The 69,002-nt window shown below is 54.8% G+C and overlaps 1 protein-coding gene across 3 annotated transcripts; it reads left to right on the plus strand.

Annotated features, from left to right (window-relative positions):
- The first annotated feature begins 775 nt into the window (after positions 1-775).
- Positions 776-57,361, plus strand: PTPRU (protein tyrosine phosphatase receptor type U). Of its 3 annotated transcripts, none has more exons than XM_085081223.1 (32): positions 780-961; positions 16,129-16,257; positions 21,677-21,948; positions 22,022-22,103; positions 22,741-22,856; positions 23,036-23,210; positions 24,172-24,465; positions 25,033-25,341; positions 28,704-28,813; positions 29,096-29,297; positions 30,220-30,322; positions 30,441-30,714; positions 32,284-32,320; positions 32,802-32,940; positions 34,290-34,319; positions 35,207-35,364; positions 37,604-37,794; positions 39,153-39,225; positions 39,361-39,437; positions 40,120-40,137; positions 40,891-40,927; positions 41,218-41,315; positions 41,468-41,584; positions 42,153-42,307; positions 43,806-43,941; positions 44,480-44,629; positions 44,724-44,897; positions 46,897-47,037; positions 49,048-49,173; positions 51,141-51,298; positions 52,412-52,547; positions 54,613-57,361. In XM_085081223.1, the coding sequence occupies exons 1-32, from the start codon at positions 889-891 to the stop codon at positions 54,673-54,675; spliced, it is 4,353 nt and encodes a 1,450-aa protein (XP_084937349.1). In that variant the 5' UTR covers positions 780-888; the 3' UTR covers positions 54,676-57,361. The 3 variants fall into 3 exon arrangements, with proteins under 3 accessions (XP_084937347.1, XP_084937349.1, XP_084937348.1); XM_085081222.1 differs by lacking the exon at positions 780-961 and adding an exon at positions 2,005-2,152; XM_085081221.1 differs by lacking the exons at positions 34,290-34,319; positions 40,120-40,137 and having other exon boundaries at positions 776-961.
- The last annotated feature ends 11,641 nt before the right edge of the window (positions 57,362-69,002 follow it).

Consider the following 69,002-nt stretch of genomic DNA (forward strand, 5'->3'; position numbering starts at 1 on the left):
CTCTCCCCCCTGCAGCTGGGTCTCCCCGCAGCCGTGCTTCCTCCCGCACCCTTGCGGGGTCCAACCTGGCGGCACCCCGCAAGCGAGAGGTTCTCCCGGGCAGCGCAGCCCCCTCTCCCGGTACCGGAGACCTCCCCTCTTTAACCGTGCACCGCCCTCAGTCCCGTAACTCCCGGTGCCCCCATTCCCCGCCTCCCGCAGGACTTCCTCCCCGTCTCGCCCGGTGTCGCATATCCCTCTCCTCGCAGCCCCCGGGACCGGAGACCCCCGCCTTACCCGCGCACCGCCCTCCCTCCCCGTAACTCCCGGGACCGCCCCTCTCCCCGCACCCCGCAGCACGGGAGAGTCTCCTCCCGGTACCGTGCGCCGCCCGTCCCTCCCAGCTCCCGGGACCTCTCCTCTCCTCCCCCGGTACCGGAGACCCTCCAAGCCCCCCGAGACCTCCTCCCCCGGTACCGGAGACCCCCCATTCCCCCACAAACTCCCGAGACCTCTCCTCTCCCCTCCTCCCCGGTACCGGAGACTCCCCATTCCCCCGGTAACTCCCGGGACCTCTCCCCTCCTCCCCGGTACCGGAGACTGCCCCCATCCCCCCATAACTCCCCACCCCCCGCTCCCCCAAAACTTCCCCCGCGGCAGCACCGCTCGTGTCCGCCAGAGGGCGCCGCCGCCCCGCCGCCGTTGCCGTTCCCGGTACCGGCGCTCCCCCCCCCCCCCCCGCGGGCGGCGGTGACGTCACGGCGGGCGCGATCCGGTATTTGAGGCGCGGGGCGGTCGCGCGGGCCCCGCTGCGCCCCCGCCGCGCCGGAACCGCGGGCGCGCAGCGGCGGCTGGGGCCACGGCCACGGCCCCGCCGCCCCCCGCCCGGTCACCGGCACCGGCCGCACCATGCGGAGCGCCCGGGCGCTGCTGCTCGCCCTCGCCCTGCGGGTCTACGCGCTGGACACCGAGACGCCCGCCGGTAGGGACGGAGCGCGGTGTGTGCGCCGCGGAGAGGGGGGTCCCGCTCGCTCGGGGCGGCCCCGGGGTGCGGAGGGTCCCGTCCGTCCCGCCGCCGCCACCTGTAACTACCGGAGGGTCCCCGGACCGCTCCGCGACCCCCGCCCTCCGTGGAGCCACCGGGATCCCACCGCACCCCGGGAACCGCCGTGGGGCTCCTGTCGCCCGCGCTGCCCTCGCCGCCGCCGGGGGAAGTTTTCCCGACCGGGGGTTCGGTGCCCCCCACCCCGAGCATGCTCCGCCGAGCGCTCCCCGCGGCTCCCGCCCGGTACCGGTACCGGGGCCACCGTCCGACCCCCGGGAACCGCTGCACCCCGGGAGGCAAAACTTCCCCCGGTGGCGGCGGGGGGATGCGGGCGAGGGGAGCTCTGTGCCGGTGCCCGGGGGGCGGCGGGATCCCGGTGGTGTCACTGGGGCCCCGGGGGGAAGCTGGGGACCCTCCGGTAGGAACAGGTGGCGGCGCGGCGGCTCCGGTCGCATCCTCCGGGCTCTGGTTGTGCCGCGGGGGTGCGGGGGGAGTTGTACCGAAACACGATCGATTGATGCCATTTGGTTCATTTACATGTTTTTAATTTTCCCCTCCTCCCCCTGAGCACCCCAGCGCTGCGCCCCCCGGGACCCCCGGGCAGGGGCTGGGAAGGGCTGATGCGGAGTGTGAGGGAACGACTCGCTCCCGATCCCTTCGGGGAGCTCGAACCGGCTTGGATGCTGCGGGGAGTGGGAATTTGGGGCTCCCGAGGTGCTGCCGGGGGTTTTTGGGTGAAACGGAGCCGCGGGGGAGCGGGGAGCTGGTGCCTCACTCCATGGGGTCCCTGTTGCTGTCACCCCCAGCTCCTGGCTGATGCCCATCGCATTAAAGTGTATTTTTGCCTAGCTCTTTAATTTTTTACCTTTCAATCCGAGCTGCTCACCTGCACGCAGTCCCTGTGGTGGTGCATTGATTCTGTTTTTTTTGGGTAGTGGCATTTCTCCAAAGATTATAAATAGTGACACCCATCAGCAGAAAACAAGCGGCGGCTGACCCGTGCCGTGGGGGATGGATGGAGGATTGGAGAGACGGCGGCTGGGGGATGGATAGACCATGGATAGGGGGAAACGAAGCTGCTGAGGCTCCCCCGGCTCGTGCAGGGTGGGGAAAATGAGGAGGAAATGGGTTTGTATTTTATTTTTTGGTGGGGGGAGCTGTGTGCCGGGGGGAGCTGCTGCTCTGAGCTTCGGAGCTGGGGATGCGATGGGGAAACTGAGGCACGGAGCTGATGGGGGGCTCAGTGATCTGCTGGAGTAAGGGAGTTCTGCTCCCCACCACGGTGTTGGGGTGGCGTTTGGGGTTTGCTGCTCCCCAGCCCTGCTCTGTGTTCCTCTGGTGGCTCTCAGGGCTGAGCTGCCGCAGCCGTCAGGGGCTGGAGGGACAGTGGTGGGGACACACCGGGGGGCTTTGTGGGCAGTGTGTCCCCCCTAAACAAACCCTTTCCCCTGGTGGGCTCCCTTCCCTGCAGGACGGCCCTGGCGAAGGGCAGGAAGAGCCCACTCCGGGTGTAAATCAGGAGTGTGTTTGCTCCATTTCCCCGGGAGATGCAGAGCAGGCTCAGCTCCGCAGTGGAGCCGAAGGGACTGGATCCAGCTGGAGGGGAGGGGAGGGGTCTGCTTCCAGCCCCCCAACCCCACCGCGGGCTGCTGTGCACCGGGATCTGCTCTTTGCTCCTGCTGTGGCTTGGCCGGCTGCGGGGAGCTTGCCCAGCTCATGGCTGGGGCTGCACAGGGGCAGGGCTGGTAAAATATTTCAGCTGTTTGCACGTGCTCTGGGGTCGCTGGGGAGGACCAGCTGCTTGTCTCGGTGGGTATTTTCAGACGATGAGCTTTTTTTAGCTGTGCCTTTGCGAAGAAAGGGCACGGTGTGGTCCCTTCTACAGGTGGGGAAACTGAGGCACAGAGAGGAAGTGGGGTGCCCTGGTCACAACCCCCCACGGACTTGGGGTGTTCTTTGCCCCTTCCTGCAGCCTTCAAACTTTGGTAGTTCACGAAGATTTCGCAGTGACTGAGCTGTTGTCGCTAGCCTGTTGTGCTTGTCATGGAGAGGACCAGGATGATGTGGGGGGGCACTGGCTGGCCCCCCAAACCGAGCGATCCGGGGGCTCTTGTGGTGCCAGCAGGCTGGGACAGGGACCTTGCTTGGCACCGGGGATTTGTCACCCCATCTCTCCTCCCGGGGCTCCTTGCAGCAGGACGCAGAGCCTTTCCCTGCTCCAAGCCTGTGGCCAGCCTGGCTCGCAGGGCTCTGCTCTGGGCCCGGGGCAGGAGGCTGTGCAGGCTCAGCTGTTTCCCTCCTCCTTTTGCCTCCTCTCCCAGGAAAGGTGGATGTGGCACCTGGGGACGTGGTGGCCTTGGCAGTGTTGGCAGAATGGTTGGACTCGGCGATGTTTCCCAACCTGAACGATTCCATAATGGGGTTCACCTCCTCTTTTCTGCATTGCACCCCGAGAATTCAGCAACGAGCTGCTCTCAGGGGTCCCAACCCGTGTCCCCCCGTGCTGCCGGGCTGTTCCCCGGCACTGGGGACAGGCGTTGGGGACACACAGCCGCGGTGCTGCGTGGCACTCCCGCCGGAATTATGCGGAAGCTGTTTGCGCTCGGCTTCGACTTCGTTAGCACCAATTAAGCAAATAAAATATTTGGGTTTGCAGCTTCCACTTGGGAGGTTGGGATTGCCGGGGAGCGCTGGACTGGGGTTGGGGACATCTCCGGTGGCACTCAGATTGCTTTTCGGGTGGCTGTGGTGAGCAGCTGGGGTCAGGCGGGGGGAACGGGGCCCCCCAAGCGTCCCTGTCGCCGCGGGACAGCGCTGGCAGGAGGTGGCACGGGTGACCCTGACCCGACGCGGCGGTGCTGTCTCGCTCGAGTGAATGGGAACAGGCGAGCAGACGCCGTTCCCGGGCCGGGGTTGGGATGGGGAGCAGGGCACACCCCGCCCGTTAACGGTCACGGCGGCTCGGGAGGTGCTGCAGAAGGGATGAGCGGGGGATGCTCGGGGCAGGGGGGTCAGGGGTGTCCCCAGCTGCTGCTGAGGGACACAGTCAGTGTTTTGTGCTCTCCCAGCGCTTTTCCCGGTGTTTATTCCCCTCCACCTGCCTGTCCACAATCTCTCCCATGCCGCGGCGGTTTTCTCCCCACCCCGCCTTCGCCAAGCACTGAAAATGTGCGAGAACATTACATTTTCCTTGTCAGCTTGTTTCAAGCTTGGATTTTTTTTTCCCCTCTTGCCTCTTCTGCCGTGCCAGGGAAGAAGCTCTTCCTCTTGTTTGCTCCTCCGTGTGTTTGTAATGCCCTGGGAGTGCCATGCCCTTTCCCAGAGCACCCAGACAGTGCAAACACCCTTCAGGCTCCTGCGTCGGGATGCTCCGGAAAATCCTGTTGACGTGCCCAAGTGTGCCCAGGGCAGAGGTTTCTGGCTCCCCAGCCCTTGGCTCTCCAGTGTGTGCAGAGGGACGCTGGAGTGTGGTGGATTTTCACCGTCCGTGAGGGAGAAGCAGAATTTCGGGAGGCTCCGAGTGATGCTGATGCTCCTGGATGGACCTGTCCCTCTGGCTTTGTATCTGCAGCTCCGTGGTGGAGCCTGGCAATGCCTGTTTTTTTTCTCCCCCATCAAGACTTGCAGTTGCATTTGTTTCATTTTTACCCTTTTCTTCTTGTTCCAAAACTCCTGTTTCATGTTTTTCCTCTGGGTGCCTGGACCTGCCCTGGCCCCGGGAACAGGGATGCTGGTGAGTCACCTCCTGGCCCAAAATGCACATTTTTCCCTTTGTAATCCAAACTGAGACAAACCAGCCCTATTCCAGCTTCCCTGGGAGCTTTCCCAGAATAAAGCCTATCAGGATCAGGGCCCTGGGGGAGGAGGGACACCCCCTGGAAGACCAAGGCAGGTGCTTGTTGGTGGCTTTAACCCCTGCCCTGGCTGTGACAACCTCCTTGCTGTTGGTTTTCCTCTTGACTGCAGCTGGGATGGTTTTTCCTTCACTTCATCACCCAATCCTTGCTCTGCAGAGGGGCTGGGAGTTCTGAGCACCCCAAAACACCCCATAACAATCCTCTCCAGGGTTTTGCTGCTTAGCTTTGGGCAGTCATGCAGGGGTTAAGCACGAGGGGCTGGAGGCAAGGAAAGGCAAATCCCTGCTGCATCCCTGGGAGCTGGGAGGTAGCACAGGCTCTGGAGAGCCTTATCGACACAGTCCTGTCAGCTGCCTGCTTAAACCTCCATAAATAAGCTTTTTAATAATCTATTATTAACATGCACTATAATTGTCTTATTAGACGTGTCTGGGAACCTTTCGTTACTGCGTGATTAAATGTCAAGATTCCCAAACCTCTTCTCCCCCACAGCAGCTCGGGGTTTGCTTTGCAGCTTTGCTGGGATCCTGCTCTCCCATTCCAGACTGGAGACCCCTCCCAGGACTTGGTGAAACTGAGGCTTTCCCCTCTGGACAAGGAGGATTCCCAACAATTAATCCCCCGCAGCTAATTGCCTCCTCGTTGGCAGCCTTAAAGTAAATAAGTCCTGGAGATGGAGCTTTTCCTCTCGGCTGCAGGTGGCCTGGCAGGAGCTGCTGCTGCTTTTCCCTGTGCTGGGTGGATGTGGGTGGGAGATGGGGTGGGAGAGGGGGTGCCAGCCTGGCTCGAGGGGTCTGGGGACACGGGATCTGCTCCTCCTCGCCGGGAGAAGGACATCTTTGGGGAGTGGCTGTGGAGCTGGCAGGTGCCAGAGGGACTTTCCTCGGTGTTCTGAGCTGTTTGCTTTCCTGGCCCTGGGAGTGGCAGGTTCTCTGCCTGGATCAGAAGCCAAAGTCCAACTCTTCCAGCTGCTGGAAGGCAAAGGCAGAAGAGCTTTTGCCTGTGGAGCAGCCCTGTCCCTGTCACTGCTGCCAGCGCTGGGGGCTCACGTGTCACCTGCCCTTCCAGGGCTGCTGTTTTGTTTATTTTTCTTTAATCAGGGGTGTTCCTGCTTGCTGGGAGGTTGTTGGCTGCTGCTCATTCCCAGGCTGCTTCCGTGCTGCTCCAGGTCCTGCCTGGCTGTCACAGCCCAGGATTGCAGCTTTGTCCTGCCTGGGCACTGCTGGGGAAACATATTTACTGCACGTTTAAGGGGCTCAGGCTTTGCACCCCAAGTTCTCCCACCTGGAGGGTGAATCCAAGCGTGGATTGTGGTGAACCAAGCTGATGCTGTCCCTGTTTCATGTCCTGGGTGCCTCTGCCAGACCCCAAATCTGGGTGCTGCTGCTCTGATGGCTGCAGGAGCAGGACAGCAGAACTTGCCTGTGCCATGGGGTGCAGAGGGGTGCAGGGGCTGTTCCTGTGGCTTCCTGGCCTTTGGGATGCTGCTTGCTCCAGAGAGGAGCCTGGGCTGCACTGGGAGGACAGGGAATGCAATGCTCCTGCAGTTTGGGGCTCAGTGGGGTCCCAATGTGTGACCCCAACTGTGTGTGACAGATTCACATCTGGAAAGAGCACCCTGACTGGCTTGGCTATAAATTCCTGACCTTCCTGCCTCCAGAAGTGCTCCAGATGTTGGGGAACAGGAGCTGGGTGAGGGTGGGTGTTTGGCTTCCCCCAGTGTCCTGCAGTGGCAGTGGAGCCCCAGCTCGGGGCTGGGGGGCTCTGGGCAGCCCCATTGCTCAAGGGGGAGCAGGGATGTGTCTGCCATGCCCCCCATTGCCTGGGGACCCCACTGTCCCCTCAGGAAAGCTGGGAAAGCCCCCATCCCCGGCAGGGATGCAGTGGGAGCAGAGTGTTGCACTGCAGCTGGGGGGTGGGAGCATGTTGCAGCTGGAGCAACTTCCTGAATATTTTTGTCATACACAAATTTTTGATGCCTTGTTTTTTTTTTTTTTTTTTAATTGGGCTTGAAAAATACTGGCAAATCACCCGTGACAGGGTGGCTGTGTTGGCACAGCCCCCCAGCTCCCTGCAGCCTTCCTGGGCTGCCAGAGGGTTCATCCCTCCCCATTCTGGGACTGTGCTGGGGCTGGGGAGCTCTAAATTAACCAATAACTGCTTTTGGTTGGATCCCCATGTGGATCCAAGCTTTCCTGACATCGTTAAGTCGATCAGGGTTGTGGCTGGGATGGGGAGGCAGGAGGTGCTCTGAGGATGAGGGGACAGGGACATCCATGACCTGATGAGTCTTAACGAGGCTACTGTCCCCAGGGCCCTGCTGGGGAGACAAGCCCTGTGACCTCTGGGTGTTTGAGCCTGAGTGCTGCTGAGTGCTGGAGGCCTTCAGCCTAATTAGCCCAATTAGCCAAGCCAAGGAGCACATTGGCTCCAGCCCAACTGGACCCTCAGCTGCTGGACACACCATCTGGATGTCCCCTGGAGCAGGATGTCCCCAGAGGCCAGTGGTGGCCAGTCTGGATCTGGAAGAGGAGATGAATCACTCACTGGCTGTGGTTTAGCTGATCCCCCAGAGCAGGGGATTGACTTTGGGGTGCTGCCTGAGAGGTGTTTCTGACAGGAGATGGTGGGAATGGCTTTTCTGCAAAGGGATGGAGCATTGCTGCCTCTCACTTATAGAGGTGAGAGCAGGTGGAGGGATGGACTAAGCAAACTGCTGTAGTTTCCTTGCTTGGATGGGTTTGGAGGTGTCCCTGGAGCTGCTGTGGTTTTGAGGGTGCTCTGCAGGGCTCCTCGGGGTGCAGCTCCCTCTCTGTCCTGTGCTGAGTGACCCTGGAGCCCTGGGGTCCTCAGAAAACTCCAAAAAGCTGTGATGCTGGAGGGTTGAACAACAGCAATTTTCCAGGCTGGTCAGGAAGTCCAAGCAGATCCACCCAAGGATGGTGTCTCCTCTGAAGTCCTTCCCTGCTGCTGGCAGCCCACTGGTGGGGACAAGGACCTGTCACAGCCCCACACACCCCACAGTGCCAGCTCCTCACCCCAGCCAGCACATCCCTGCGCCAGCAGAGCCACATTGTCACCCTGGGTGATTCAGCTGCAGAAATGCTCTTTCTTTAATTACCAGGTGCTACAGAGTGGGTGATCCTGGTGACCCCCCTGGCACCTCAAAGTCCTCACTGTGGTTTTGGTGGCATTGGGGCACCTGTCTGCACCCTGTGGAGGATGTTTTTGGGGAAGGAGCAGCTCAGGAGTGATTTTGAAAGCCTGCAGTGAGTGCCAGGGCAGGCTCTGACCTCTCCCTGGTCAGGTTCAGCCACTGCCCTTCTGGGGCTCTTCCCAAGGACTCTCCGATTTCTGTTATTATTTCTACTTATTTTTACTGTATTTTCATCTGTCTGCTGAGTGATAATATCCCATTGATTTTCTGCAGCCGGCAACCAGTCTGCTTTCCCTGGATTATAACAATATTAAACTAAAGCAGCACATCTCCGCGTTGGGCTATTTCTCTTTATATCAACTGAACTTTTTTATTTAGTCTCTCACCCAGGCTGCTGCCTGGGGAGCTGCTGGCTCTCAATAACATTTTTCCATGCTGTCTCCTGCCTTCCTTGCCACGGAATGGTGGCTGCCGCTGGTCAGGGGTGTTAGCTGGGATCTGTCTGGAGCAGGATGTGTGCAGGGAGGAGGTGGAAGGTGCTGAGCATTGGGGTTTGCAGGGTGTTGTGTGCACTTCTGGCACTGCAGGGACTGTTTAGTTCTTCCTGCATAATTCGTGTAATCCCAGAGTTTTTGCTGGAATGGGTTGAGGATGCTGCAGGTCAGGATGGGTGGATGCCCAAGCTAGTTCTGACTGGAGTGGCTAAGCCAAATTCACAGACTGTTAAAAACCTTTTTTTTGTGGCTTGATTTGCCATTTCCCCACCTTTGCCTGGCTGAAGGGTGCCAGGCTTGGCCCAGCATGTTCCCCTGGGCACAGAGCTCCTTTATATTCCTCCCACGAGGGCTCCTGCTGGTGCCTTTACCCTCCCAGCAGATCCAGTTCCCCCATTCCTTAGCAGAGGTTCAGCCCCTGCGCTGTGATTGATGTGCCAACGTCACACGTTGTCACCTGCCAGCCCTGGCGTCAGTCAGCCCACACTGCTGCTCCTGGCTCTTCTGGTGGCACAAGGAGGAGGAGGAGGAGGATGTCGACCTGGATTCTGCATGGCACTGAGCCTTGCTTCTCTTCTTCTCATCTTTATCCTGCCCAGAGCTGGGCTGGGATGCTGGGGATGGTGCAGCCCCATGGCCAGTGATGGATGGTGGCTGAGGGATCTCCAGCTCCATTCTCTGCCCTGAAAGGCCACAAATAACCTCAGAGCAGCCTCCTGAGGCCCTCCCAATGCTGGCATGAGCTCCATCCCAGCAGGATGAGCCTTCTGGCATCACTGTGGAGATGTGGTTCCTGCTGTGGGAAGGGACACGGAGCATTACCCCCTTTTTACCCCTGCAGAAAGGGATTGGTTTGGAAAACTTGGTCTTTCCCATGATTTCTGGAGCTGGAGTCCCTGAGGGCTTTGGTGGTGCTGCTCTGTGTCCTGGAGCAGCTGCTTCTCCTGCCTGAACTCCTGCCCAGGCAGCACCTCTATCCTCAGGCATCCCTGGAAGCAGTGTGTCCCCACTGGCCTCTCTGTGTCCCTGGGCATGTGGGGTAGCTAATCCTCAGCAGGGACACGATGGTAATAAAGGAACCAGGGGGGAAAAACGAGCTTTCTCTCCCCCTGCCTTTCCCAGTTTAATTTGTTACCGTTTTTTTTCCCCAAGGTGTCGCACAGCTCCGCAGCCCGTGAGCTGTGATTGCACGGGGAGCGATCGATAACGGCAGGACGGAGCTTTCCAAAGGTTCCCTGCCTTCTTTTCCTTCCCACTGAGTCCACGAGGCAGTGCTGACGATGTTAATTAAGTGATGGTTCATTATTAAAGCACTTGTGTTGCGGGTTAGTGGCCTCCTGGCTGAGAGCTGGAGGGTATTTTTGTGCTGCAGGACCTCTCCTGAGTGGGGTGCAGGTAATGGGGTTACCTGGAGCTTCTTGGGGTGGGAGGGAAGAGCATCTGGAGGTGCAATTGGCAGCTGGATTTGCCCCAGGGAAGGATTCTGGCAAGATTAGTTATTCCCCCTTTGCTTTAAAATGCGTTTTCACCACGCAGTGATGTGTGGCACACTTGGTCCTTGCCCGAGCACGAGGCACCCCTGTGGCACTGCAAACTCCTCAGAGTTGTATTTGCTTCAAAATGCTTGTAATGAATCCAGATTTCCCAGTTCTCCCCCATCCCTGGGGCTCCTCAGAGGCTGCTGGGACTGGGTACTCACTGCAGGAGGTTTGACAACTCCATGGGGACCTGCAGGTAAAAGCCATAAAGAGCCTTTACCAGCCAAAAAAAAAAAAAAGAGAGAAGGAAAAAAGGAGATTTATGTCTTCTGTAGTTGCTGGCAGATGGATATTGTTCTCTAGTCCTGCGTGTTCCAAACACTGAGGTTATCAGGCATAAGTGACTTATTATGCAAATCCTCAGTCTTAATATCTGGCTGCTCTCTCCCTGGAATTGCATTGGCCAAACCCCACGCGTTCCTGGAGCTGCTAATGTTTACACATTAGCTTCTCTGGCTAATATACAAGGCTTCAAGTTGCAAATTGATGTTTCTTACAGCTGAGCAAATTATTTTTCTATTAAATACAATATTTAAAATGATTCGGAGAACCAAAACAAACTACTGGGGAGAATTCTAATGGTGCTGCTTTCCATATTCTTCCAATCAGCTTTTATCGGGGCTGACACATCAGTGATATTTGTCTTAAACGTTTCTCTTTGGCAGAAGTGGGGAACAAGGGAGCAGGGAGGGGGTTTGTCATCTCTGGGGTGTGATGCACAAAAACACTTTGTGTGGTGGTGTTGTGCCCCAGGCCCTCTGAGTGTGCCAAGTGCAGCTATGGAGGGATTCAGCTCCCCTTTGCCTGGGCTGGAGGAGGTTTTCCCAGTGAAATCCTGGGGTGTTTGGGCTTGGCTGGGCTTGGCCATGGAGCTGTTGGGTCTCTGTCAGTGTGACATGTTGGGGTGCTGTCACCTCTCCCTGTCTGGATTGTCTCACCCAGCTGGATTCCTCAGTGCCAAACAGCCCCTGTAACATCAACCCCCTGGAAATCTGAGCCCCCTAGATGGAAATGATCCCAGATCCCTTCACCTCACCCAGGAGCCTGCGGCGTGCTGTGCACAGGATCTCTCTGGCTGGGAAATGCAGCTAATTTCAGGCGAGTTGCAGTGCTTGCTCCCCATCCCCTGCGTCTGCTGGCACCCGGAGGGAAGCACCTCCCAGCGTTTCCTTCCCGGGGCACGTTCCCGTAGGAGTGTGCCGAGGAAATCACCTCGAAATAGCAGCTGGGATGGGGAGGTGGAAGGCTGGCTCTGCTCCGGGGGGTGTTGGGAAGGGATGGCACCTTGCCGGGATCTGCTGGAGCTGCGGTTGTGGATCACAGCAAACCAGCTTTCCCTCGGCTTTCTGCCATCCCTGGGGTGATCCCGGGCTGCTGGTGTTCTGGGACTTCACCAGATCACCTCTGTGCCTCAGTTTCCCCATTTGCAGCAGCTCACTGAGCATTTATCCTGTGTAAAGAGCTTCATCCTTTGATGCAGCATCTTCCTCGCATGCATTTAAGAGGAGAGGTCTTGGGTGTGATGGTTTGGGGCTGTGCAACTGTGAAGCCTCCAGTTTCACCTCCTGGCAGGCAGTGAAAACTCTGGATTTGATGACAGAAGAGCTCTGTTCAGCCCCTGCCCATCTCTGTGTGGTCAGATGGTGGTTTCACTCCACAGGGTGTTTGCACTTGGCTGCCAGGGCAGTGTGTGGTGTGTCCTGTGGGTAGCTGAATCCTCCTGGTTTCCTGCTGAGGGTTACTTGGGACAGAGGGCAGGAGCTGCTGGAGAAGGCCAGGGATAAAAAATTTCTCTAGACTCTGGAAGATCACTGGTGTTACTTCGCCTGGCTGGTGCTTGTGCCCCCAAGATGTTGCACCCCAGAGATGACCATGGGGCTGATCCAGTCCTGGCTAAGCCAAGATAGGAGTAAAATGGGTTTTTTCCCACCAGGACTGGGAGTCCTGGGTGGCTGCACCATATTTCATAGCTCTGGGGAAGCAGCACTTGCTAAAGTTTTGGTATGAACTCATTTTTCATAAAGCCTGTCCCCATTTTGTGATGTTATTGGTGTAATGTCCCCATCAGGTGATACACCAAAAGGTCCGGGTGGTGTCATTGTCCCCTTAGGGTGTGGGAGGGCTGTGATCCTGGATGGTGCTGGGCTGTGATCCCAATCTGAATGAAGCTGTGGTCCCATCCTGGATAGGGCTGTGATCCCAACCTGAATAAGGCTGTGATCCCATCCTGGATGGGTTCTGGGCTGTTATCTCATCCTGAATGGGGCTGTGATCCTGAATGGTCTGGGCTGTGATCCCATCCTGGATGGTGTGAGGCTGTGATCCCAACCTGAATGGGGCTGTGATCCCATCCTGGATGGTGCAGGGCTGTAATTCTGGATGGTCTGGGCTGTGATCTCATCCTGTATAGGGCTGTGGTCCCATCCTGGACGGTGCTGAGCTGCCCTTTGGCACAGGAGCCGTCTCAATTCTGCTCGATGAAAAGCAAGAGAAGCCATGGATCATGTCCCATGGTGCAGGAGGTTAAACAGGAAAGGTTTAAGTGTGTAATTAACTTTGAAGCGAGAGCAGCGTAGGCTCTGCGGATGAAAGAGCTGGGGTGGGCTGTGGGCAGGCGGCCACGTTCCTCGGTGGCCACGGAGAATTAATTAGATGCTGTCCTTTGTACTTGGCTGTTTGGTCTTTCTTTTCCTCCCTCGTCTTTGTGAATCCCTAGTCCCTCCCCTCCCCCAGATTTCCTCCTCTCCATCCCCGTGCAGGGGGATGCCGGGTGGCAGCGGTGCCCTTCTCTCTCATGAATCCATTAAAACACCTCCTTTTCTTTCTATTTGAGACAATTTACTCCATCTGGTGTTTAACCCTTGTGTTGGTGGCTGTGCCTCTGCTCCCTCTGCATGGCCTGGTGCTGCAGTGCTACCCAGGGGCTACCAGGCTCCCTGACAAACCCCTCAAGCCACCTTTTTTTGTTTTCTTTTAAACGATTTTGCTTGATCTGGTGTTTAACCTCTACATTCGTGCTCATCACTCTGCTCCCTTCTGCCTGGGCACGCAGTGGATCCATGGAGGTTTCAGCACTAGTACCCATCCCCCTGGCAAATCCCTCCAACCACCTTGTTTTTCTTTCTTATTTTAAAAATTCTGGTCCATCTGGTGTTAAACCCCCGTGTTGGTTCTCATCCCTCTCTCCCCTCTGCCCAGGAACGCTGTGATGCTCTGGGGGTTTTGTGTAGGGTGTTTGATGGGTACATCTCACCCTTGGCATGGGCTGCCTCTTGTGGCTCTGAATTTGGGGTGATTTTGGCAGCTTTGGGGTGTTCAGGCTGCGTCTCGGACACATCCCACCCCGGGGGCAAACCAGCAGCTCCCTGCAGTATTTTTAGCTGCTCTCGCCTTGGGATTTCACCTCCCTCACTCGCTGCCTTCACCTCCACACCCGGAGCTGCTGTCAGCCTGGCCTGCAGCCAGCACAGGGAGCTGGGGACTCCTCGGTTCATTTTTAGGGCAAATCCACACCCAGAGCAGTCTCACCCAGCTCCCACAGTCGCTGTCTCGCTGCCCTTGGGATGGAATAACCCTCCCACTGCCAGAGATGGATATTTCGGGTTGCAGCCTCCCTGCCCTCCTCGCGAATGTTTGGATGAAACGTTAATTTTTTGCTGGTTGCTCTGAGTTTCCCCCTTCTGACTTCTCACAGCTGCTGGGGCACCTCCAGCCACCCCCTCAGGAGTCGGGCTGTTGGCATTTAATTGCTCAGGTGTTAATTTTTATGCCCTTAATCTTGTGATGGGGAGGGAGAACCTGCTGGAGGTCGAGCTTCTCCCCAGCCCTGTCCTTGGCTGGGGAGAGCTGGTGCCAGAGGCATCCCATAACTCATGGAAACCACTGCGAAACCCTTTGGATTTTTGCCCTGTGTGTACAAATCATGGACAAATTAGTCAGGGAAATGGAGTGGCCAGTCGAACTGCCTTCGTTTTGTGCCGTGGGTGGGAGGGAAGGGAAAAGCCGTGGCAATAAACCTGTCCGAGCAGGGAGATGGATCAGCTCGGCCAGCTGTGTCTCTGCCAGCACAATATCTACTCTGTAATTGCATTTTAAACTTCTGGAGCCTGGGCATCACCTCGTGAGTGGCTGAGGATCCAGCCATGGGGAGGCTGAGGAGTGGGATTGGGATTGCTTGGTGGTAGTGGCTGTGCTGGGGATGGCAATGGGATTTGGGTAGGGGCTTGTAATCCAGGAGGAGAAGGGTTTCAGTGGCTGGGATGGTTTATTGGGGGTGAAGGAATCACTTTCCCCCTGGGAAATGGGGCTCTGCCAGCCCCAAATGCTGTTTGTCTTCTCTGGTTTCTCAGGCCAAAAAAAAAAAAAATCCCCCAAGAACAAATTTCTGCCTCCCAGAATATCCCGCTCAGCAGATCTTGGAAAGAAACACTTAGTTTTTTTTCCTTTTAAATCACTTGGCACTTAGTCCCTGACACTGTTTTATTTTGAAATTTATTTTATTTTCCTTCCTTCCTGGAAAATTTTGACAGATTTGTGCTTTTTCCTCCCGTTAGAAAGTGCAGCCAAGTTCCAGACTCCAAAATCTGACACGTCTCGTGGTGAGAGCTGAGGAGCAGGGGCTGTGGTGCGGGGGCACAGCCACACGTGGGCTGGGCAGACACTCCATTTCGGGAAGGGTTTTAAGAAAGCTGTGATGTCTCAGTGCCTCCAGACATATGAATAGGAGAGAATTTGCTTTCAGGTTTTTTTTTTTTTTTTTAAAAAGAAGTTTCTTGCGGCTCTGAGAGGGAAAAAAACAGTTGGTGACGGAGCCGGAATGTGCCCTCGTGCTTTAAAAAATGAGTGCAAAGGGGCGAAAAAGCCACAAATATCTTCTTACATATGAAAGAGCTGGGAATTGAAATTTCCTGGGCATCTTAACGGGCTTTTTTCCCAGTGTTTGTGCTCGTGTTTGACTGAGTGTTGCATCCAAGCATCCCTGAGCGCAGGGAAGCACAACCCGTGCTGGCAGCGAGGCCATTAACTGCCAAATCCCCGGGTGGCGAGGGGAATTACTGATGTAATTTGGGATAAAACAGGAAAAAACCAGCAGAAATAATCCCTGGGCCCAGCTCTGTTTTCCTGGCGGCCCATTAGGGGATATTTGCCTTTGTTCATTCCGCTTGCTCAGGGCTTCCCGGGGCCCCTCGTCAGCCCGGCCCCGTTAATTAGCGCCGTGCTCTGGTCCTGGGTAATCGTGGGTTTAATGGGACAATGGGGCAGTGTGAACTCACCAGCCCCTGCTGGCCCCACGGGCAGAGCTGGCCTGGAGCTCTGGGGTTGGATGGATGTGGGGGGAGCTGGGTAAAGGATGGAGGATGGATGTGGGATGATGGGGGAGGTGGATAATAGACGGAGGATGGATGTGGGATGATGGGGGACTGGGAAATGGGGGGACTGGAATGTGGGTGATGAGCTGGGGCTGGATGTGGGGCTGGGGGGCTCCCTCTGTGTCCTTCCCATGGGAACAAGAGGCCTTTTGGTATTTTCCCACTCCTCCCTGCTCAGCTGAGCTCCCTGTGGACCAGGGAGGTGCTGTGTGAACACCCTCAGACCCCCAAGAGATAAATCTGTAATAAAATATAACTGATGAAAGGACTCAGCAGTGCCAAGGGGGGCTCAGGGGTGTGTGTGGGGGTTGGGGCTCAGAACTGCCACACTCGTATCATGCCATGGACAAACACCCCAAAACCCAATCCACAGGAGGAGTTTGGGGTCAAAGCAGGAATTCTGTGCAGCCATTCCCCAATGCTTCTTCCTGGGAGAAACCACTTGGATTCCCAGCCCCGGGAAGCAAAGCTGGGAGCTGCACCCTGTTGCTGAGGCCTCCCAGGAGCTGAGACCTGCCAGCTCGTGTCACTGATGGGACCCTGGCAGCACCAAACCCCTGCTCATGGTGCCCTTGGGGGATGCCTGGAGTCCCCCAGCATTCCGGGGGCATCACACCATCCTGCTGGGGCTTTTGGGGAGGGAACAGCAGCTCGGGGGGCACAGGGGGCTGACAGGTCTGTCCCCACAGCTGGCTGCACCTTCGAGGAGGACAGTGACCCGAACCAGTGCGAGTACAGCCAGGGTGAGGACGATGACTTCGACTGGGAGCTCATCCGCAGTTACCTGATGCCTCACCTGACGCCTGACCTGCCTCACGGTGAGTCCTCTGTCCCCCTGTGTCCCTGGGGACCTCTGCCCCCAACCCACCTCTGTGTCCTCTACCCCAGGGCTGGACTGTGGCTTCTCCTGGTTTAATTCCTGCAGCATTTTCAGTTTGGTTTCTCCATGGTTGTGTGGAAAAAGGGGAATAAAACCATGTTTCTGGCTTTTTCAAGTGTGGGGAAGGGCTTGTGAGTTGGAGGCATCTCCAAAGTCTTGGGGACTGTGAGGAAGAAAATGAAAATGGGCTTTTAAAAAAAATCTCATTAGTTTTAAACTGTTTTTTGTTGTTTTCTGGGTCTGTCTCTCTCATGGCCAGGCTGGGAGAGCAGAGCCAGCCAGGCAGTCATAGAGAGCTTCCCTTTCTATGAGGATGGTGTGGGCACCATTCCTGGGTGGCATCTGGGGACTTTCCTTGCTCCCTGCTCTGAGCTCTGTCCCACTGTGACCCCCTTGAGTCATCCCTGAAGCCATTTGCTCAGCGAGGTGCACTGGGCTTGGGATGCTCCTTGTTTTTGGGACTGCTGGCTCCTGCCTGATCCTGGAGGCCAAATCCTGTGCTGAGGGTGGGCAGAAAGGAGAGCTGGTTGAGAGCTCAACAGTAAAAACAACCTTTTTTATTTATTCAAATGCTACCTGCTTTATGGGAAACTCTTCACTGCTCCATCAACCTGCCTGCAGCTGTTTATTTTGTGCCTTGTTCATGCCAGGGCTTAATTTGGCTTTTCCCCTCCACTAACTCTCCTCTGCCTTTACCTTTTCCCATCACTTTTTCCTTCCATCCCATCCCTGCTGGCATTTCCTGGGTTCTGGATGAGGGGAAACAACCCTCAGGGATCTGCTGGCGGATCCCTGCTCTTCCCTTGATGATTTTTCCAAGTAATTGCTTCAAACTGAGCTATCCTAATTGCTGTGTGTCCAGGGGGGGCTTTCCAGGGGGAAGCAAAGCTGGGGGTTGAGGTGGCTCGTGGTGGAGAGTCTGAAACCTGTAATTAGTTGAGTTTTCTGCTCAATATTCAGCTGTGATTTAAAATCTGCAGTGAACTGCCCGAGTTTAGAGCCTGGTGGCTTGCAGGGGGTTCAGGGGTTGGGTGGAATGGGGTTTCTGTCCCTGCTTGAGGAAATAACCATGGAGGAGGTGGGGGCTGAAAGGAATGCAAAGATTTTAAGCAATAAACTCCAGGGTTGGTGGGGAAGGGAATGTGACATCCCAGCTCAGATGGTGTGAGTGTGGAGCATCAGAGTCACACTAGGAGAGGGTGATTGTCCCTGTAGCTCCCCTAAGACCAGGCAGATGCTGTTTGCTCACAGTCTTGGGGCACTGGGGGCTGCAGGGTCGCTGATTTTGGGTGGTTTTACCCTGTTTTGGATGGCGAGCTGTGCACGAGGCTCCTGCAGCCCCATCGCCCCCTCAGTCCCTGCAGCAGCTCGGGGGATCAAAGGGATTTCACAGCACCAGGGCCTCTCCAGGGAGCACTTTCCAAAGGAGTCTCGTGGTCTCAGATTAAAACGAGTTTTTACTGGAGATCAGCCAGTTTCAAGGAGCGTAGGATTTATTGGAGCAGGCGCTGGCTGCTGGCCACCTGCTGCTACCTTTCCATCCCACTCTCCTCTTGCTTTCTTGTTTGGTTTGGGGTTTTTTTCCCCCCTTCTCTTGACTCGTCTCTGTTTCACCTAAAGATGATGGATGGGTCTCTCCCACGTTGCAATCGTGATTATTTTTTTTTTCTTTCATCTTTTTATTGTTTTTTTTTTTTTTTTTTTTTTTTAAAGGAGCAGTTGCAGGGAGCTGGGTGAGGCAGGTGTGAGGCTGCAATCCCAGACTGCTTGGGTTGGAAGGGACCTTAAATCTCATCCAGTGCCACCCCTGCCATGGCAGGGACACCTTCCACTGTCCCAGAGTGTTCCAAGTCCCTCCAGCCTGGCCATGGAAACTTCCAGGGATCCAAGGGCAGCCACAGCTTCTCTGGGAAACCTGTGCCAGGGCCTGCCCACCCTCACAGGGAACAATTCCTTCCCAATATCCCATCTAACCCTGCCCTGTGGCAGTGGAAACCATTCCCCCTTGTCTCCAGTCACTCTCCAGCTCTCCTGGAGCCTCTTTAGGCACTGGCAGGAGCTCTAAGATCCCTCACTCCAAATATTTAAACCAACATATTTGTGGGTGGTTTTATTTCCTCAAATGCTGCTTTTTCCTAGATTTTCCTTCCAAACTCACTGACATTCGGAAGCCACTTTTGAGTCAGAGTTTCTCAGTGCATGGAGCTGCTGCAGTGTCCCTGCACAGCCCTGTCCCTGTGCTGGGGGCACCGAGCTGTTGTCACCACCTTGAAGAGCTCTGATGTCTCTCCATCCTCTTCAAGTTGCTCCTTCATCTCTCAGCTCCAGCAGCTTCCCATCAAGCATCCATAAAACCTTTGAAAAACAAAGCCTGATTGTTTTGTCCCGTGGGAATTGTGTCCAAGGACCCCGTGGTGCTGGATCAGCCCCTGCTGCTGGGGCTCCTTTGGGAGAAGCTCAGCACAGAAGTGGGGATTGATTGAATCCTGGTTCCCTGATTCCCATGCCAGCTCTGACATGGAGAAGGATCTGCCACACGTCAGCTTCATCTTCCAGCGGGATTTCCTGGAGACAGATGCTGCAGTGCTCAGACCTGGTCCCTTGGCACCTCTTGTCTGGCAGTGCCGCCCTCTCCCTGTCATCCTGCCTGCCTCCCCTGCCTTCTAATAGCTCTTGGAAGTTTTTTTTTTTTATTTATTTTTATCTCTCGGTGATTTTGTAGGAGGAAAAACTCATCGAGACAGGGAAGAGGGGGGAGCAGGTTTTTCCCTCCTCTTCTTGCAGGGCTGTTTGGGTTTCTCCTGGAGGGATGCAGTGGTAGGCAGGACTTTTGGGATGGGCAGCATGATGGGGAGAACTGCCCTTTCTCTGTGAGAAAGCAGAGTTTTAACTGGTTTTGGATATTTCCAGGGATGGGGCAGCCAAATCTTCCCTGGGCAACATGTGCCAGGGCTTCCCTACCCTCCCAGGGAACAATTCTTTCCCAAAATCCCATCCACCCCTCTCCTCTGGCAGTGTGAAGTACCTCTGCCTCTCTTATATTCATAAAAAAACCCCAACCCACACCCTGGGCTTGAAGCTAATGCCAGATATTTACAGCAAAGGAGGATATAATTAGCACAAAAGCAAGTGGTTGGAACCTGCTTTTTCCAATGCTGCAACACCAGGAAGAAAATTAGGAGAGGAAAACAGTGTGTGTGGGAAGCCCTGCTCGATGAGGGATGCTCAGGTGCATCCCCTGCTCCCGGGTGACCTCATGGGCATCCTCTGTCTTTTAAAATAACTCTTCAGTGGTTTAATTTTAGCCTTGGCCTCTTTATTTTGGTCCTGTGGCTTTTTGTTTGTGAAGGGAGGGCGGAGGAAGGGCCTGTGTTTAACGAGAGCCCGTTTGTTAATGAGGTGGCTTTTGGGAGATGTCCCCTGGCATGGGGTGGGTCAATGGTCTCTCTCCACTCTGCTGTGCCTGGACCAAATGGGGCTGATCTCATTAGAGCAGAAGTAATTTTGCTGGGGGAAAGGAGAGGAGAAAAAAAGAGAAACGTGAACATAGTGCCTTCCCCTTGGTGGGTGAAATGAGCTGTGCTGGAGTCCCAGGAAATAAATTGTCATCATTTTATTTCACCCTGGGTAGCCACCCCAAGGGGCTGGCAGGGCCAGGCGGCCATGTGGGTCAGTGGCATGGTGAAAAATTCTCCTTTCTAACGATTTCTTCCCCTTGCCCCAGCTCCTGTCCCTGAAGGATGCACTGGGAGATGCGTGTGGCACCTGGCACTGTGTCACCCCAGCTGGTGCTGTGACCCCCTGGGTGCTCTGGGGTCCCCTTGGGTGCAGATCCCAAACTGGGGCAGTGGATGGGTGCCCCCTGTGACCCCAAGGGCTGTGGGGGATGGATGGGGGGAATGCCCCCTGCAATTCCCCTTCACCTTCATTAGGCTTTTCTTGGAGCTGCTCAGTGGGAGTCGATGAGAGGAGAGCGCCTGAGTTTGGAATTAATTAATAACAAAGCCCTGACTGTCAGGAAAACAATGGTAGGCTTGAACAAACGGCCCAGCTTTGTTACTTACAGCTTCTGCTGGTATGAAAATGGAGATTAATAATCCCCTTGCCTTTGGTGAGGGGGAGGATTTGGTGGGACAGTTTTCCATCTGTCCTGTATCCCAACTGTCCAGTGTCACATCCATCCTGTATCCCAGCCCCACAGCCACGATGGATGGCTCTGGAAGTTGCCACAAAAAGCTGGGACTCCTGCATCCCACTCCTGCCTCAGACTGCCTGGGTTGGAGTGTGTAGGACAAAGAATGATGCTGCCTTTGGGATCCCTTTGGGATTGCCATCCTGCCTGCCCTATAAGTAAGGCTTCGAGGCTGTGCTAAGGCTCCTGATTTTGCTGCTGGTGGTTTTGGGAGGTGGGAGGTGGGATCCCAGCAGCTGCTGGTGGTGGGGCAGCTCTGGGAATGACATCCCAGGCATCCCCGAGAGCTGTGATGCTGCTGCTGCTCGTTAAGCCAACGAGTTTTTCCCCCTGCGAGCGCCTGCTGAGCACAGTTTAAACGTGGTGACAACTGCGTGGTAAATGATACGAGGAGCTGGGAATGGGAGTTAAACAGCTGGGGCCTGCCTGGGGAGGGGGATCAGCACAGCCAAAGCTGTGAGAGGTAAAGGAGGGCAGCACTGGAGCCATTTCTGACTGCAGTGCCCTGGGGAGGCAGCAGGTCTGATCCCTCCCTCCTCATCCAGCACTCAGATCCCATTGCAGTGTCCTGCTGCTGCCCAAAAGGCATCTGCCCTGACTCCATCCCAGGTCCCTTCTGTCCTGCACGTCCTTGTGGCTGTCATGGAGCAGTGCCCTGGGGGACAGGGCCATCTTTGGGGTCCCACATCCTCCACCTTCTCTATCCCTGCTGGCAAAGCTCAGGAGAGGTGGAACAGGGGGATTGGAACTATAGAATCTTGTGAATGGGAAGGAACCCACAAGATCATTGAGTTCAACCCCTGGCCCTGCCCAGACACCCCAAACCCCACCCTGTGCATCCCTGGCAGTGCTGTCCAAAGGCTCCTGGAGCTCTGGCAGCCTCAGGCTGTGCCCATTCCCTGGGGAGCCTGGGCAGTGCCAGCACCCTCTGGGGGAAGAACCTTTCCTGATCTCCAGCCTGACCTGCCCTGGGCAGTTCCCAGCTCCAGCCCTTCCCTGTCCTGTCCTGTCCCAGAGCAGAGATCAGAGCTGTCCTCAGGAGGAGCTGCAGATCCCTGAGCTCTCTGCTCCAGCTGGACACAAGAAGTGCCCTCAGCCACCCCTCCTGATGCTCCACCATCCTTATAGTCACCCCACGCTCTCCCCCTTCTCCCCACTGCCACAGGCTCCTACCTGATGGTGAACTCCTCCCAGCACACCCCGGGCCAGAAAGCTCACCTGCTCTTGCAGGCACTGAGTGAGAATGACACCCACTGCCTGCAGTTCAGCTACTTCATGTTCAGCCGGGATGGCCACAGCCCCGGCACCCTGAGCGCCTACGTCCGAGTCACCGGGGGCCTGGTGGGCAGCGCCGTCTGGAACGCGTCCGGCTCGCACGGCCGCCAGTGGCACCAGGCAGAGCTGGCCGTCAGCCTGTTCTGGCCCAGCGAGTACCAGGTGAGCCGCAGCAGAGCCCCTGATGCAGCCCTGACCCCCAGGCCACGGGTGACCCCTCTGTTTGGTGCCGCAGGTGCTCTTTGAGGCGGTGGTTTCCAGCGAGCGCAGGGGCTACCTGGGCCTGGATGACATTTTGCTGCTGAATTATCCGTGCTGTGAGTGCCATGGGATGGGAGCTGAGGTGGGGGTGTGGCTGGCCTGGGCAGCTGGGTGTCCATTGGGATGGAGAGCTGAGGGGCTAATGCCAGGGTGCAGCCTGGTGGCACCTGGGTGTCCTGATGTCACCTCCATCTCCTGGGCACCTCTGAGGCTCCTCTTTGCATCTCCATCCCTGTCCCCACCAGCTCCAACATTGCTTCAGTTTCTATAAAACCTTGGAAAAGCACAGACTGAACCTGAGGCCTGGGTGTCCCCATCAAGAGGGGCCACCTGGGGCTGGTGGGGACCCAAAATCCCAGAATGTCCCAACACACTGGCTCTTGGGCTTCACTCCCTGTTTCTTCCAGGGTAGGACAGGTGCCTGATCTATCAATCCCATTCCCTGCATCTGGCACCAGCACTGCTGGCTGCTGGAGGGGAATGCTCATCTCTCCCTGGGACACTGGCTGGTTTATGGGGACAGGAACAGATTTGTCACTCAGAGCAGGGCTGTGAGGATGGGGATCAGGCCTGTCCAGAGCTTGGCTCAACTGTGACACCCTGGGTGGCGTTTTGGGTGTGGAGGGATTTTTGCAGCAGTGCTGCCATGGGTCCTCTCGGAGTTTCCTCACCTCTCCCTTTGTCCCCTGGCAGCAAAGGCACCTCATTTCTCCCGCCTGGGTGACGTGGAGGTGAATGCAGGACAAAATGCCACCTTCCAGTGTGTGGCTGCTGGCAAGGCCTCCGAGGCTGAGCGCTTCCTCATGCAGGTGAGGAATGGGGATGGTGAAACCACCACAGCCAACCCCACAGACAGAGCAAACCCCGCTGGACACGGCGGGAGAAGGGCGATCCCCCTGCTTGTCAGCAGCCATCATCTGGGGACACCCTTGGTGGCTCTGGAGCTGTCACCGTGCCCCCTGTGACACCACATCTCTCCCGTGGGCAGAGGCAGAGCGGCGAGGTGGTCCCTGCAGCCTCGGTGAAGCACATCAGCCACCGGCGCTTCCTGGCCACCTTCCAGCTGGACACAGTGTCCAAGGCAGAGCAGGATCTGTACCGCTGTGTCACCCAGTCTGCCCGCGGCGCCGGCGTCTCCAACTTCGCCGAGCTCATCGTCAAAGGTGGGTCAGCTGCTGTCACCCACTCTGGGGCATGGATGGATTGTTCCTGCTCTGCTGTTTGCTGAGGAAGAGGAAGGTGGGATGCCTGGGACACTGGGATTGCAGTTTCTTGCTGTGCAGTTTTCTTTCTTGAGTTGCTACATGTGGACTGTGCAGCACAAAACTAGAAACTGCCTTTCCTGGTGGCCTTGGATAATTTATTTTTGATTGCAGTAGGTGGGAATTAATTAATTATGGTGAAACTGTGTGGCACCACGCTGGGCCATGTGTCTTATAAAGATAATTAAGGTTTGATCAGATGAAACCCTATTTCAGCTGCTCGAGCCTTACTGAAAGTGATGGAGGGCACAGGCTGAAATTTTAAGACTGGATGGTGCCTTCTTGTGCTTGGGTGACTCCCACATCCTCTGGATGGGGAATCTGAGTTTGTCCTGTGCTCTGCAGCACAAATCCCTGAATGGTTTGGGTTGGCAGAGACCTTGAAGCTCATCCAGTCACACCCCCTGCTTTGGGCAGCGACACCTTCCACTGTCCCAGGTTTCTCAGAGTCCTCTCCAGCCTGGCCTTGGACACTTCTGGGGATGGGGCAGCCACAGCTTCTCTGGGCAACCTGTGCCAGAGCCTCCCCACCCTCACAGGGAAGAATCTTTTCCTAATATCCAATCTAATCCTACTCTCTGTCAGTGTGAAACCATTCCCCCTTGTCCTGTCACTTCATGCTCCTGTCAAAAGCCCCTCTCCATCTCTTTTGTAAGCCCTTCAGATACTGGAAGGCCACAGTCAGGTCACCCCAAAGATTCTTTTCTCCAGCCTGAATGTGGTGGGTTGGTGTGGGAAGAGAGCTTGGGGATGCTTTGCCTGTAGCTTGTAAACTATCAAATAAAACCATGGTAGCTGCGGTTGTGCCAGCACTGTCCTGGCTCTGGGGACACTCCAGCTGCCCCTCTCTGCTCTCTTCCAGAGCCCCCCACCCCCATTGCCCCTCCCCAGCTGCTCCGGGCCGGCTCCACCTACCTCATCATCCAGCTCAACACCAACTCCATCATCGGCGACGGCCCCATCGTGCGCAAGGAGATCGAGTACCGCATGACCTCGGGGCCCTGGTCGGAGGTGCACGCTGTCAACATGCAGACCTACAAGCTGTGGCACCTGGACCCCGACACAGAGTACGAGATCAGTGTGCTGCTCACCCGGCCCGGTGAGGGGGGCACTGGCAAGCCAGGGCCACCCCTCATCAGCCGCACCAAGTGTGCAGGTGTGTCCCACGGGGGTCCCTTGGGAGAGGTCCCCTGGTGCCCCAGCCTTCCCCCTTGCTGTGTTTGTAGAGGAGTTAACCCAAGGCACCTGTGTGTGTGCTGCTGGCAGAGGAATCTCCTCTTAACTTCTCCCATTCACGCCAATTAGAGCTGATTAAAGTCCCTCCAATTGATGACATTTGGTCTCTCTCATCTCCAGAGCCTGACTTGAGCTTGATGGCAACACCAGGGCTCTGTCCCATGGTGTGGGCACTTTTCTCTGGTTATCTGGGGCTGCTCGTGGGGCTGGTGCTCTGCTTCACCTCTGCAGGGAAGGATAAGCCCACAGGGGCTGCTGTCCCTGCAGTGTTGGTGGCTGAAAGATGTCCCCAGTGATGTCCCCAGCCCTGTCTGCAGGCCAGCAGCATCCTGTGCTGAGGCTGGTCACAGTTTTGCAGTCAGGGTTGCTCTCTGCTCTCATCCCTTCTGTCCTTGTGCTGTAAAAGGCTTTTCCCTGATAAGACACACAAATCCATGAGGTGTTTTGCTTCCTCACCTACCTCTCCCCACTTCTCTTCCCGCCCCAGAGCCCATGAGGGCCCCCAAAGGCCTGGCTTTCTCCGAAATCCAGTCCAGGCAGCTGACCCTGCAGTGGGAACCTCTGGGCTACAACCTGACACGCTGCCACACCTACACGGTGTCCCTGTGCTATCGCTACTTCGTGGGCAGTGGCCACAACCAGACCTTCCAGGAGTGTGTGAAGATGGAGCGCAACGCCAACCGCTACACCATCAAAAACCTGCTGCCCTACAAGAACATCCATGTCAAGCTCATCCTCGCCAACCCCGAGGGGCGCAAGGAGGGCAAGGAGGTGATATTCCAGACGGATGAGGATGGTGAGTCTGTTTGGGGAGGTGTAGCATCCCCAGAAATGGAGCTCTGTGGCTGGTGAGCTGCTGGGGTGTCTCCTGTGGCATGCTGTGCATCCCTAGCTCTTGGCCCGTGGGCATGATGGGAATATCTCCTGAGCCAAAGGGGAGGAAAAAAGGATCTCTCAGCACCAGGGCTGTGCAAGAGGAGGTGGGATAAAGGGGCAATGATGGTGTTTGGGGAAGGGAGATGGCTGGGGGGACTTGGGGGCTGGATGGGGATGTCACTCTGGACACACTGCCCTCATCCTTGGAGTGGAGTTTTACCCATGGCTGGTCCAATGGAGGCTGTGAGAGTTGGCTCATGCCCAGCTCCTCACAGTACAAGTCATCCTCACTCACCCCTTTCTGGAAACCAAAGCCTGGCAGCCACAATAACAGCAATTAAAACAATTAATGCTTTGCACTCAGGTGACATCTTTTATCTGCTTGGTTGCCGATGGATTCAGCACTGCTGCATTTCTGGGACCCCCATTCACACCCCCCCCCGCCCCGCCTGGAGGGGTTTCCTGGAGGATTTCTCCTTCCAGACTGTTCACCAGGGCAGGTGCAGCTTTTCTCAGCTTCCCTGGTGAAGTTTGCTCTGGGCTGGGTTCAGGTGGTGCAGATGAGCTCTGCAGTGTTAAGACCCCAGTTTTTGGCAGCAGCATTGCTGCTGTTTCCCCCCTGTCCTGGCTGTGCCCCAGGGTTGTGTTCCCTGTCACCTGAGTGGGAGGACATCCTTGATGGAGGTTCCAGCATTGCTCCAGGACTTTTTGGTTTTGGAATCTCTTGCTCTGGCTCAGCCCTTTCCTGAGGGTCTGCTGGAGAGATCTCCCAGGTGTGGCCTCACCTGCCCCTCACCCTGCCTGCAGCTGTCCATCAGCACTGCTGGTCACTCTGGGCTCTGGAGATGTGGTGGATGTGGCAGGAGCCACAGGACAGAGCTGGCTCCTGGTGTCCAGTGCCACCCCTCGGTGACAGTTCCCACCCAGGGCTGGCCTCTCTCTCTGCTGAGCACTGTGGTCTGAGGGTGCCAGAGCATCCCTGGCTCTCACAGAGTCATCTGCTAAGCCAGAATGGAATTAACCTCCAGAGAACTTTTCAGCATGAAGAATCAGCAGTTAAAGTGGAAGAGCAGGAAATTGCAAAGGACTGAGCTGGCTCCAGAGCCCTGGAGAACCCCTGAGGAGGAGCCTGCCATGGAATTCCCCTGCACAGGACTCACTGTTGTGTGTGAGATGCTCACTCCTCTTTCCCAGGCTGGAAAGCAAAACCTGAAGAGCTGGAGCAAAGCTGGAAGTGTCTCCAAGTCCTTTTTCATCTCCAAAACCTAAATCCAGCACCTTCCTCTGCACACCAGCACTTCCCACATCCCCAACCCTGAGCCAGCCCCACTGGGGACACCCAGCCCCACCTTGCCAATGGTTTATTTTCCAGCTGTAATTGCTGCAGTTGTTCTCACTGGGCTGTGACTGCTCCAGCTGTTTGCTTATGGAATATTAATACAGGAGATCCAGATGTCTTTTTGCCATATTATAATCACTCCAGCTGCTTTTCCCTGTGCCTCAATTAACTGGGGCTGGTGGCTTCCCCCTTGGATTGAACTTGAGGCTGTGAATGCATTCGGTCTCATGGAGATGGATCTATGAATATCCACCTATGGATATATTGCAGATACTCCTCACGTGTCTGGCCTAGCCTCTCCCTGCCTGCCTGGGAGGATGATGAGGATTTGAGCTCCTAGATCTGGGGGATGAGCAGCTGCCTGTGCAAGTAAACCAAGGTGCCAAAGGCTCGTTATTGAGAGGATCCTTAATTGTGGTTTCTTCCGGCATAAGGCCAGTTTTGGCAGCAGCATCCCCATCCCAAGTGGTAAACCCTGGTTTTGGGCTGGAAAATCTAAATAACTGGGCCAAACCAAGAGTGTTGTTCACAGAATCCCTCCTGGACCCTGGGTTGTGGACAGAACATGGAGGGAAGTGTGTGGCATCCATAGGTTGTCCAGCTGGTGTTTCTGTGCCTCCTCTGGACCCAGGTGACCACAGCTGGAGACTTTGTTCTGGGTGTGCATGGAATGATGAAACTCAATCCCAGGGACCTGTGGAAATATCATTGCAGCATGCTGGTGCTGCAGGGAGCCAATTCTCTCCCTTGAAGGCAGGGTGCATGCAGTGCAAGCCAGGATAAATATACATAATTCCATCAATAAATAAATGTGTGCAGATATGGATAGCAGAGGGGTTTGTGCACACCTGAGAGCTGTTGTGTGCATCCTCTGCCTGTCTCAACCTGGTGTGGATGCACATGATGCCTGTACTTATATACATTAATATATAGGCTTTATAAATCATATTAAGACAATTTATAAATTATACTATAGACAATAATTTAATGATGATACAACATATAATAACAGAAAATAAGATGTAATTGTCTATACAGTGCAGGCTATATAAAATAATAGAAAATAATATATAATTATATGTAGTACAGGTTCTATACAGTACAAAAACAATCTCTGTGGGTACACACTTTCCTGCCCTACAGGTTTCTGTAATTCTCCCCGAATTTAATAAGCGCCTGTGTACACGTGTAGGACATGGTGCCTCTGATTAAATTAACTTGTAAATCAGGTGGAAACGGCGCGTTTGCACGGTGGGAAGCGCAGGAGGTGATCCCTCTCTCCCGGCCCTGTAATTACACCCGAACAAAAGCTGCCAAAAAAGCCAGGCAGAGGGAAGAGCTGCTGTCCTCCTGCAAGGAGAGGTGGCTGCTTTGGGAGTGGGGAATGCTGCTGGTGCCTTCCCAAGCCATTGGCTCTCCTCGCTGACCTCCTCGGGTGGAGAAATCATGATAAAGGAGTGGATATTGATCTCGCCGTCAGTGATTACAGTTATTATTGTGGCGGTGTTAATTAGAGGGGAGGCTGGGGCATGTCGAGCCTGTCTGCACATGAGGATGTTGCTGCTTGCTGGCAGCTGATGCTCATGGCCCCAGGGGGGATTTGGGTTGTGGGGGAAAAGGGAATTTATTTCTTTTCCTCGTACTGGAGAGCTCGGGCACGCCTGGGCTGAGGTGCTGGGGATGATACCTGAGGGGTTTGTGCTGGTGTGGGGACATCCTCCTCCCGTGGCAAAGTGTCACCAGCAGGTCCAGGAGCATCAATGCCTTGGGTTTCTCCCTGGGGAGCCACCAGGCCTGTGTGTTGGCACATGCTGGAGATGGGTAACATGGCAAAGGGAATGTGGAGACACAACTGCCTCAGCCACCTGGAGGGCTTTCCTGGAGGATTTCTCCTTCCAGGCTTGTTTCCTGCTGCATCCAAGCACATCCCCTTTCCTTCCCAGTGCCTGGCGGCATCGCCTCCGAGTCGCTCACCTTCACCCCGCTGGAGGACATGATATTCCTGAAGTGGGAGGAACCGGTGGAGCCCAATGGCCTCATCACACAGTATGAGGTACATCCTGGCTGGTGCAGCACCAGGGGGGACATGGGGACACAGGAGGAATGCATTGGAAGGGTCTGGGACAGCCTCTGCTGTCAGCCATGGGGATTTGGGGTGGCTGCTGCTGCCCCTTTAGCTTCCCAGTGAATTCTGCTTTTGTTTCACCTCAGAAAATCCCAGGCTGCCCTGTGACCATCCCCTCCTTTGAATACATCTCTTTAATCCCCTCTCCCCCCCAATCCTGGCTCTCTCCCCTCTGCCACGGGGAGATCATGCCATGCCCTGTCCCTGCAGATCAGCTACCAGAGCATCGAGTCCTCCGACCCGGCGGTGAACGTGCCAGGCCCGCGGCGCACCGTGTCCAAGCTGCGCAACGAGACCTACCACGTGTTCTCCAACCTGCACCCTGGCACCACCTACCTGTTCTCGGTGCGCGCCAGAACCGGCAAGGGCTTCGGCCAGACGGCGCTCACCGAGATCACCACCAACATCTCCGGTAGGTTCCTCACTCCGTTCCTGCTGTTTGGGCTTCTCCTCCACTCAGGGGTGGCAGGGTGGTGTGGAGCCTGTGGCTCAGTGCTCTGGTTTTGGTGGCTGGGGGGGTTTTGGTGGTTTTTTTTGGTGACAGGATGCTGCTGGTGGCTGGAGGGTTTTTGGTGGTTTTTTTGGTGACAGGATGCTGCTGGTGGTGGTGGCAGCAGTGCTGTGAGCCCCTGGGCAGTCCCAGAGTGTTGGGTCTCTAGGTGGGGAGTCCAGCCAGCCCGGTGCTGGTGGCTGGTGCTGTGTGAGCTCTCAGGGTACAAGCAGGGGAGTAATTAATTTGGCTTTGTTAATAAGCCATGCAGGACTCGGGGCTCTTTGCTCGTGCTCATGGCATTGCGTTAACTGCAGCAAATGGGCTGAGCTGAGCCTGAACAGGGGCACTAAAACAAAGGGGCTCAAGCTGGACCCCAGCAGCTGCCAGCAATGGTTTGGGGACCACCAGGCTGTGCATGAGGGGTCGCCCACCTTGGTCTGGGGGTGCTGCTGGGCTGGCTCAGGTATGTTTTACCCCAGGGCGGAGAAGCTTATACTGTGCCATGGATTCTGAGTGGTGCCATCCAGGGGCACATATCAAGAGTGGAGCATTTGGGTCCTGCTGAGGTTGGATCCCACTCTGGTTTCCTCCCCTCTGCCAGACTGGCATTGGTAACCTCCCCTGTGCACACTCAGGGGTTCTCTCCCAACTCTAACTCTTGTTCAAGGCCTGGAGGGGTTTCCTCTATTTGCAATAATTTGTGTTACACCACCAGTAGTGGTGTAAATACCAAATTACAATACCATCACCAAGGGTGACACCTTGCCCTAGGCAAAGCTCATGCCCCAGTTTCCCCCCTGAGCAGGGGGATCCCAGCACTCACCCCTGGCTCCCTTTGCAGCTCCCACCTTTGACTACGGGGACATGCCATCGCCCCTGAGCGAGTCAGAGAGCACCATCACCGTGCTGCTGCGGCCAGCACAGGGCAGAGGAGCTCCCATCAGGTAGGTCGGGGCTGCAGGAGGGTGATGCCCCACTGTGGGGTGGCACAGCGGGGTCCAAGGAAGGGCAGGACTGTTTTTCTCCAAGCTAATCTGTGCCTATATTGTGCTGATAATCCAGCACCTACCAGGTGATCGTGGAGGAGGATCGGCCCAAGAAGCTGAAGAGAGAGCTGGGGGGACAGGAGTGCTTCCCAGTGCCACTCACCTTCGATGATGCCATGTCCCGTGGCTCTGTGCACTACTTTGGGGCAGAGCTGCCCGCCAGCAGCCTCACTGAGGCCAAACCCTTCACTGTGGGGGACAACCAGACCTACAGTGGCTACTGGAACCCTCCCCTGGAGCCCAAGAAGGCTTATCTCATCTACTTCCAAGCCATGAGCAACCTGAAAGGGGTGAGTAGCCCTGGGGCCTCGCTCCAGCCTGGGGGTTGGACTAGGAAAAAGGCAGGCTAGGGTCTGGAGGTTGGTAAAAATGGGGCTGCTTTTAGATCCCCTGCCCTTGGGTCACCCTCTGGGGTGTCCTGCTGGGGGGTGCTTGGTGCTCCAGGCCACCCTTATGGCATGTTGAGATCATGGGTGGTGTCCCACTCCTCCCAGCACCTCTTGGTGTTCCCTGTCCCCATCCTGGTGCTGACACTGAGAGTGGAGAGCCCAATTTCCCCCACCCACTGCAGCACCAGCCAGGACCCCAACAATACCAGTGCAGGGGAACCCCATTCTTAGGGCTCCTCCTGGGCTGGAGAAGGACTGTTGGGGCAGCTAGAGCTGTGTGTGCATTGCTGGGACCCACTGCTGGCAGGATGGCAGTCCTGCTCCAGATCCCAGCTCCAGAGAGCTCCTGGCAGCTCCCAGGCTGCCCTTCCCTCCCTGCATCCCCTGGGCTGCTTCCTCCAAGTCACCAGCAGGACCACCAGCACCCTGTGGGGACCTTTCTCAGCATCTCCTGCTCCAGCAGCTCCTGTCCCACCCGGGGAGAGCATCCTCATCTTGCACATCTCCATCTCGCTGACTACTGAGTGCTTTCCTGTGCTCCGGGGTTGTTCACAGCTCGCTGGGTTGTAATTAGAGCCGAGAGGGACAGGGAGGATCCCGGCTCTGGCACCGCTGGATAATAACTGGTGGCTGATGCTCTGTTACAACTTTCCTGCTGGGAGGCAATGGATTTATCCCAGCTGCCGTCAGATGTTGGAAGAACGCTGGATTGTAGCTGGGGTTTTTCATGGTTTTTGTGCCAGATGAAGCAAGAAGCAGGAGAATGAAAAGCTGGAGACCTCAGGGAGAGCAGTGCTGGAGCTGGCTCTGCCCTGGCTATGCAGCATGGGCAGGTTTTGGGCTGAAGGTGGATGGAGCAACGTTGGTGCCTGGTGTCCTGAGGGACTGGAGGATGCTTGGAGAAGAAGGCAGTCCTGCCAAAATGGTGCTTTTTATTCTGCAACAGACGTTGGATGCATGGAAAAATGGAATATTTTAGCTGAAGCCATCCCTTGACTGCAAATGTTAAAACTGTTGGAGGCTTGAGCTGGAACCTCATGGCAACCTTGGCAGTCGGTGCAGAGCACCAGGACTGGGGCTTGAAACTTTGGGCTGATGGAAGGAAAACCCATGAAGCTCCAGATGACAACCTGGGAATGTTTTAGCTGTAGCTGGTGACACGTCGGTGACATGTGGCTTGGCTGGGTCTGCTGTGTCCTCCCACACTCCTGAGCTTTGCCATCTCCTCTGTGCCAGGAGCAGTGGCTTCTGCTAAACCTGGGAATGCTGGGGATGCATAATTCAGCATCTTTTGAGATGTGGGTCCCCAGGAGCTCCGTGGGTGCTGCAGCACAAATCACCCATGGACTCCCTCAGTTTGGGGGTCAAAGCACCAGTGGAGCAGCCTTGTGCCCACCCAGCCTCCCTCAGGGTGGGAGTGGAGCCACTGGGATGCTCATCCAACACTGATCCCCTTTTTTACCTCCGTAGGAAACTCGGCTGAACTGTGTCCGGATTGCTCGCAAAGGTGAGCTCTGCCTTTCCCTGCTGATCCCACCGAGGCTGTGGCTTTGGTGTTCCAGTGGTCAGGGCTGTGCTGGTGGGTCAGGACCAGCTCTGGTGGTGTTTGGCCTGAATGGGATGGTTTATTCCAGCCCCATCCCACACTCTTGTTTCCCTTTCTCTTTGATATTGGGATTTTCCCCTTGGTTGAATTTTCCTTCTTAATGTTGGAGGTGTCAGGCTGGAGTGCTGGTGCTGGGTGCTGAATCTAGGGATGGATGAAAGGTGTCACAAAGGGACCATCTCACCCCACTGGGACTGCGAGAGGGACTTGTGCACAGTCATAGTGTGGCACTGCAGAGCCCTGTAACATTTTGGTGGAATAATGTGTGTTCATGGAGCAATGAGCATCCCACAGGATAAATCCCAGCGTGATGTATGTCTGATGTTGCCAACCCCCTGGAGCTGAGTGCTGACCCCTCCTGCCTGTCCTTGTCCCCTGGCAGCTGCCTGCAAGGAGAGCAAGCGTCCCCTGGAGGTGTCCCAGCACTCGGAGGAGATGGGTCTGATCCTGGGCATCTGTGCCGGGGGGCTCATCGTGCTGATTATCCTGCTGGGAGCCATCATCGTCGCCATTCGGAAAGGGTAAGGAGGCACAGGCTGCTGCCTGGTGCTTCATCCATCCCTCCATCCCTCCCTCCCAGCTCAGCCCTTCCCCTCCAGCCCAGCACTAACTGGAGTTACTGGTGGGGAGTTACTGGTGGAGACTGTGCTGTGCTGGGCAGACTCCAGACCCTCCCTCATCCCCACGTTCCACTTTTTTTGGCTGCAAAGCTGAGTGCATCCAGCATGGATGAGGCTGTGGCCATCGTGGTGGGCTTGCACTGGGGGAGCTGTGGGGTGGGAGGGAGGAGGGCGAGGGCTTTCCAGGACATTCATCCCCAGGAGCTCTGGGGATGCTGCTGCTGCTGCTCTGCACGTGGATGCAACGCCCTGGAAAAGTGGATTCTTCTGTGCAGGGCCGGAGGGCTCTCAGGGCTGGGATAAAGGACAGCAATTAAACACAGGGCTTGGGAGGATGGAGCAAAGTAGGTGAACAGCCAGAGGGGGAGAAAAACAGCAGGGCACAGCCTCGGCCCCTGTAAATCTGCAAAGCTCTTTATGGCTCCGTGCGCCCTGGAAGGATCCTTGTGGATTTGTGCTGCTGGGAGAGCAGGGCTGGAGCATCCCTGCATGCTCTGAGGTGCAGGGCTGGCTCGTGGCTCTGTTGGATCCTCCCTGATGGAGCAAATGCCAGCAGTGCTGATGTGTTTGGGAAGCCATGAGTGTGGTGCTGCATTCCCATTGCCAGTGCTGCGGGACAGAAGGAGGAGCAGCTCTGCTTCACCATCCCAGGATGAAGCTGTTGAAGGACAAACCAGAGCCACAAATTAGATCTGGTGCTGAGACCCCTGAATCTGGGATGAGCTCGTAAATCACATCAGAAAAATACTGACGTGGTGGTAATGGAAATGCAGCCTTGGAATATTTTTGTCTCTAGTAAATGGTGCACTGGGAATGTGACATCCCAACCCCATCTCCCCCTCTGGGCCCCTAACCAGCAACCTGGGGGAAATCCCTACATTTTGGACATCTTTGTTGCTCTCTCTTAAAAATGGTGGAATTATGGGATTAATTATATATAATAATTATATATATAATAATTCTAATAATAATATTAAAAATTATGGAATAATCCTTTGGACAAGGGCACTGTGGACACCCACCCCAATTTGGGGTGTGTGGTCACCCTGAGAGACGATGCCTGTGCTCTCCTGCTGGGATGCCAACTCCTGCCCAGAGTAAATAACCTGTGGGTGCCAAAGGGGAGCCTGATTCCTTTATGGTGCATTGAATCTTCTGGCAGCTGACTTGCCCTGTAACCTCCCTTGCCCGTGCTGGAGAAAAGCTGCTTATGCAATTCCTGCTGTTCTCTTTGTTTGCACGCTTGCCAGGAGGAACTACTATTCTTACTCCTATTACCCGTAAGTAATTGTCATTCTCCTCCTGCTTTACCCTCCTCCTGGCCTCCCCCCTCACCCTGCTGCTCCAACAAGTCCTTATCTCTGCCAAGTGCATTTTAAGGGTCTCTTTGGATCAGGGAGAATAATGCTGCCGAGCTTGTTAGAGACAGAAGGCAGGATAAAGGGGAAGGGTCAACGACTCTGAGTTGAATTCTGGATTTCAGCAGAATCTTGCAGTGTTCCAGCCCCACCACAGTGCTGACATGGGCTCAGATCGGTTCATCCTTCTGGTTTAATCTCTGCTCTGGCTTTGGGGCCTGGTGCTGCCTCTCAAAAACATTAATTCAGGTTTCTTTGCCTAAATGACTTGAATCTGGGGCGAGTGTGAGGTTCTGTCCCAGTGAGAACTCCTGGGATTTCCCAGTTAGGTGCTTGAAGGGACCTTGCATGGGAGGAAAAGGCTCTGCAGCAGGTGCTGAGCACAGGTTTAGTCAGGGGGTTCAGCCCATCCCTTGGGATGGGTTTGGTCCTTGTCATGGATTTAAAATCACTGGAAGGTTTGGGTTGGAAGAAACCTTAGAGCTCATCTCGTTCCAAGGCCTGCTGTGGGTGAGGACACCTTCTGCTAGAGGGAGAGCCTTGGATTGCTCAAGGAGCCCTCCTGGCTGTCCGAGGGCAGGGGACAGGAGGGGACACTGAGGCTGAGCAGCTGGAGTTGCTGTGACCAGTGAGGGATGCTCCACGTGGGGCTGTGACCAGCTTGGCACAGCAGAGCTCCAAAGCGTGCTGACCACACTGCTGGGAATAACCCATCCTGCTCCCTGGAACAATCCCAGCCCAGGCGCTTTGAGAGGACCTGAGACCACCTGATGGTGAGCCCTGCTTCTTTCTGCTCCTCCCCTCTGCAGGAAACCCGTGAACATGACCAAAGCCACCATCAACTACCGGCACGAGAAGACCCACATGATGAGTGCCATCGACAGGAGCTTCACCGACCAGAGCACCCTGCAGGAGGATGAGCGCCTGGGGCTGTCCTTCATGGACACCCATGGCTATGGGAACAGAGGTGAGCTGGGCACCTGGCATCCCCCTGTTCTCCTGCCACACCAGGGACCTGGCATCCCCCTGTTCTCCTGCCACACCAGGCACCTGGCATCCCCCTGTTCTCCTGCCACACCAGGCACCTGGCATCCCCCTGTCCTCCTGCCACACCAGGCACCTGGCATCCCCCTGTTCTCCTGCCACACCAGGGACCTGGCATCCCCCTGTTCTCCTGCCACACCCATGGGGACCTGGCATCCCTTCCAGCCACTGCAAAGGTGCCCAATAACCCCAAAATATCACAGAAACAGCCTGCCAGAGCTCCAGGAGTGTTTGGACAAATCCTTCAGGCACAGGGTGGGGTTGTTGGAGTGTCCTGTGCAGGGTGAGGAGTTGGACTCGGTGATCTCTGTGAGTCCTTTCCAACTCAGGAGTTTCTGTGGTTCTGTGAATATTGAAGGCTTGGTGTCACATCTGTTTTAGACCCATGTGTGTGGCACAGCAGGCTCCTCCTTGCCCAGGGTAAATCTCCAAGGGCATGGATCTCATCAGTGTTGGAGCTTTGCCACCACCCAGGCTGTGCTGAAGGGAAAGCTCTTGTGAGGAGCTGGCTCTCTGTGTCTTCTCGTGGACACCTGAGCCTGTGGCTGGGCAGGTTGAGGCCATTTGTGGGTCAGGATCTGTCTGCAGCCCCCCTGGAACTGAGGGAATCCCAACTCTTGGCTTGTGCTGAGGCTGGAAGCTTTCCCCCAGCCTTTCCCAGCACAGCCTGGGCTCCAAAGGGTTAAAGAACCCTCGTGCTCACATCAGAGGGCGACTGATAACTTCACACCCACTGGAGGATGTGTCTCCACGCTGATTTAGTTGTAAAATAACTCGTTGGATGCCCCAGTTTCAGCCATATGCTAATAACATCTGTTACAGTAACTTCAAGATGCTGCTTGCAGGCGGGATTAATGCACTTCCCACCATTGTCTCATGGATGATAAAAGCCCAGAGGGCAAACTTTTCCTCCTCTTAATACATCGAGCTAGGTTAGGTGTATTTTTGCTTTGGTTGCTGGCCTTGAAACTCTCAAAAGGCTGGTGGGGCTGAGCTGGGGAGCTTGGGCTGCTTGCCATGGCTGGGAGAGTCTCCACTGCCTGTAAACATCCTTAATTAACGAAGGGAAATGAATGACTTGGTGACTGCTTGGTGGCTGTTCCCCCCTTGTGCTTCAGTTTCTGTGAGTTTAAAAGAAATTCACTGATCCTGAGGGAAACCCCAGTGCTTCCTCAGTGTGTGGCTGTGCCAGCACCTTGCAAATGCCAGCAATTAATGTCTCATTAATGCCAGCAGCTGATGAGCCCACTGGGCAGGTCGTGGGCTACAGGGGGACCCTCCTGTGTAGTTGTGTTGGTTCCCAGTGCCAGAGGGCAGGGATGGATGGGAAATGGGATGGAATTGTTCCCTGGGAGGGGCTGGGATGGAATTCCCAGAGAAGCTGTGGCTGCCCCTGGATCCCTGGCAGTGTCCAAGGCCAGGCTGGAGCAGCCTGGGACAGTGGGAGGTGTCCATAGCAGGGAGTGGAAAGGAATGGGATTTTAGGCCCCTTCTGACCAAAACCATTCCATGGTCCCTGCCTGCCCCATCTCCTGGCAGCAGCGCAGAGCATCAGGTTTTGTGCAAACCCAAATTTGGGGCTCTGGTGTAGGAACTTCCCCTGACAAACACAGGCAAGGTCTTAGTCTGGCTCTGCTGGTAAACACAGCAAAGGCATGAACCAGGTAAATACTGCACAGACTTCCCCATCAAACAGCAGCGAGCTCCATTTGTGGCAGCGTGAGGAATCCAGTGCTGGTCTCTAGCAGTGAGGAAAATGAACTGTTAAGCTGTGCTGGAGACTTTGGCAAGGTGATTTTTCAAGTCAGGATCTCGTGTGAATATTTGGGCACGGAGCTCTTGCTAGTCTGCATGGGAGCTCATTGTTGCAGCCGATGGGAAATGAGGTTATTAACCCCCTTATGCTCCTGCCCACTGCTTTGTAATAGATCTGCTGGGGTCCTGAAGGGCTGTGCTGGGCATTTTTGGCTTTGTGGTGTAGGAGGAGCTGCAGAGAGTGTGAGGAGGGGGGAGTGGGGGCTGGTGGTCCCCAGAGAGGAGCTGCAGCACCAGCATCTCCCAGGGGTGTTTCCCTCACCCCTCCATGGCTGTGAGGAGCTGATGGTGACACAGCCCAAGGTTTTCCTGCCCTGATGGCCTCTGCTCGTCCCTCCCTCGTGCAGGTGACCAGCGCAGCAGTGTGGTCAACGAGTCCAGCAGCCTGCTGGGTGGCTCTCCCCGGCGCCAGTGCGGCCGCAAGGGCTCCCCGTACCACACGGGGCAGCTGCACCCTGCCGTGAGGGTGGCTGACCTCCTGCAGCACATCAACCAGATGAAAACGGCCGAGGGCTACGGCTTCAAGCAGGAGTATGAGGTGGGGACAGCTTGTGCCAGTGTGTTGTGGGGAGGGGAGGTGGGATGGACAGGGGTGACATGGATAGGATCTGTGTGCTAGGAGAGGAACATCCAAGTCTGGAGCTCTGGGTGGGAGATGGAGATCAAGGCTCTGGGCTGGTGTTGTCAGCATGGGGGTGTCCCTGAGTCTGGATCAAATGGTTGGTCCTGGCAGCTCAGGGTTATTTGTCAGTTTGAGCAGATCTTTGAGATGAGCCAAACCAGCCCTGCCGGCCCTGTCCGCAGTGCACCATCCAAACTCCCTTACAAGGGCCAGGGCTGCTCCCTTCCCTTCCCTTCCCTTCCCTTCCCTTCCCTTCCCTTCCCTTCCCTTCCCTTCCCTTCCCTTCCCTTCCCTTCCCTTCCCTTCCCTTCCCTTTCCTTCCCTTCCCTTCCCTTCCCTTCCCTTTCCTTCCCTTCCCTTCCCTTCCCTTCCCTTCCCTTCCCTTCCCTTCCCTTCCCTTCCCTTCCCTTCCCTTCCCTTCCCTTCCCTTCCCTTCCCTCTGTGTCACCTTCTGCCCTCCAGCACACTTGTCCTGTCACAAACCTGGCCATAATGTAAGGACAAGCAAATCCTCTCTAATCTGGCAGTTCCAAGCCCATGAACACCCTGGACAGGGTGATCCTAGAGAGGGATTTCTTTCTCAGGGGTCATTGGCTGCATCATGTCCATCCCAGCTGGCCAGGTTGGAGCACTGGTAACAGAGCAGGTTATTTCACCAGCCTCTGCCTCAGCACAGCCAGAGGGGTCATTTCCTACCTCCTTGGTGTCCCACAGGTGTGGAGATTGAAATTTCCCAGTGAAATTGCTGTTTAATGCTCAGCTGTTTCAGGAACAGGAGCTCTCCCCCTCCCTTTCATGCATTGGACAAACCAGGGCTTGCGATAATCATTAGTGCTCCTTGAAAAGCTGCTGTATGTTCTTGGAACTAGTCATTTGAAAGCACTCAGATATTATGGGAGGGGAGAAAACATGTAATTTCCTTCCACTTTCCCCCTCTTACGCCAATCTATGAATGTCACTGTTATTACACACAAACCTGTTCTGTGCTAAGGAGAGAAAGGGGTTGGGGAGGTTTAGGAAAAAAAACCACAACCAACCCTGGGGAAAAAAAAAAAACCAGGCAGTCTGTAATTTGCTGGAAAATGGAGCATTTTGTAGATGCAACAGGAGTGTGTAGCTGACAGAGTGGGCTGTGGAGGTGGAGCTGGGGCTGCAGGAGCCAGTGTTGGGGTGGAGGAACCACCCTGTCTGCCCTGCTCCCCAGGGAGCTCTTGGGGCTGAGGGGGACTCTGCAGTCCTGCCCTGGGCTTGGCATGTCCATCCTTCCCTTGCAGAGTTTCTTTGAAGGCTGGGATGCTTCGAAGAAGAAAGACAAGACCAAAGGGAGACAGGACCACGTGTCCACATGTGAGTGCCTTTAGCCAAGGCTCAGACACCTCAAACAGCTTCAGAAAGCTGAGTGCTGCAGATTGCTGGTGCTCTGGTGGGTGAGCAGCCCCGGGCACTGATGGGCACTGATGGTCACTCCTCCCCTGTCCCCAGATGACCGTCACCGCGTGAAGCTGCACCCGCTGCTGGGTGACCCCAACTCCGACTACATCAACGCCAACTACATCGATGTAAGTGGGGACAGGGCCTGTGTCCTTGGGCTCTGGGCTGGAGCAGAGCTTCCTGTGGGCTCTCAGGGTCTGCCCAGCAGGATTTGGAAGAGTTTGGACAGCCCAGGGTGGGCTGGTCAGTGCAACCCTGGAACACATCATGAAGGACCTGCCTGATTTATTTGTGTTCATCAGCAGCTTCTGATGCATCTCTCCCTTCTCTGCTTTGCTCTTTCCCTCCTTTCTCATTCCCTCTCTGCTTTTCCATCCTCTTCCCCCCTCACCTGCTCATGTGGCCGTGGATCTCCCTCTCCCTGGGTGGAGGATGCAGAGGTTGAGAGCACCAAGGCACCACCTGGGGCTCACATCGGGGCACCCCTGGATCTGCTGGTGTGTGTGAATCTGGTGATGTCCCCTGTCACCTCCAGCAATGCTGAGACCAGGGCAGGTGCAGGAAGGCTCCAGCATCTTCTGGAAGCAGCAGCAAATCCCACTCTTCCCTCCTGCCCAGAGAATGTTGTCTGTCAGAGGTGGCCTGATCCCAGTGCCTGAGCAGTGTCCCTCTGCCTGTCCCCTGTGTCCTTTGTGCCCTGTGTCTCCATGGCCCTCTCTGGGGCAGGTGCTCTAACCCCTCTCTGCTCTGTGCCTCACTAATATCTCTGATCTTTTTCTCTCAAACCTGTGTCCCAACGGGATCGTTAAGATTCGGATTAACCGAGAAGTAAGTAGACTGTTCTCCCTCTCCTCCCTTCTCTGCTCCCATCTCCTGCCAGGCCTCGCCTCTAAATACCTTCAGGGAGAGGCAGGCTGGGAAAATGCATCCACAAACCTGGGAATGGTCCAGGGAATGGGAAAGCAAGGTCTGTGTGGCACTGGGGCATGGAAAGCAGTGCCCACGTGCTCAGAGAAGGGCTCGAATTCAACCCACAAAAATCCCTAGTGAAAACCCCCCCGGGGGATGGAGAAGCCACTGTCACCTCCATGTGTGTGGTGTGGTTAACTCTGCTGAGCCATGGCCAGGGTGTGGGGCACTGGGGTCACTGTCCCTGGCTGGAACACTCTCTTGGGGCTGGTGTGTCCCTGTGAAGGGTTGAGCACTGGGATGAAGGAGGGAGTGGGGCTGTCTGAGCTGCAGGGGTTGCTGTGGGCTGGGGGGTCAGGAATGTTGCTCTCCTGGCAGTGATGTGGTGGCAGCAGGAGCTGGAGTGGAGCTCGTGGATCCCTCAAGGTGCTGAGAAGGATTTTGGTGCAGACCAGGATGAGGGTTGGGCAGTACAGGAGCCTCTTGTGGGCTGCAGGAGATGCATCCTGCCAGGACAGGGGTGGGGTGGCTGCTGAACCTCCTCCTCATCCTGCCGTGCACCTGCAGGACCTGGCCCAGTGGCTATGGGGGATTTCTACCAGTTGGGTGACTGGGAAATGTCCAACAGGGCTGTGCCTCAGCTTGGAACTGATGTCTGTGCTTCCCTTGCAGGGCTACCACAGGTCCAACCACTTCATAGCTACACAAGGTGAGTCGCTCCCTGCCCTCTCAGCTCCTGATGTAGCAGCCAGCTTTTGTTTCTGGAGGGATTAAACCTTGCAGGAGCAGCAAAGGAAGGGAGAGGGCCAGTTTGGAGCGATTCCCACCCCTCCTGCCTCCCCTTGGGACTGCCCAGCCCTGGAGAGAAGGGCTCTGAGATACTGTGAAGCTGTTTGTGCCTCAGAGGCACAGGAGGGAGGACATGGTGGCATCAGGGCACTGCCAGGGCTGGGTTCTGCTGATGGTGCCATCCATGGGGACTTCTCCTGTGTCCCACAGGGCCCAAGCAGGACATGGTGTATGACTTCTGGCGCATGGTGTGGCAGGAGCACTGCTCCAGCATCGTGATGATCACCAAGCTGGTGGAGGTGGGCCGGGTAAGGATCCCATCCCATCCCATCCCATCCCATCCCATCCCATCCCATCCCATCCCATCCCATCCCATCCCATCCCTCCCCATCCCTCCATGGTGGCTCTGCTGGAAGCCACCTCCACAGAGCCAACCCCCCATCCTGTCCTTTCCCTGCAGGTGAAATGCTCCAAATACTGGCCAGATGACTCTGAGATGTATGGGGACATCAAGATCACGCTGGTGGAGTCAGAGACCTTGGCTGAGTATGCTGTGCGCACCTTCGCCCTCGAGAGGGTAAGGCTCTGCCCCTGCCCAGCCCTTCCTCGGGGAGACACCCACCCCCTGGGCACCTCTCACCATCCATGGCCTGGCATTCACCAGTCCCCTGTTTATTTAACCCAAAATGGGGTCACCACTAGGTCCTTGCTCTGCGTTTCCCTGGCTCTGCACGCTGTGCTGGGTGAGTGGCTCAGCCCTGCCTTGGTGTGGACAGTGAGTGAGAGTTTAATTTTCGTGGGGCTGTGGTGAAGGATGCTTTCCTCTCCTCTGGGCTGGAGGTGATGTAGCCATCGCTCTGCAGCATGGTAACTGGAGATGGAGCAGTGCAATTTACCCTTTATCTACAGCAATGTCAAATTACTGCCTGCTTATAGGGCATCGAGTCCTGAGGCTGCTGCCACCTCCTCCTTTTTCTCCTTGGTGGTTTTTAACCCTCCAGCAGCCGAGAGGAGAGAGCTGTGGGGCTGCCCAAGTGCGTGACTGCTGTGTGGTCCATCTGCCTGGGTGCTGAGCTGCCAAAACCACTGATTCCTGAGAAAACCAGGGCCTTGAGTGACTTTGCCCTCTCACCCTTCCCTTGCAGCGGGGTTACTCGGCGCGGCACGAGGTGAAGCAGTTCCACTTCATGTCGTGGCCAGAGCACGGTGTCCCCTACCACGCCACGGGGCTGCTGGCCTTCATCCGCAGGGTGAAAGCGTCCACTCCTCCTGATGCTGGCCCTGTTGTCATCCACTGCAGGTACAGGGGGCTCCTGGGATGGAGGGGACCCCAAAACTCACCCCCCTGCCATGGGGCAGCAGGGTGATGCCTTATGGGCTATTAAAAATATGAAGCAGACACAGCAGTAAAGGGAAAAAGGATGTTACCTTGGTTTTAATAGGATTTTAGGTGCACAACTTGTCAAAGGTGGTAACACACCAAGAAGCACACACTGTACAATGCATATACAAATTTATGGATCTCACAAATTAGCATATCTACGTAAAATCCCCCAATGAGAAATGTAATAAATGAAGTAATTGTCCTCCTATTCTAATTACCCCCTCCCCAAATGAGACTATCAGCCTTGTTTACAAAAATATGTTCCAGAGAGGAGGCTCTGTCCAAAGTTGGAGCCTCTAGTTCTGAGATAGTATGAATATTTAGGAGTATGAATATAATCTTCCCACTGCAGAACCCCCAAACTAAGCTAAATATCAGACTACAAGAGTTGTAAACATGTGGGGCTAAGGTACAAGGAGTGTTTGTGAAGGGTACAAGGAGAGGGAAAGGGTATAAAATGTATAAAAAGAAAGGACTAAAAATCATCAGGCATCAAGGACAGCCCCGTTGCCAGGGTTATCCACAGGGCTGTCCCTGCAGGCTCAGCCACTGGGGCTGGGAGGACACCAGTGACACATCTGAGCAGCTTTGGTGGCTCTCTGTGCCCTGAGCAGGCATTCCCACATAATGGGCTAATGGCTCTTCCTCCACTGGGCAAACCAGGAGGAGATGATGAGTGGGAGGGATTTTTTTATTTTTTATTTGATTTCTCCCTGTCAACTGTCTCATCAGTGTTCATTCACCAGCCAGTGTGATTAGTGCCCGTAGCCTGTAATCACTGGTAATCATGACGAGTGATTCATCAGCCCCAGAAATTCGTATTTCACTGGAAAAGACTCTGTAGGAAAGGAGCAGGGGGGTGGTTCTGTTCCTGACACATCGTGTGGGGGTCATGGCACAGTAGGTCTGTGACTGTGACTCCAGCCATGCCAGGATTTGGGATGTCACCACTGCTGGGTTGGCTCTGGGCATCCTTACCTGGGGCTCTCCCCTGGGGCATTCAGACCTTCTCTGCCAGGGGAATGTTCCTGCTCTCCCAGGGCTCAGAGCTGAGCCTCCTTGGTGCTTTTGAGCTGGGATCCCAGAGGACTGTTGTGGCCCTTAGATGGTTTAGCTGTTGGTTTTGTTCCAAAAACCATGTGTTCTGCTGTCTTAAATTAAAAATGAACTTTAGACTGTGGTGTCACCCACAGCCTGCCCATCACACACCCCTGAGGCTCCTGCAGGGGTGTTGGGCAGGTTTAAGGCTCTGGAGGTGTGTGAGGTCCTGGAGCCCTGTGGGGTTGCCCAGTACAGGATCTGTGTGTTCAACCCTCACCCACACTGACCTTGCATGGTGCCCACAGCCTGTGGGGCAGTGTGTGGATGGCAGCACAGCCTGGGAATGTGTTTGCTGTTTCCCCTCCATCCCCAGTGCTGGCACGGGGAGGACTGGCTGCTACATCGTGCTGGATGTGATGCTGGACATGGCTGAGTGTGAGGGTGTGGTGGACATCTACAACTGCGTGAAGACTCTCTGCTCCCGCAGGATCAACATGATACAGACAGAGGTGAGCGGGTTTTGGGGACAGCTGGGGACACGTGGGGCTGCTGTCACCAGCTGGGTGTCACAGTAGAGATGGACAAGTGATGGGAAAACACAATTCCAAGTCAGGAAGGAAGACAGAGTGAGCTTTATTACTACAAAGTTTTTTTATACTATTTTCTAACATTCGTGCCACACAGTCACTGGCTCCTCAAACCTGTCATACAACACTATTGGTCAGCTATTCCTGGTACACAACTTCTGTGAAAAACAGCCTCCTATTGCAGGTGCAAAATTCCTTCATGTTTTTCTGTCTTGTTGAGGAGCTGTTGTCCACACTTTGTTTTGCTTCTTGCTTCTGTCCACGCTGAGGTTCTCATGGGTACAGGTTGTTGTCCACACTTTATTTTTACTTCTTTCTTCTGCTCATGGTGAGGCTCTCACGGGTATGAGGTTGTCTGTAAGATGGTTGGTGTTTGTGAGCCTGAGACAGACCTAGACAGACCTGCCATGGATTCCCACAGCCTGTGGAGGCTCAGCCCTGTCCCCTTCCCTCCCCAAAGGAGCAGTACATCTTCATCCACGACGCCATCCTGGAGGCCTGTCTGTGTGGGGAGACCAGCATCCCTGCCAGCGAGTTCAAACCCACCTACAAGGAGATGGTGAGGATAGAGCCGCAGAGCAACTCCTCGCAGCTGCGGGAGGAGTTCCAGGTGAGCACCCAGAACCTCCCCCTTGCCCTCACCCTCCCTGTGCCCACCCTGCAGGGGCCAGGCAGGGCTCTGAGGTGGCCCTGTGTCCCCTCAGACCCTGAACTCGGTGACCCCACACCTGGATGTGGAGGAGTGCAGCATCGCTCTCCTGCCCCGCAACCGGGAGCGCAACCGCAGCATGGACGTGCTGCCGCCCGACCGATGCCTTCCCTTCCTCATCTCCGTGGATGGAGACAGCAACAACTACATCAACGCGGCCTTAACCGATGTGAGTGTCCCCTGGTGTCCCCTGGGCAGGGAAGGCACCCCTTCCCGTGGGTTCACGCGACTTTTCGTGGCCAAACTTCTCTCAGTTTGGGTTTATGGCCTCATTTTGCACAAGTGTGGGAAGGAGGCTCATGGCAGCTGTGTGCAGCGGGAGGAAGGGCTAGGAGTGGTCTAAGGGGGTCCTGCACCCCTTCTTCTGTGTGGCAGCACCTTGCAGGAGCTTTCATCCTGCTCTCACCAGCCAGGCATTGAGGGACTTCAGGATTTTGCAGTGAAAGTGGAGCAGGGGAGGGAGAGGAGGCTCCTGGAGGGGTTGGGAGCATTAAGCCCCCCATGTGCTGCCAGCCCCCTGTGATCCTCCTGCTGCAAATGGGGGACTCTGAACTGGTCCCAAAGCCACTGTGCAGCCCCCTGGTGCAGTCAGAAAGGACCCTGTGGTGTCAGAGCTATTTCCTATCTCCTGTGGCTGGTGATCACAAAGCAGAGCAGAGGGTGCTGCAGGCTCCAAGCCCACACTGAGTGATTGGGGTCACTTATTACCAACCCCACTTCCCTCTCCTTGAGATGCTTTGCATGGGCAGCACAGAGCTCCCCACTCCCCAGGCATGTTCCCCAGACCCTGCTGGTCACAGCTGGGCTCTGGCACCAGGCTGAGCCTTGTATTTTCCATCCTGTGGGTGATTTATCCCGCTGGATCTCTGGATCCCATCTCCCTGATTCCTGCTCCCACAGCAAAAGCAGTTTGTAAAGCAGAGTGGGCTGCTGCTGGTGGGGAGTGGCTCTCATGGCACTGCAGTGGGATGGAAGTTTTGTTTCCAGCTTGCTTGCTGTTTGCATATCCATTTTATCTTTATGCATCACTGAGCCTCCCTTAATCTCTGCTAAAGGGTCAGTGAATGAGATATTTTTTACAGACAGACAAAGCCCTTTGGATGAAATTCTTGCTGAAGGGATAAAACCCATTTCCCTCTATGGGTAAAAGAAAAAAGAAAACCAGAAAAGTCATTTTCTTTAAGTGCCAAAGTGGTTTGCTCAGTCAGTGTGTCCATCTGTCAGATCAGCTCGGGCTGTGCCATCACCCATCACCGGTGCTGGTGGAGCTGTGCCCTGCTGCCACTGACACCTGTGCCAAAGAGCTGGGTGCCAAGGCAAGCCTGGGCAGCACCTGGTGAAATCTCTTTCCCCTGCTGCTCTCACGCCCCTCCTGGAGGGAGGAAAGCTCTTGCTGAGTGCCAGGGTGTCACTGCTGCCCGTGGACAGGGCCAGGGGAATGGCTCAATAAAATAAAATGGCTCATTCGCTGAGCTCAGTCAGGAGGTTCTGCAGCAGGACCCTGGGCTGGAGAGAGCTGTGCTGATTCTGTGTCTGAAGAGGCTCGAGCCAAGCTGTGTTAATTCAAGTCTGCCTGCTGCAGTGTTGAGCTCAGCTGTCTCTTGGCAAACCAGCATCAGGATGACCAAGGGGGATGTATCTTGTCCAAAGCTCAAACCAGAAATACAGTAATTTCCTTCCCTTCCACTTCCTTTTTGAGGTCTCTAGGATCTTTCATTTGGGGTTTTCTTTCCTCCCCACAAAAAAAGTTGAGCCCAGGTCAGTGGTTGTCTCTGCTGCCCTCAGTGGTGGGGCACCATGGGTGGGGTGATGCCTTGGGTGACACTTCCAGTCAGGGCCAAGTGCTGAGCTGGGGCCTGGAGCCTTCTGGGAGCCACAGCTTCTGCTTGTTCTTGGCTCAGAGGTGACATCTTTTCCCTAATTATTTGTGCAAAATACCCTTTTCTGCGGGAGAAAATGTGGCTGCTTTCATCCTGACCCAGGGCAGGGATCCCTTGGATCTCCCCATCACCAGGGCATGGAGGGACTGGGGCTGTGTGAGGGAGACTGGCATGGAGAAGAGGGCTTTGGTCCCACTCATGTGGTACCACTGATTCTTTGGGGTGTGACATCAGTGGCTCCAGTGTCACCACCATGTCCTCACTGGTGATCATCTTCCCTCTCTGCAGAGCTACACCAAGAGCGCTGCCTTCATCGTCACGCTGCACCCTCTGCAGAACACCACCACCGACTTCTGGCGGCTGGTGTACGACTATGGCTGCACCTCCATCGTCATGCTCAACCAGCTCAACCAGTCCAACTCCGCCTGGGTGAGTGCTGCTGGCCCCACGGGTGGCTTTGTCCTGCTCTGTCCCTGTCACTCTGACAGTGCTGCAGCCCCTGCCTTGCTCACTCACAACTTCTCCTCTGCAAGGGGATGGGCAACTGTCTGCAGCGCTCAGGATTTGTCCCCTGTAAGCACAGGGCTGGCCAGTGAAGAGGTGTTGAGTAGCAGCCCAGCCTGGCTGCATGGTGTTGGTGTTCAGCTGACATTGTGTCGGCATTGGCGTTGTGTTGGTGTTGACATTGCATTGGTGTTGCATTAGCTCATTGGTGTTGATATTGCCTTGCTATTGTGTTGGTGTTGCATTGGCTCTGAGTTGGTGTTGGCATTGAATTGGTGCTGGTGTTGTGTTGGGTGTTCCACTGGCTCTGAGTTGGTGTTGGCATTAATTTGGTGTTGGTGTTGTGTTGGTGTTGACATTAAATTGGTGTTGGTGTTGGCATTGAATTGGTGCTGGGGTCATGTTGGTGTTGGCATTGAATTGGTGCTGGTGTTGCATTAGCTCCAAGTTTGTGTTGGCATTAAATTGGTATTTGAGTTCTTTTGATGTTGCATTGGCTCCAAGATGGTGTTGGTATTAAATTGGTATTGGAGTTGTGTTGGTGTTGCATTGGCTCCGAGTTGGTGTTGGCATTAAATTGGTGTTGGTGTTGTGTTGGTGTTCCACTGGCTCTGAATTGGTGTTGGCATTCAATTGGTGTTGAAGTTGTGTTGGTGTTGGCATTCAGTTGGTGCTGGTGTTGTGTTGGCTCCAAGTTGATGTGGGCATTCAATTGGTATTAGAGTGGTGTTGGTGTTGTGTTGTGTTGGTGTTGGCATTCAATTGGTGCTGGTGGTGTGTTGGTGTTGGCATTCAGTTGGTGATGGAGCTGTGTTGGTGTTGGCATTGAGTTGGTGCTGGTGGTGTGTTGGTGTTGGCATTGCTCCAACAGGTCCCTGTGCCCTGAGCTGGAGGCAGCTCTGCAGGTCTCACCTGAGCAGGGCAGAGAGACAGACTCACTTCCCTCTGCCATTTTTCCTCATTACTCAGCCCTGCCTCTCCCTCTCTCGCCGTCTGTTCTTCAGGGGTGTCTGGGTTACAATATTTAGCTGGGTCCTAAATGTTTACTGGTGTAAGACCAACAGGTAATAAATCAACCTTTCCAGCAGGCAGCTCCGAAAGGTGACTTAGAGGGTACAGCCCTCACTTGAACTACACCTTGCCAAGGGAAGTTTTAATATCCAAATTATAGTTCTGAGTCTGGAAGGCTTAAGAGATCTCAGAGATTTATAGCCCCTATTAATAACCAATTATTCCTCAGACACGTTTGCAGTCGGGCCCAGGCCGTGGCTGACCTGCGTTGCTAAATGCCCTGTGAAAGTGTGGTGACAAACATCATATATTTTGTGTCGCTGCTGGTTTCCCAGCTGTCACACTGGGAAAACAATCTCATCCGTGCTCCAGGGACCGAGCCATCCATCAGTGCTGTGATGGACACGGGGAGGGGCAGTTGCTCCCCAGGGATGCAGGCTGGGATTGCTGTGGCTTGGTGGGATGTCCTGGCCGTGGGATGAGGAGGGCTGACATCCCGTGCTGCTGTCACTGCTGGTGGCAGAGTGGTTCCTAGAGCCAACTGGGAGCAGCCCAGCCCTGCTGTGTCATTGTGCAGCTCCAGGTCTGTGCTGGAACCTCAGTCCATCCTGCCTCCTCCTGGACCAGCAGTGTCCATTCCCAGGAGGGTCAGATGTTGTGTCCGTGCAGTGGGCAGGGGCTGTATGGACACTGGGGTGGACTGACCATTCATCTCCCATCCCTCAATAAGCTCAGGGATTCTCCAGCCACTGAGATGCTGTGTGAGAAGTGACATTGTGGTCCAGCACCCCACCTTGGGACCACCCCGTGCCAGCATACCCTGGACAGTCCAGCACCAGCCACTCCCTCCACAGGCATTCCCTGTCCCTTCCTGGTTTCCCAGCCCTCGTCCCCAGCCCTGCTGAGCTGTTCTTCTCTCCACAGCCCTGCCTGCAGTACTGGCCCGAGCCAGGGCTGCAGCACTATGGCCCCATGGAGGTGGAATACATCTCTGGAGCAGCGGATGAGGACATCGTGTCGCGGCTCTTCCGAGTGCAGAACATCACACGGGTGAGCTGCTTTAGACCAGTGACAGGATCCCAGGATGGCTTGGGTGGGAACTTTAAAACCATGTTGTTTTTATCTTGCTAACCTTCCACTATCCCAGGTTGCTCCAAGTCCCATCCAACCTGGCCTTGGACATTTCCTGGGATGTGGCAGCCACAGCTTCTCTGGGCACCCTGGGCTTGACAACCCTTTTGGTGGAGAAATTTTCCCCTAATACCCTGTCTGAAACTCCCATGATGCAGCTTGAGGCTGTTTCCTCTTTTTTTATCACTTGTTACCTGGGAGAAGAGACCAACCTCCACCTGGCTCCAACCTCCTTTGAGGGAGTCAGAGAGAGCAATAGGATCCTCCCTGCCTGCTGGGGTCTCCAGCCCAATTCAGCTCCGCCAGCAGAGCCCCAGCTCTCCTCCTCACAGAGACAAACCTGTAAAATTGCCACTGCTCCATCCAAACTTCCTGGAATTCTCCTTGAAAGGTGTTAAAACTGCAGGGAGACCTTTTTCCTCCTGCCTGAAGGTCCATCCCTGCCTGCCACACACATAGCATAGGATGGACACTCCCAACACGGGCACAGCAGCTCCCCTGGCACCAGCAGAGTTCTTTCCCTGCAGGATGAGAAGATCCACACAGGTCTGTGGATCCACACTGCTGGCAGTGTTGCATGGCTGCTTCAGCTTGCCTTGGAAGGAAGAGAAGTGCAGGGCAGCAGGGCAGGGATGTGGACTGTGGTGGTGATGCAGAATTGTACATGGAAAGAAGAAGAAGCTGATTTACCCACAAATGCCAGCCAGGAGGAGGTGGCATCCCTGAGGTCTATAAACTCCTGATGGCTGCCAAGAGGCTGAGGCCAGTACCCCACTGAAGGTCACTGGGCAGATGGGAATTAGGGAGCTTGGAAGGGAACGTGTGGCTTGGCTGATGGCCCAGCTGGGAAGGTGCTTCAGGAGGGTGGCCGAGGCCAGAGCAGATAAATCCTGATTATCTGGACTCTTAACGCAAAGAGGGTTTTGGTTCACGCTCCCTAAGGGAGCATCTGGCATTTCCTGGGTGTCAGCACAAAATCCTACACCAAATATGCTCAGTTCTCAGGTGGTAGAATATACTCCAGGCTACATTAAAATGCAGCGTGATGGAAATCTCTGGATCTCCGAGGAGATTCCTCCAGGGAGCAGATTGCTGGAGCAGGGCTGGTAAATGCATGGAGCCACTTTGTGCCAAGCCTTGCTGGAGTGGAGATGGGTGTTGGGGGTGTCACGAGTGCTCCAGAGCTTCCAGCTCAGCTTCAAAACATATCCCAAAGCTTTCCTTCCTGGGCTGTCAAAGGAGTTTTCTTCTGTTTTAACTCCACTTCCTTCCTTTCCTTCCTTCCTTCCTTTCCTTCCTCCTTTCCTTCCTCCTTTCCTTCCTCCCTCCCTCCCTCCTATCCTTGGGATGCTCCAAGTGCTCCTGAGCAAGAGCCCCACATCTGCCTGGCTAAAGCCTTGCTGAGCTCTGTGGCTGTAATCCTCCTCCTGGATCCAGCTAACCAGATTAGGTTTCCAAACTAACCAGATTACCAGGTATTAAGCTCCTGCCTCCATGGCAGCTTCTCAGCAGCCTCCTGGCTCACAGTGAGCACAGCAGAACCACATCCCAGGGATCTTCGGCATGCAAAGGGAAGGATGTGGTGGAGAAGCCTTGGGGGAGGCTCAGGGGCTTGGAAACAGGTTTTGGGAATATAGAGACAACCCAAGATGCTGTGGGGTCAGAAAAACCACATCAGTGGAGCTTCTCCTGGGCAGGATGGGGTGGTGCAGCCAGCATGAGCTGGAGGAAGAGGCTGAACCTTCCATCTTAAAGCACCAGGAGAGGATTTTCTTCTCCTCCTCTGCTGTCCACATGTAGCAAACCCCCTTGCCCTCTGTCAAACCTCCAGTGGAGGCAAATGAGGGCAGCCTATGGGTTCCAGCTGACAAGTTTTGCTTTTCCAGTTGCAGGAGGGGCACCTGATGGTCCGGCATTTCCAGTACCTGCGCTGGTCAGCCTACCGAGACACCCCTGACTCCAAGAAGTCCTTCCTGCACCTCCTGGCCCAGGTGGAGAGGTGGCAGAAGGAAAGTGGTGATGGCAGGACGGTGGTGCACTGCCTGTGAGTGTCAGCTGGGGAGGAGCAGCTCTGCTGGGGGAGAGATGCTTCCACATGCCATGCCCACAGCTCTGCCTGGAAAAGTCCTCACTGGGGTGGCTTTGTCCCCTGATGAGGCCACCTCTGCCCCAGTATGAGTTTTGTGTGAGGCACCTTGTGGTCACCATGTCAAACCTCCTCCATGGGATGGATGCTCAGCAGGAGTGACACCAACCTGCCCTTCGTGCTGGTCCCACCCTTGGCAGAGGTCCCAACCCTGTCACCTCACCCCGTGGCTCCAAAGGGATGTGGCAGGAGCTGTGCCACTCCCACCACTTGCTGGTCATCGTGGGGGATGGAGAATCATGGAGTGGTTGGGCTGGGAAGGGACCTTAGAGCACATGTCATTCCAGTGGGCAGGGACAGCTTGTCCCAGACCTGCTCCAAGCCCTGTCCAGCCTGGAGATGATCTCCATCCCCTCCTCCCGGTGGGATTGCCTCAAACACCACGTAGGCTCCTCTCAGATGGGACCTGCCACATTCACAGATGGGGAGAGACAGCAGGCGAGCCTTTAATCAAAAACTAATTACAGCCTTGTCCATCTTCGTTAGCTGAAGGATAATTTGAGAACATGCTTTATAAAGCTCTGGCGTCGTGTTCTCAATTCCTCTCCCCTGTTCCCTGCCAGGAATCAGGTGTGGTGATCAGGTGTGGGAATGGGGGTTCAGCCAGGATTTGGGGATGTTCCCAGTGCTCTGGGTGAAGTGTGGGACAGTTCCTCCAGGCAGCAGCACCATGTGACCAGCCCAGGGTCACCCTGTGCAAGACAGGAGGGACACAGCAGCTTGCCCAAGGTCACACGAGGAGTTGATCCATGGCAGGGCTGGAAGCTGACCCAAATATCCAAGATCCAGCCTTGGTGGCTCAGAAAGGTGTTTTCATGCTCTTGTGAGAGCTGGAGGGCAGGATCATTGTTCTGCCACCCCCTGAGGCAGGTTGAGGTCCCCCAGTTTTGGTACAACTGCTCTGGGACATGCCTGGGGTGCAGGGTCAGACAGAGAAAGGGAGACTCAGAGGGAGCAGGAAGGAGCTCTGATGCCACCTTCTCACCCTGACACGTGTGTTTCTCCCACCAGGAACGGAGGTGGCCGCAGTGGCACCTTCTGTGCCTCCACCATGATCCTGGAGATGCTCAAGTGTCACAACATGGCAGATGTCTTCTTCGCTGCCAAGACCCTCCGCAACTACAAACCAAATATGGTGGAGACCTTGGTAAGCACCAGACCTTCCCTGTAAGCACCAGACCTTCCCTGCCCACCCTGGCTGCTGTTCCTGGCACAGAGGAGAGGTGCTGGGGATGCTCACCTCCCAAAAACCACCTTTTCCACCCCAAATCCTGATGGGCATCATGGGCATCCTGCTGGGATTGTTGGAAATCCTCCCCAGGAGTCATAAAACAGATTTACATTAACTCACAGGGTGCAACTCTGGTTCTTTGGGAGGTTTGTGGCGTTGGGAACAGCCCTGATGTGGAGTCAGATAAATTCCTGTCAGAATTACAAAAGGAAACGAGCATTTGGAGTGAAATGAAAGGGTGGACAAGCAACAGAGTGATGTGTCCTGAGGAGGAGGACACATCACTCCACTACTTGTCCACCCAGCTCAGGGCAAAAAGCCCCTGCCTTAATCCAGAGCCTTGGTGATGGAACTGGGGCTGGAGAAGGCGTGACTGTCCCTGTGCTGAAGGGATCCAGGTGCCTCATGATGTTTTAAAAGCAAGTCAGCTGGAAATGTTTACCCTGTTTGGATTATAAAACCCCTAAGTTGCAAAATGAAATGGTTTCGAGGAGGGGATGTGATTTGCATTAGGAATTAAAAGCAGAGGAGAAGGTGAGGGAGGGGAGAGGGGAGCAGGGGGAGGGATGCAGATAATGGAAAGATGATGTGACAGGCATGAAGCCACCAGACCCATTGGGCTAAATTGCAAAGGTATTAAAAAAAAAGCAACATTTCCCATCAGGACATAAGCGTCCTCCCGCCTCAAATGAACCTGAACCAGCTATTCTGGGAATCTCAATCTCCCAGAGTCACTGGGAGGCCAGATCCATGCCTGGTGTAAGGAGCTCAGCCCAGCAGAGAGCACTTCCTGCTGCCTGTGCCTCTTCCCCTTCTGTTTGCCCCGGGGGTTATTTTTATATGATGATAAATGGAAACAATCCCTTTCCTTAATCCAAAAAGCATTATGTGCTTTTAATCTGGGCTGTTGCAGCCTCCTTGCTTTGAAGTCCTTCTCCCCCTCTGCCTGCTCCCACCTGGGATCCCAAAGCCACCCACCCATGTGGGATAACAGGATTTTCCTGCTGCTGCTCAGGTTCCAATCCCCATCCTGGGGCTGGGATTTGGGGAGATGAGCTCTCCCTCCCTGCTGTCACACCTGCAGCGCTCCCACCTGATGTCCCAGCAGCACCAAAATCCTGATTTATTTGGGGTTTTCCCCCCAGTCTGGCTGATTTTGCTCACTGGAGCACTGCCACAGTGGGAGCTCTCCTGTGGATTTTGTGCTGTGAGTTGTAGGAGAGCAGAGAGCACAGGAAGAGGTCAAGGAAAGGAGGACAGTGATGGATGAGTCTGCCTTCACAAGCCCCAGTTTGGGGATTTTTGTTACAAAACCAGGAGTCAGTCACCCTTTGTGCAGCTGAGGGGGAGTGAAGGGTGGGAGGATGCTGACATGGATGTCTCAGGAAAAGATGGGAGAACAAGCCTGGTCCTGCTGGGCAAGAGAATTTGTAATAAAGGACTGCCAGGACATCTCCATCCACTCAGACCATGGGTAGTTGCCTGGTTGCTCTCCCCTTTTCCAGCCTCTGCTGAACTCAGAAACAAAAACTCCTCCATTTCCTTCCCCAGGTTTTATTTTGGACACCTCTGAGCCCAGACTGTTCCCGTGGCTCTGCCACCATCTGATTGACATATGTCAGTCACAGAGGTGATAAGGTCTCTGAACCCCCAGTGCTGGTTGTTGCTGGGGTGGTGAATAAAGGTGTTTTCCCAGTAAGAGGATCTTGCAGTCCTGGTCCATCCCTCGGGGCAGGTGAAGGTGCCATGTGTCCCCGAAATGCAGGATTTCAGTGCTGTTGGATGTGGGACACCATTCCCCTGCCCCAGCAATGGCTGTTGTTGGCCAAGAGAGGAGTTTTTCCTGGCTGTGGCTCCATCAGGACTGTCCCAGGGCCTGGAGAGGCTGGCAGGTGTTTCCTTAGGGCTGTTGATTTGTTTTTCCTCAAATAAGGACTGTATTCCCCCAGGATTGTAACCTCCCCTCTCCCCTCTCCAACAGGAGCAGTACCACTTCTGCTACGACATAGCACTGGAATACCTGGAGTCCCTGGAGAGCAGATAGCACCTGGCCAGGACAGGAGCAGCCAGGGCTTGTGCAGGGCTGTGCCAGCCACACTTCCCACCTGGACGCTGCATCCCCACTCAGGGTGGGGAGGGAAACAGCAAAGGACCCACCGGGAAACCCTTCGGATCGAGAACTTCGCGGGGATGTGTTGCTCTCCATCTTCATCCTCCGCTCTTCCTCCCTGCCCTGGCTGTGTCTGAGCAGCCAGGGGTGGATCCCACAACTCCTTGGAACCCCAGCCTGGGGTCAGTGTGCAGCCCTGCAGTGCTGGTGGGTGTGTGAAGCAGCTGGAGAGGAGGAAGAGGAGGCCACAAGGAGCTGAGGCAGTGTCCCAGCAGGGAAGGATGGATACTGGGAGAAGAGATGCTGCTCTGTGGTGTGTGGGATTGAAGCTGCTCCTCGAGGAACCTGGAGGCTGCCAGAGGTTTTCCCTCGGTGGGACTCACTCAGACCCCCAGGAGCTCTTGAGTTTCTGCCTGTTCACACCATGAGTTTGATCCTGGCTTGTTTTAGCTCTGTGAGTTCTGACCCTTCGTGTGTCCAGCCCTGGACAGCCAGGGATGAGGGGTGGGAGGGCTGGAGGGCACTGGCCATGCAGTGTCCCTCTGCAGGGACCAACCCTGCTCCTGGTGCTTTTGCAGAGCTTCTGAGGGGATGATTCCCCAGCATCTCCACACCTTTGTCTCCATCTGTAGCAGTGAATTGCTCCTGGTGTCCCAAAGGCTGATGTCCGTGGGTCTGTTTTTAACCCTTCCCTTGTGCATCACTGCGTTTGGAGCAAAATTCTCAAAATTTGGGTCATTCCCAAATACTTCCTGGATGCTACCCCTGGGCAGTTGATGCTCTTGGATTTTGCTGGGTCTGGGGGGGCAGGAGGGTCGGTTTTGGGGTGGTGGTTTGGGCTGAGCTGTGCCAGAGCCATGAACATGCTTTGGGGCTGAAGGTTCCTGATGCTTTTTAGCTCCGTCCTGCTGCAGGTGGGTGTGAAATGACACTTTTTCCATCTGATATTGAAATTACAGGGATTCTGCTCTCGGTCTGGTTGTAATGAAATAAATGGGAAGGCACAGCCACAGGGATCCAGGTGGCCTGGGGTCTGCCTGGGGACTCAAGGAGCTGAGGGGAGGTTGGTTCTGTGCTGAGGGCCAGGCAGAACCTTCCCCATCACTTCTGGGGGGCATGGAGCAGAGCAAATGAGAAACTGTCCTCCAGCTGCTGGAGATTTCATATGGGCAGCCCTGTCCTTCATCCATCTGTGCCATCCTTCATCCCCATCTGTGTTTTCCCATCTCCCCAGGGCAGGGGCATCTTCCCCACCCTGCCTGCCTGGAGCTGGGGATCCCTTTGCCCAGGGAATTCTCCCCAGGCAATCAGGAAAGCTGCCCAGCTGAAATGGAGCTGTGGAGCTCCTGTGTCCTGGAGGAGCAAACCCAGGGGATGTTTCCACCCACCTTCCAGGGGTGAAGGAGAGCAGGAAGAAGCCTCTCTGCCCTCTGTCCCCGTGGAGAATGTGCCACCAGCTGTGGTGGTGAGATTCCAGCACCATCCCAGAGCCCTGGCTCTCTCACTGCTCCCTGAGGAATTCACAGCCTGACAATAACTTATTCCAAGGGCTATATGACATCATTCCTTCTTTCCATCCCTGCTGTGTGCCCATTCTGCCTCATCCCCAAAAGGTCTATTTTACCCCAAAATGGCCCAGTTACACCAGTATTCCCATCACAAGCCATGACTTGGGATAAATCAGTGTCCTTTTCCCAGTCCCCATCTCTCCACACACGTCTGTGCTGTCCTGGGGAAGGTGCTGCATGGTGGGTGCAGAAAGGTGCAGAAATGGTTTGGTTTTGGGTGAAAATGGCTGAGCTGAGCCTCTGAAATCCCTGGGAATGGGATGGTTTGGGGGCTCTTCAGCCCTGGGAGCTGGAGGGATGCTGCTGCCTTGGCCACCCACATCCTCCCCTCAAGGCTCCACAGGTACAGTATTGCCAGAAGGAGGAAAAGGAGCAGAATTGGAACCCCATTTAGTCCTACAGAGACTGGAGAAGTTGTATATAGGTTTTAAAAATCAAGATTTTTTTTTCTTCCTTTTTATTTTATTTTGATACCTCCTTGCTGGGTGTCTCTGGGTTTTTTAGGGCATCTCTGGCAAAGGGCAGATTTTGAAATCCCAAGTGCTATAAAACCCAACCCAACCCATCTCCAGCTCCTACTGAGATGCTCCTCTGACACGAGGCAAGGACATCCTGTACATAGAAATATATATATAGAAATCTATATATAAAAAAATATAAATACTGTTTTAAGATGGATAATGTTTATTGGTATTACAGATTGGAGTGGTGCTTTTTTTTTTTTTTAATAAAAGCAAAACTACAGAAAAAAAAAAGGAAAAAAAAATGAAAACCCGAGAAAAACACCAAATTGGAACGATTTTGTCTATATGCAGAAAAAAATGATCCTAAAAGCTGGCAGCATCCAACAGATGCTGCCAGAGGGACTTGGGACCAGGGAGGAGGATGGAGCAGTGGGACAGAGGGAGGGACAAGTCTGATGTGGATTGTACCACGCACATCCAGCTGTTGTCAACTGTTTTTTTTTTCTATTATTTTGTTATTATATTATTATTTTTGGCTTCCTTTCCTTTTGAGAAAATCAGTTGCATAAATAAATGTTCCAAATTCGTGCTGGCCTCTGGAGTTCTTTGAGCTGGGAGCTGTGATGTGGGGAGCCCTGAGGTGCAGAAGAAGACTTTCTCTCTCTCTCAGCCATATCTTTTAAAGGGTATTTTTGGGAGTGGATTTGCAGGGTCAGATTCCTACAAAGCATTGATGGCACAGAGGAGATGGGATTGCCTTTTCCTTCCAGATTTTTGCTCTTGGTTTTCTCCTGGAGATCCTGGACTGGGCAGGTTTGCCAACAGCTCCTGATGGAACTTCCCTATTGCTGGAAAAAGAGAATTTCCCAGCTGGAAAATGAAATCCTGTTGGAAGAAGAGCCTTCAGGAGAAGTTCCTGCATTGTCTTCAGTGATTTATTTATGAGGAAGCAGCCTTCAGTTAAATGTGTTGTGATATGAAACACTTCCAGTAACACTCGAGTCTTAATTTAATGGAGACTAAGGAAAAAAATCTAATTGACTTGTCAGGATTGTTTTTCATCTTTAATTAAGGCTGGTGTAGGAAGCAGTAATTACACTTTACTGATAAATAATGAAAAGGGGGATGATGCACATTAAAAGCAAGTCCTGCCCTGGGGAAGGGCTCTGGGTGTGTGAGGTCAGCCTGGCAGGGATGTCCCTGGGGATGTCCCTGTGTCCCCAGGGCTGTCCTGGAGGGCAGGGGGGCTCAGGCTGCTCTCAGCAGCTCCTCCCACCAGGCACTGTGAGCTGGGGCTCGTTAAGGTGGCAAAGGGAGCAGATCTGTGGGGACAAGGGTGGTGGCAACTGGGTTTGGTGGCTCTGGGGAGCTTGGGGAGGTGGCTGGTGTCATTGTCCTTCCACACTTCATCCCTGCCACTTCTGGAAGAGGCATGGACAGCCCAGAGAGCCAGCAGGGCTCCAGAGCCAGGACAGGACCAGAAGTCCAGCTGCTCATCCTGTGGAGATGTCCCATGGAGATGTCCCTCTGTCCCACCTTGACTCCTCAGCGTGTCTGGTGAGTGCCCTGTGGGGTAGCTGGGCTGGGATGGGATCAGAGCCCCCTTTCCCTGCTGTGCAGAGCCAGGAGAGCTTGGCACAGCCTGCCTTGGGACACTCGTGTCCTGCTGCTGCTCTGCCAGGCCTGGCTGGATCAGCACTGCTCCAAGGGAGCTCTTTGCCTTCCAATAACAAACCCAAAAACGTGTCCAATGCCCAGCTCTGGGCTCCTGGGGATTGCTTGCCAGCTCCACGCCTGCCTTGTGCTGTTATCTGCAGCACACACGCCCTGGTAGAGCTGTAATAACTTCCCTAAGCCAATGTCATGGTATTGTTGGAGGTGACCTGGATCTTCTCATTGCAGCCACAGGCTGGTTCCCTAATCCTGACAGACAGCCAGCATGAGCTGGGGAGTCCAGCTCCAGCCCTGGGGGTGGCCAGCACTAGCCACAGAGGTGAGGACCACTGTCCCTCCCTCCCCACCTGCCCAGAGGGGTTGGTGTTCCCCGTGGATGCTCAGCTTTGTCCTCCCAGCCCCACCGAGGTCCTCCTGGCCCTGCAGAGCTCACAGAACATCTCCAGGACATGGGCAGTGCTGTCAGGATGGTGCCACATCTCCCCACCCAGCTATTGAGGGACAAGGCAGTCACAGGAATTGTGGGCAACAATTCCTTTTCCTCTTCTTTTTCAGGGGACGTTGGTCCCTCCCCAGCATGGGGGTCCCACCTGGAGCACCCACCCTGCCCCTCCTGGCACTTCAGCCCTCCAGGGTTTTGATTTGTTCCTTTTGCTGTGGCACTCTGGAAGCCAAGGGGCAGAGCAGAGGCAGGGCTGGGGGAGGATGTGTTAAACCCTCCTGATTAACCTTGGCGGATTAATTCATTACAACGAAACCCAAATTCAATTAGTTCCAGTGGCCCATTTATCACCTGGGATGTCTCTGCAACATCCAGGGACATTCCCATCTCCCCGTGCCATGATCCAGCAGCACAGACACTGTGCTTTTCCAGAGATTTCCCATCTCTCCAGTGCTGCAAGTGCTGTGGGATAATTTATTTAAGTAGCCTTAACTGGGCTGTAATCTCTATGCTGCTCGTGTCACCTCTAAATGTTCCATCCCAAGGCTCGATGGGAAGAATTTGTATTTTGAAATAAATATTTCCTCACGGTGTGCAAAATATCTAATCATGTATTTATCCTTAAGTACTTCCAAAAGTCAACATAATTATTCCAGTCCCATTAAGTTTAATTTGCAGTAAATTATGCATTTAGCTTTAAGTTGAGGTTGTTGGTTAGAGTCAAGATAAAGCTCTTGCTATTTATAAAGCAGTATTTCAGCACGGATACAAAACACAAATGCTTGGACAAGAAAATCCTGCTTGGGAAGTTTGGGGAGAATTTCAAATAGGGAGGTTAACAAAAATATCCGTAGAGTGAGTGTCTAATCACAGATGTGTGAACACACTCAGCCAACTAAAATGAACTCCCAAACAGCTTCTGGAGGCCTGGGCTGCCAAAAGAATTTTCCTCTGGCTAGAAAATATGACATTTTTTTCAGGACCTGGTTTTGAAAAACAAATTAATCATTTAACTTTCTGTTAGCGCTGTGTCTTTGAGGTTCACAGGACAGGGAAGGTGTTCCCACTGGAAGAGGTGGAACAGTTTTTACCTGTTGTTTATCTGTGGTCTCAGGTGTCTCTGCAGATTAACGGCTGCAGGGAATTGATCTTCCTCTTCCTGAGCAGCCTGGAGCCCTTGGAGTCAACAGGGGATCTCTGATGGCCACCATGGGAAAAGGAAAAAAAATTGAAAAAATAAAAAAGTACTAAAAATTTTTTTTAAAATTTAAAAATGAAAAAAAATTTTTAAAAAAGGCCCTTCTGTACTCATGTTCTGCATCCAGGGCTCCATGGAATCCAGGTCTGCATGTCAGGGTCAGTGGCCAAGTGACATGTTTATATCCAATCCCAGGAGGTGAAGAAAGTGATGGGAGGACTTTCAATCCCAAATGGTGGAGCAGTGGATGGAGCAACTGCCTGTTTGCTGGCAGGCTGCAGGATGCTCCTTCAGGCAGGGCAGGAGTGCAGTTTCTCAGTGGCTGTTTGCCTTCAGGAGGAGATCTCAGTGCTTCACCTCTCCCTTCCTAAACCCAGCATGGCTTTATCCCAGCTGGGCCTTGGGCTGCTGCTGGGGAAGGGCTGAGGGCAGCCCCTGGACTGGGCAGGGCATCTCACTGTCACCCTGGGGACAATGATGCTGTGTCCCCTGCCCTGCCCTGCCCTGCCTTGGCAGAGCTCCTGGGCAAGGACAGCACAGTGCCAGCAAGGCAGGACTTGCTCAGAATGCCTGGGATGCTGCTGCTGCCCATCCAGAGGGCTCAGCTGGGTGCTGGAGCTGCCAGAATTCCAAAAAGGAGGCACAGAGCTGTGTCAGAGCTCCTGGCCTATCCTGGGGCCAGTCAGAGCTGAATGCACCCAAAATCACCAAGGGTTTGGAACACGAGGGTCTGGAGCTGCTCTGCAGGGCTGCACTGGGGCACAGCCAGGCCAGCAGCAGGATGGGTCTGTGGGCAGCCTGGGGCTGTTCCTGACAGAGCAGAGCTTCCTAAAGGAGCAGTGCCCACGGGGATGGCGTGTTTGGGTGACTCCCAGGAGGTTTTGCCTGCAAGGTGGGATTCTGAGTGCAGGGGGGCTTGGGCACATTTCTGCTCCTGGCAGGGTGGGAGGAACAGCTGATCCATCCATCCATCCATCCATCCATCCATCCATCCATCCATCCATCCATCCCTCTATCCATCCCTCCATCCCTCCCCCTGCCAACATTCCCCTGCTGACATCACCCCACCAATGTCCCCCTGATGTCCCCCTCCTGTGCACTGCCATTCAAGGGTTTTTCTCTCCCTCTCACCGAGCCCTGAAGCTTTTTCTCTGCCATTTGAGAAGTTCCCTGCAGCTCCCCCAGGGTGCCAGGGCTGGTTTGTTTTCCAGTCTGGGCCACATTCAGCAGTGCTGTCTCCTCACACCCCACGATCTCTGCTTTGCTCTGGAGCCCTTAGAGCTGCCCTGGCTGGAGCCTGGCAATGCTTGGGCTGGCTCTGGACACGGCTGGTGGTCACCTGCTGGTGACAATGGCCTCAGTGGTGGCAGCTATTGGCAGAACCACCATCCCCAGGTGACCCAGGAACCCCTCAGGTGCTGCCTGCAGATCCAGCTCTCGCCATTCCGACACGGATGGTGTTTAAAACAGCAGAAAACAGAAGGGAACATGGAGCAGCTCGTCTCTCCCTGCTCCAGGGGACACTTAATGAGGTTTGAAGAGGGATCGGCTGACTCGGCGTCTCCAGGAGTTTTTTGTTTTTGCAAAATTAGAATTCATTAGGAATGTCTGGCTGGGAACTAGGTCTCACAGCCTGATTTTTGACTCAGGATTTACAGCAAGCAGTGTCTAGATCAATTTTTAATTTTTTTTTTTTAAAGGAGGACATATTTTACCCTCTCAAAAGTTTCTCCTGATTTGTCATTAGAAAGCAAACCCTTCCTGGGCATCTCTCCACCCACCCAATGCCATCCCCTGCCATGGGCAGGGACACCTTGCACTGTCCCAGGTTGCTCCAAGCCCTGTCCAAGCTGGCCTTGGACACTTCCAGGGATCCAGGGGCAGCCACAGCTTCTCTGGGCCACCTGTCCCACCTTTTCTTACAGGTATTTTCCAGCCTGAATGACTCTGGGATTCCGTGGCTGTGATTCCCAGCTCCCCAGGGCTCTGTCTGCAGGCACAGCTCCAACCCAAGGTGCTGCAGAGAACCAGGGCCAGGTGGCTCTGGGGGAAGCAGAGAGGAAATGCTGCATCCCAGACCATGAAACATCCAGGATTTCCCCTCTGAGGGGTTGCAGGTGATCTCCAGACCAGGTCAGGCTGCTGGGCAGTGCCAAGGTAGGAACTTCCCATCAAATCATGTTCCCCATTTTGCTCTCTCTTTCCTGAGAGCTCTCCGAGACCATTAAGGCAAGCAGGAGATGTTTGCAAGGTTAAGAGACTCAGTGTCTCAACTCACCAGAAGGTTTGCAGTAATTTACAGCTGCAGGCAGCCAGTGCTCTTCATGGGGGGAAGGGAAATGCAATTTAAGAGAACACAAATAAATAAGAAGCCGCAGCAGCCAACACTCTCTGATTTAATCCCAGCCCACGAGAAAGATTTATTCTGTTATCTGACAGCTTGATCACTCCAGGAATCCCATAGGTCAACCCATATCTACTGTTATTATCTCTGGGCTGTTTCCACCACGATGCACAGGGAAGATTTGTTAAAGAAATGAACCGAAAAGGGAGTTGATAGGAGTGTAATGGATGGGAACCCCAGGGACCCTCAGCCTGGAGAGAGCTCCAGTGATGCTGTTCCACAGCCTGGGTGGGCTGGGGATGGAAGAGACCCCCTGGGCTCCCTCAGAACTGCAGAGTTGGTCACCCTAGCTGGTCATCCTGGAGTCAGGAACTGGGACTGGCCATGCCAGCTGGTTATACCAGAGTCAGGAACTGGGATTGGCCATCCTCACTGGTCATGCCAGTTGGAACTGCAGCATTGGCCATCCCAGTTGGCCATCCCAGAGTGAGGACTGGAGAGTTGGCCATCCCAGTTGGTAATTCTGGAGTCAAGACTGTAGCATTGGCCATCCCAGTTGGTCATCCTGGAGTCAGGAACTGGGATTGACCATCTCAGCTGGTCATACCAGAGTCAGGAACTGGGATTGGCCATCCCAATTGGTCATCCCAGTTGGTCATCTCAGAGTGAGGACTGGAGAGTTGGCCATCCCAGTTGGTCATCCTGGAGTCAGGACTGCACCATTGGCCATCCCAGCTGGTCATCCCAGAGTCAGGACTGCAGAGCTGGCCATCCCAGTTGGGTCACGCTGGAGGCTGCTGTGTGTGGAGTTGCTGTGGGAGGAGCTGGAGGACCTTTCCATGGGGAAAAGCCTGGTGGGACAGCAGTGTCATGAGCCTGGAATTCCTGGGAGCCACGCAGGGCTGGCAGAAGGGTTTGCTGCTCCCAACGCCTCTTGGTTCAGATGCCCCAAAGGGTGAGTGGGAATCATCCCTTTAAAACCCTGGGGAATAAACCACAGCCTGGAAGCTCCTGGGGCACCTGCAGTGTGATTCCCACCCTGCTGTCTCCCTTCCACCCTTCCCAAACACTCTACTCCATTCTTCCCTGTGCCTGGGAGGAGCCACCAAAACCATCCTCTGGGCCACTTTTTTCCACATTGGGATAATTTTCTCTAAATTAACTCTTTCTCAGCTCTTCCCCCTTGCTTCCCTTGCTGTCTAATAATTCCCCTGTGCAGTGTGTGCCTTTTGCTGTCGGAGCTGCCTGGGAATGGCACCAAAAAAGCCACGGGAAGCTCTCCCACGCAGCCAGGCATGTAGCCACAGAGACATATGCAGGGGGAAGTGCAGCCTGTTCCAACAAACAGCCCGAGAGCAGAGACATAAACACACACAAATAAACAGGCTCACACCCTCTGTGCCCCTGAAACGCAGCCACAGGGGCAGTGGGTCTGGTTGGAGCCACTCAGAGTCACAAAAATGCAGGTGGATGTAGAGATTTCTCCTCTCCCTGCTCCCTGAGTGAGAGAAAATGCAAGGCTGAGGCACAAATACCTTGAATTCCCTTGCATTTGCTGCCCTGGAGCCAAACCATTTGGCAAAGGTCCCTCTTGGTTTGAGTTTCTCTGGCTGAAATTAAATATTGCCAAGCTCCAGAAGCTGAGGTTGTTTGCAAACCTGTCCTTGCCCAATTTCATGCCTTTCACGGGCTTTTTCAGCTAGAGAAAGGCTGGCTAAAGGCTGCACGAGGGTGGGCAGGGATCTGCTGGCCCAGGAGAGGGTGTGGGATGGGTAGATGGAAGCCTAATTAGCAGCGTTGCTTTAATTGGGCGCAGGCAGGGGTTGGAGATTGCATTTTTTTCAGTGGGAAAATGTTGTTTTTCTTTTGATCCAAGGTTTTTCCAGCATTAACTAAATAACTGCAGATAGCCTGGCTGGGCTCTGCACACCATGCCAAGAGGGGAAGGTGTTTGACTTGGCTCCAAGAGGAGAGATTTTGCATGGAAAAGGCAGCCAGGGTGTTTTCCCTGAGATGATATCCAGGGGGATGAGCAGAGGGGATTTGGGCACTGCCCACCAGCTCTGAGTGCTGTGGGACCCCAAAATGTGAGGATTTTATAGGGAAAAGAGAAAAAAATGCTGAATGTCCCTGGGAAGGAAGAAGCAAAGCTGGGAAAAGATCAGGCTGCTGCTTTTAATTTTTATTTTTTCATTCTGTAATTTTAAACGTTTCCCTCTGAGGAGCTCACAGAGCTCCGTGTTGACATTGGCTCTTTGGGCAAAGGGGGAGGTTTGTGTCTGACCACGAAGTATTTTTCAATCAAAACAAAAAGTAGCATCAAAAGGGGAATAACACAACCCTGTGAGAGTTGAAACCTGATGTTTCCTGGTGCTTTTTCCCTGGCCCTGTCCCACCTCCCAAGCCCAGGCAGGTTTTGCAGAGCTTGGGTGTTTCCAAGGGGGTTCTGTGGGTTGGTTTCTGTGTTGTCCCCGAGGCCAGCATTTCCCATGCGATGCCAGGATGCTCCTCCAGCAGCTCCCAGGGCAGGGAAGGGCTGGAATCCCCATCCCTGGGGGAGTTAAGAGGTGTAGTTGTGAAAATTTGGGATAATTGAGTGGTGGGGTTGGTTGGCAGGGCTGGTTAATGGTTGAACTTGATGATATTAAAGATCTTTTCCAACCTAAATCCTACTGTGCTCTGATGTGGAGCAGAAAAGCCTTGCAAAGTGAGGTTCTTGCTGCCCTTGGAAAATCCTTGCTCACTTCTGTCACTTTGGCTAACTAGAAAAGCATTCTGGGAATGACTCAGCTAAACTAGAGGTGAAAAACAAGTTCCAGAATTGTAAAACAATGATTAGAACAATCAGTGCTCGCAGTGGGGCTGTGGTTGGTCACACCTGATGCTGTTCCTGTCTGCTCTGTGGTGTTGGTTAAACACATTTGTTGTGCCTCACAAGGATGGAAACTCAGAACAAACCAACAGTTGAAGAACTCTGGATTTTTGCAATAAAGTGTCTTTGCCATACCATTGTGGAGATCATGTGTTTAACACTGCAGTGCTCCTCGCTGTGGGCTGGACAAGCTGTGCTGGGTGAGCTGTGCTGGCTCTGCCTCACCTCTGCTGGTTTTCACCCAAACCCAGAGCTGTGCCAGGCTCTGCTGCAGCTGCTCTGGCTGTGGCTGTGCTCGTGGGGCCCTGGCCAGGAGCTGGGAGCAGAGGTAGGAGGCTACAAACGTCCAGAAATGAACTGCAGCTCTTTCTCTTCTCCTTTTATCCTCTGCTCGTTGCAGGTGATGGAGGTGGCCACGCCAGAGGCTCTGCCAAGCCCAGGCACGGTGATGTTTCCAGAGATGTCCCATGGGGCAGGAAAATGCTTGTGTTGGCCAGCCAAAGTCAGGCAGGGCTCGGGGAGGAGGAGGAGGTGTGTGCTGTGCTCAGGGGATGGTTTGCTTGGGGCTGAGCTGAATTTCTCCATCTCATTTCCCCTCTTGATGTTTCCCTCCTCGCCTCTCAGGCTCTCAGTGGGGCACCTTGCTGCCTGTAAACTGCACTTAACACAGTCCTGAGCACAGCAAAAGGACAAGGACTGATTGTCCCGAGTGCTGAGTAAATATTGGCAGAGTGCTCCTGCTTTTCCAGTGCCTGCAGCTGGCTGAGCTCCCCTGCCCAGTGTGGCACCATCCGTCTCTCTGCTCCCAGGCTGGATGTGCCAAGGGATGCAACCCCCTGGGACAAAGTTTGGGGTCCCAAATCCTGGTCAGGTGTTCCCAGGTCCTAGGGATGAATGGCACGTGTCAGCGTGGGAGGAAAACCTGTCTGGATGTTCTTTGCTCCAAAGCAAAGGGCTGTGGTTTGGCTCTCTCCTCAGGGTTGTGTCTCAGCTCCTGGGGCAGCACCTGGTGAAGGGGCAGCTTTGGGCAGTGCCATCAGCAGGGCAGCAGCCCAGGCACTCACCACAGGCAGCACTTGGTGCCCAGCATTTCATTAGAGCCCAAGGAATGAACTTATTCCCAAAAATCGTGTTCAAGGCTTGGGCAGCTCCCAGCTGAGAGAGCTCTGCTGGTGCCAAGGAGCAGCTTGGCAGGGCTGTGTTTGTGTTCCTTGCCCACTGCCCTGCCTGGGGTGTGCAGGACCAGCTCAGGCTGTCCTGTCACACTCAGTGCTGCTCTGGCCAGGAAATCTCTCCAGCTTCACTTCCAAACGCTGCCCTGTGCCTTTTACAGAGGTGGCTGTCTGGAGGATGACCCAGAAAGTGGCAAATCCAATCCCTCAGATTTCCTTGACCTTTCCATGGTGTTTGAGCCAGCAATGCCCAGCAGGAGCAGGGCAGGAGTAAGGCAGGAGCAGGGCTGGAGTAGGGCTGGAGCAGGGCTGGAGCTGGGCAGGAGCAGGGCTGGAGTAGGGTTGGAGCAGAGTTAGAGCAGGGCTGGAGTAGGGCTGGAGTAGGGCTGGAGCAGGGCTGGAGTAAGGCTGGAGTAAGGCTGGAGCAGGGCAGGAGTAAGGCTGGAGCAGGGCAGGAGCAGGGCTGGAGTAAGGCTGGAGTAGGGCTGGAGCAGGGCAGGAGTAAGGCTGGAGCAGGGCAGGAGCAGGGCAGGAGCAGGGAAGGAGCAGGGCAGGAGTAAGGCTGGAGCAGGGCAGGAGCAGGGCTGGAGTAAGGCTGGAGTAGGGCTGGAGCAGGGCAGGAGTAAGGCTGGAGCAGGGCAGGAGCAGGGCTGGAGTAAGGCTGGAGTAGGGCTGGAGCAGGGCAGGAGTAAGGCTGGAGCAGGGCAGGAGCAGGGCAGGAGCAGGGAAGGAGCAGGGCTGGAGTAAGGCTGGAGCAGGGCTGGAGCAGGGCTGGAGCAGAGAAGGAGCAGGGCAGGAGTAGGGCTGGAGTAGGGATGGAGTAAGGCTGGAGCAGGTCTGTGCATGTTGGCATCAGAACCACAGCACAGGGGGGATGACAGAAGGGCTTAATGAGGGTTTGAAAGAAACATCTTGTAAACTTTGGATCCGAGAAGCTGCAGTTTGATTTGAACATGTTTGCTTGGCAGGGGCTGCCCGGGCCCCTGCTGCTGCTGCTGCTTTTACTGGTGCTAATTAGGCAGATTTCCATCCTGCCAGTCACAGGCAAGTGGCTCCTCCGGCGAGTCCCGGCAGGGCCAGCATCCCACTGGCACTGTGTGTCACTCTGTGTCCCTGCCAGGGCTGGCTGGGGATGGCTCATGGCCTGGGGACAGCTCAGGGGGTGGCTGAGCCTGCTGGGATGGTGGCACAGGAGCCCTGGCTGGGTGCCTGTCAGGCAAAGCACTGAGGATGCTGATGGATGATGCTCCCAACCCCCTGGGACCATCCCTGGGACCCTCAGAGCCCCCAGGCTGGCACAGAGCACCCTGAGGTTTTGCAAATGATGTGGTGGCCCAGAACAGGAGCACTTAAAGACCTTTACAAGCTCAGGACTAATCCCACTCCCACTGGACTCATCCCACAGGCACTTTCCCTTCCATTGCCACCATCTGCTTCTTTTAAAGCTTGATAAATATTTCCTTTCCCCCACTGTCTCTCCCCTTGCCTCCTCCTCCTCCTCTATTCAAAACCATGCAATATCCCAAACATCTGGAAAACACCTCCCCTCACCCCAAAATTGCTTTCCATTTTCCTTTTTCCTGGCACAGCTCCACTCCCAGGGTGGCTGTTTGGGGCTGAGCAGGGACAGTGAAGGGAAGCAGTGCTGCCCTGCCTGTGCCACATCTGTCCCCAAGCTGTGGTGGCTCTTTTCCAGCCTGTTTTCCCAGTGTCTGCACACCAGGAGATCCCTTGCTGGGGTCACCAGGGTAATCCATCTCCTTGCTTTAATGTTTGTGGGGAGATCCTAAAAAATGCTGTATTTTCACCCTGACTGATGCTCCTGCAGGCAGAGCGCTCTGCTAGGATGGTTTTTTTGTCTCTTTAGACCATGAATTCTGCAGAACTCGTGTGTGTGGTGGAAAGGGAGAACACATCCATGGGATCCTGGGGGGTCTGGAGCATCCCTGTTTACATCTGTACAGGCAGAGCAATCCCCCCTGAGACCCCAAAGTGCCTTGGGGCAGGTTGTGCACCTCTAGTGTGAGCTGAACTGGAATTGGAGAGCTGTCCTGCTGGGAAAACTGGGAAAGGTCCACGTCTGGAGTCCTGGTTTGACTGTGCTGGCTGAGGCCACAAGCAGGCACAAAACCTGGGGACAAAACCTGGGGACAAAACCTGGGGACAAAACCTGTAGTAAGAGCCATGACTTCACGGAATCCTTACATTTGGAAAATCCCTCTGAGACAGAGTTCAACCCTCGCCCCAGCACTGCCAAACCCACCTGTGTCCCCAAGTGCCACATCCATACAGCTTTTAACTCCCTCCAGAGCTCACAAATGCAGAATTCTCCCCAAAGCAGAAGTCATTCCTGTGCATTCCCATTCTGGCAGTCAGGCTGTGTCCATCACAGCTCAGGGGTGGCTCAGGCTGGCCGGGAGGACAGAGGGACATGTCCCACGCAGGGACACTCGGGCTGTGGATGTCCCTTTGTCCCATACATTGATACAACACAGCTCTGCTCCCCTCCCTGGCAGCTGGCAGTACT

Source organism: Lichenostomus cassidix, chromosome 23 (assembly GCF_008360975.1).
Source record: "Lichenostomus cassidix isolate B80296 chromosome 23, HeHo_3.0, whole genome shotgun sequence".
In the NCBI taxonomy this organism is placed as follows: Eukaryota; Metazoa; Chordata; class Aves; order Passeriformes; family Meliphagidae; genus Lichenostomus; species Lichenostomus cassidix.

What these genes read in the sequence shown, in the direction of transcription:
- PTPRU (XM_085081223.1), top strand. Translation starts at nt 889, where the DNA reads ATGCGGAGCGCCCGGGCGCTGCTGCTCGCCCTCGCCCTGCGGGTCTAC. An exon ending in CTGAGCGCTTCCTCATGCAG is followed by an intron (nt 22,857 to 23,035) that starts GTGAGGAATGGG and finishes TCCCGTGGGCAG; the next exon opens with AGGCAGAGCGGCGAGGTGGT. An exon ending in AGGACGGTGGTGCACTGCCT is followed by an intron (nt 51,299 to 52,411) that starts GTGAGTGTCAGC and finishes TTCTCCCACCAG; the next exon opens with GAACGGAGGTGGCCGCAGTG.